The sequence below is a fragment of the Lactuca saligna genome, chromosome 2 (assembly GCF_052625555.1).
Source record: "Lactuca saligna cultivar CGN05327 chromosome 2, ASM5262555v1, whole genome shotgun sequence".
NCBI lineage: Eukaryota > Viridiplantae > Streptophyta > Magnoliopsida > Asterales > Asteraceae > Lactuca > Lactuca saligna.
This window is the reverse complement of record NC_136418.1, coordinates 171,600,762-171,672,850: the sequence shown is the minus strand read 5'-3', so window position 1 is coordinate 171,672,850 and position 72,089 is coordinate 171,600,762. Positions and strand designations below refer to the sequence as shown.

At 34.0% G+C, this 72,089-nt stretch overlaps 1 protein-coding gene and 2 long non-coding RNA genes across 4 annotated transcripts; 2 read left to right on the top strand and 1 right to left on the bottom strand.

The window, feature by feature from the left end:
• Positions 1–5,571: 5,571 nt before the first annotated feature.
• On the bottom strand, positions 5,572–6,960 carry LOC145032781 (putative aquaporin PIP2-5). The gene is made up of 4 exons (XM_078981703.1): positions 6,588–6,960; positions 6,100–6,395; positions 5,867–6,007; positions 5,572–5,755 (listed from the first exon to the last, which is right to left on the bottom strand). The coding sequence occupies exons 1-4, from the start codon at positions 6,886–6,888 to the stop codon at positions 5,636–5,638; spliced, it is 858 nt and encodes a 285-aa protein (XP_078837829.1). The 5' UTR covers positions 6,889–6,960; the 3' UTR covers positions 5,572–5,635.
• Positions 6,961–45,923: 38,963 nt separating this feature from the next.
• LOC145029340 (uncharacterized) lies at positions 45,924–46,703 on the top strand. The gene is made up of 3 exons (XR_013676478.1): positions 45,924–46,009; positions 46,094–46,164; positions 46,592–46,703. It is a non-coding gene; the product is annotated as an uncharacterized LOC145029340 (long non-coding RNA).
• A 1,967-nt stretch (positions 46,704–48,670) lies between these two features.
• Positions 48,671–51,235, top strand: LOC145032780 (uncharacterized). 2 transcript variants are annotated; one of them, XR_013677207.1, is made up of 3 exons: positions 48,671–49,453; positions 50,274–50,349; positions 51,065–51,235. It is a non-coding gene; the product is annotated as an uncharacterized LOC145032780 (long non-coding RNA). The 2 variants fall into 2 exon arrangements; XR_013677208.1 differs by lacking the exon at positions 50,274–50,349.
• The last annotated feature ends 20,854 nt before the right edge of the window (positions 51,236–72,089 follow it).

Below are 72,089 nucleotides of genomic sequence, written 5' to 3'. Positions count from 1 at the left end.
AGCCCTGTTCATACATATATATATATATATATATATTTAATTTCCATTTGACATGTGACTCTAATACAACTATTCATTAATATCACGTCATATGTCAAAGAGATATATTAGACAACACTTCAAAATTCAAATTACTTTTTCTAATTATATGTTAAATTTGAAGTTATAATAACTTTAAAAATTTGGTATATATCATAATTAATGATTTATTTAAAGTAATTGATAAATAATTTATGAGTTTTTACTATGAAAATTTAATTTATTTTGTAACCATAATTCCTACAGGTTATAAACTATTATATATATATATATATATATATATATATATATATATATATATATATATATATATATATATATATATATAGGCCTATTTTTATTTTCCGCACAAGGTCCTCAAAGTCAACGGACCGGTTCTGAATAAGAAAAATTGTGGGGTAGGTAAGGTAAGACGAATAATCTTTTAGGTAAGATAGGGACCAAACGAATAATAAAAACAAATAACAGAGATTTTTTGAGTTAAAAAAATAAGTGATGTATTAAATATGCAAATTATCTTAAACCATAGGAACCATTCGTGTACTTCATTGTAAAATTTATTTGGCAGAAAATTTAGAGATAATAAGATATAAAAAACAATATGGAGATTTGACATTTTAGATCTTTTTGGAGTCTAAAGTTTTTGTGTTTGCTAACTAAACGTTTTGTGCTTGCTAATTAAGAGTTCAATAATAATGTAATGTCTAAAAAGTTTGTTGACTCTTATTATTGATATGATTTGTTGACTCTTATTATTGACTCTTATTATTGATATGATTTGTTGACTCTTATTATTGATATGACCTTAATAATAATAATACTGAAAGTCTTAAACGAATTTAAAGAAGTTGTTATGCATCAAACCAATTTTTTGATAGAAATGTTTTTTTTTTTAATGAAAATGGCATGAAAACTGAAATTATATTCAAACATGAATTAGAGTTTGAAAGTTGTTAATATGTTTGAATTTGACAATGTAAGTGTCAAGACCAATGTAAACTGTTGTTCTTCATTGCAAATAGTTTTTATTTTTTATTTTTTTCAACAAGAATTAGACTCAACGGTTTACAGTTTGCTTTAAAAAAAATCAAAAGTTCTCTTAAAACTTAATATTGAAACCATGTGAAACAAAACAAAACAACAATAAGACATAACAATATAATAACGGGTTAAAATGAAAAAGTTTGTACAAACAAAAAAGTTTTTTCAAATATAAAGGTTTTTTCAATATGAACATGAGTTTTACGGAAAAATAATATAAAAAACCAAATGATAAAACGTAAAAACGTATAATTTTCTAAAACATAATACAAGACAAAACCAAAATGTTTATCATTTTAACTTTAAATTGAAAATATAAATATATATTAATTAGGGGTTAGATCATTTTTTATCATTTAATTTTTGGTTTTGTATTCATTTGGTCATTTATTTTTTATTTTTTTTAATTTTAAAAAGTGATCAAACTTTTGATTTTGTGTTCATTTAATCATTTAACTTTTGCATTTATGCTCATTTAGTTACCGAACTTTTAAAATTGTGTTTATTTAGTCACCTAGTTTTTTCAAAGTTTAGTGACTAAATGAGCACACATTGAAAAGTTAAGTGACTAAACCAAAAATTAAGTGACTAAATGAACACAAAACCAAAAATTTAATGACATTTTAAAACTTAAAAAGATCTAAGTGATGAAATGAGTATAAAACCAAAAATTAAATGATTAAAAATGATCTAAATCCTATTAATTAATCAAATTTTTTATAAACTTAAAGCAATAATCTTAATATACATGTGGTATTTGGTTTTTTTTTTTTCTTTTCACATCCTAGTAACCACCAACTCCATCTTTCTTTCAATCATAACGCGTCCCACATTCATAAAGTGGAATCCATGGTTTCAAATTATATTAAAATGTCTTTTTGAGCTATATAGAAAATATATTTTTGGACGACATTTTTCTATATAATTTTGACCCATGACGACGTTGTGGGCTATGTGAAATGTCATGTGATTGAAAGAAATTTAAATGTGGTGATTAATAGGGGCGAACAACAAAAACCGAAATTGTACCAAAACTGAAGAAAAAAAAAATCAAAACCATAAACTAAACCTTTTTCGAAAAAAAAACCAACAGTTTAGTTTTTGGTTTTAAAAGAAAAACATTTTTAGGGTGCAACTTGCTCTTTTATATATAAAAACCGAAAGACGAACCTACTAATTCGCTTCACATAGAGTGTACTGACATTTTTGCCCTCATCCCGGGGTTTGATGTTAAAATAATGTTCTAGAAGGATCCTTGGTGTAGTAAAACTCCTTTCTATACCAAAGTCCCTAATTTATATGTGCTGGAATCAGTCAAATGTTGCTCAGTGAGCGATAGACTCTCCACAAATGGTTTCTCGTAGATGTGGAGATTTGAACCGTCAGGGCTGATTGAATTAAACGAACTGTTGCAGTTATACACGGATATTGGAAATTTGAATGTTGTGGAAAAACTCAATTTTGGATTTAGCTTCCTCCTCAATCCTAATGGGGAATTCACTGTAAATAGAATGAGGAAGTTCCTCGAGTCAAAACTAATTGCATACAAGGGAAAGACAATTGGGTGGACAAAAACAGTATCTTTGAAGGTGCGCTGTTTCGTTTGGCATGCAACATTAAACGGGATCCCGGTGGCAGAAAACTTAGCTTCGAGGAGTATACCTATTGTTAATTTGGGTTGCCCAATGTGTAATTCGGAATCGGAATCGGTTGATCACTTGTTAGTCAACTGTGACTATGCTAGAGAGGTACGACAGTGGATATTTAAATGGTGTGGAATTGGAGACATGGTTTTCACGGATGTAGGTGATTTCATTGATTTTGCTGCTACGTGGGGGAATTGCCCAAAGAAAAAGGATATTCTAATCTCTATTTTCTACTGTCTGATTTGGAAGATTTGGATTTCAAGGAATGATAAGGTTTTTAAGGGTATCGCGATGAATCCCACTAAATTGGCGGACAACATAATCTCACTCATCTTTAATTGGTGTAAACACAAAGGAAATGTTTCGTGTGGGAGCTGGGCGGAATGGTGTATTTCACCTTTTACTTTTCTTGCTTCTTAATTTTCTTTGTTCTGTCCTTATTTATTTTACTTATTGCCTTTGTAGCTCCTTGCTATTGGGTGTTGCCCTCTCTTAATGATATATTTGTTGTTTTCTAAAATAACCATAATACCAAAAAATTATGTCATTAATTAAATATGTTTAATTAACTAAGTTTGTTAAAAATTAAAATAATTATAATGCATTTTGAGTTTCCGTTAAAAATTAAAATAATTATAATGCATTTTGAGTTTCTGTTAAAAATTAAAGTAAGAGTAAATTACACGAATAGTTCCTATGGTTTAGGGTAATTTGCGCGTTTGGTCCCTAACTTATTTTTTTAATTCGAAAGGTCCCTATTGTTTGTTTTTATTACGCACTTGGTCCCTATCTTATCTAAAAAGACTATTTTGTCCTTGATTTTATAATTTATTTAAATAAACACACCCCCAACCCCACCCCCTCGTTTTACCTTACCTATCCCACAATTTTTTCTCTATTTAAATAATAGCCTTTTTAGGTAAGATAGGAATAAGCGCGTAACAAAAATAAATAGTAAGGACCAAACGCGTAACAAAAACAAACCTTAGAGACCTTCCGAGTTAAAAAAATAAGTTAGGGACCAATCGTGCAAATTACTCTAAACCACAGGAACCATTCATTGTAATTTCCTCTTAAAATAATAAGCTGCCTCATCATGTATTATGTCTTATAAATTTATGTGTTTTTGACTTTTTGTTATATTTAACAACGTTGTGGATGAAAAAACAAGTGAGTATTAAAAAATAAATAAATAAATAAAAATAAAACAAGAAATTGAAACAGAAATAAAAAAAACAGGTGGTTTTGAATTTCCAAAATTAAAACCAATATTTTCGGTTTGATTTTGATGTTAGTTTTAATATAAAGTCGAGTCATTGTCACGCCTAGTTGCTAATAGTCCATGTTGAATGGTTACATATTAAGGTTATGTTTGGCGTACTAGCTGAAAAGCTAGCTGCTGGCTAAAAAGCTAGCTGATAGCTGAAAAGCTAGCTGATAAAAAATAACGTTTGGTAAAACTAGCTGAAAAGCTAACTAAAATATATAAAATTACATAAAATGACATGTAAAAGAATGTGTTTCTATAATTAATTAAGGGGTGTATTTGAAAAATTTTAAAAAAGCTCCTAAAAAGCTAGTCTAAGTAGCTTTTCAAAAAGTTAGCTTATAAGCTACTTTTTGGCTTACCAAACACGACAACATAAAAAAGTTCGCGCCAAACACAGCCTAAGTTGTATTCTAAAGATATGGTTTCCTTAGAAAAGTGATGTTTTCCAAAAAGCTTTATAATTCAAATAGCTTTTTAAAAAGCTTTATAATTCAAATAGCTTTTTTGAAAGATAAAGTTGTGGATGTCAAATGAAAAGTTAGTTGATATTTAAAAGGTTAACTGAAAAAAAAAAAAATTAGTAAAACTAGGTGAAAGATATAAAATGATATTTAAAAGAATATGTTTTGTATAATTAATTAAGTGGTACATTTAAAAAAAATTAAAAAAAAAACTTATGAAAAGTAATTAGTTTTTTTAAAAACTAGATTATAAACTACTTTGCCAAACATAACAATTAAAAAAAAAAAAAAAAAAAACTTAGCTTATCAGCTAATCCATAGTAGTTTATAAGATTTTTTTTTTTTCAAACACAACGAGATAACCAGATATGAACTTAAATTTTTGTCATTTATTTGTAATGATCTTATTTTCTTTATGATAAAAACCTTAAATAAAAAAACATAAATGTTGTCAAATAAAACATTAACTAACATCTGAGATGGCCCAAGTCGTTTATGTCTCTATTCAATTCAATCATGTTCCACAAACTTCTGTAGCTTTTATAGTCGGACAATTTAATACCTAAAATTTCAACTTGGCTTACAATAGCAAAATAGATAAGTACTATATCATGATAATTGCCATTTAGTCAAATGTTTGTTTTTCACGTCGACGAGGAATTGAATGTGAATTTTTTTAATTATTGTTACGTTTTTGTTTTGATATTAGTTATTATCATTATTATTTATGTAACACGATCCGACGTTGGTAGGAAAAAAAAAACGTGAATATAGGGGAGGCACAACACCCCATCCTTTCTAAGCTAAAAAAAGTTCAAATTTTATGCAAAAAAAGAAAAAGTTCTAAACTTTAAAAATATTTCAACGAAATAATATTATATTAAGTAAAATTAAAAGGTGTTTTATTTTATATAATAATAATTCAATCTTTTATTGATAAATATGGATTTGTTTAGAAAGAATTTTAAACTATTAGTTCCATTTATCCACTAACTTTTAATTTCCACATGTTCCGTCTATGAAAAATTGGTTGGTTGATTTTGCCATATGAAAAGTGACTCTTATACCCTTCCTGCCAGACATTGTACATTTAACTTGGTTTTGAAGGCTAAAATGAAAATTGGAACATAAATATTATTTCATTTTTCAATTGAGAAAATACAATAATTGAAATCTCATCAGTTATTCGTGGTGCTTCTGAATGATCCAAGGGCTTTGATTGCACCAGCTCTCAATATAAATTGGTGGTAGAAAGCTGCAATGGCTGCTCCGATGAATGGTCCCACCCAGAATATCCACTGTCATCACAATGAAAACGCAAATTCAGACAAAGTACACCATATAATGCATCAACTACCACACCATTGTTGATGATTAAACGTTTTATTTTATTTTTCATTTTTATATACCTGATCATCCCAAGCTTTTGCTTTGTTGTAAATGACAGCAGCTCCAAGACTCCTGGCCGGGTTGATTCCGGTACCGGTGATAGGAATGGTGGCAAGGTGAACCATGAACACCGCAAACCCAATCGGAAGTGGTGCCAAAACCTACAATCCAAAACCCAATTCAAGTTATTTTCCGATCTTAAACACACAAAAAATCACAAATTAATGTTAAAATTTGGTAGTGTTGTTCGTACTGGAACATGGGAGTCACGGGCGCTTCTCTTGGGGTCGGTGGCGGAGAAGACGGTGTAGACCAGGACGAAAGTTCCGATGATCTCAGCGCCGAGTCCGGTGCCTTTGTTGTAGCCGTCGGCGAGTTCGTTGGCTCCTCCGCCGTACCTCATGTAGTAGCTTTTGTGGAAAGCCTTGACCAAACCCACACCACAAATGGCTCCTAAGCACTGAGCCACCATGTACATGATGGCACGGATCAACGACACTTTACGAGCCAAGAATAAACCAAAAGTCACTGCTGGGTTAATGTGACCTCCTGCATTATATTCACATTTACATAAATATTTACCAACGGTAAAAAGTAAAAAAACAAAAAAAAACTTATTTTGCATCTACTTTATTTACCATTTTATCCATGTGCATTCCTATCCAACAAGGGCATTTAGGGATTTTCATAACATGGTTCAATTATTTATTACACCGGAGCATTGAGAAAATGAAAACTTACCGGAGATACCGGCGGTGCAGTAAACAAGAACAAAGATCATGCCTCCGAAGGCCCAGGCGATACCGAGGATACCAACTCCGCCGCACTGGTCGAGGTTCAGGGTGGGGTCGGTTTGGCTTTTGTAGCCGATAACGGTTAAAACAGTAATATAAAGGAAGAGAAGGGTGGCAATGAACTCAGCTATGAGAGCTCTGTAGAAGGACCACTTGGTGAGCTCCCCCGGGTCTATCAACGGCGCCGGCGGTGGGTCGTGGTAGTCCTTGGCGGAGAAGGAACCTTGCTCCTGCACATCTTTCGTCATGTTAATTTGGCAGCAGAGAGAAAGTCGGTTGATGGGGGTGGAGTCGGAGTGATGAAGGGAGAAGTGGGGAGTGTATGTATATATAAAGGGATTGTAGATAAGAAGGGTGTAGAGTGTACAACGGCTATTTTTGGGGTAGGTGGATTGTAATTATTAAGAACGGGAAAAATTGCCGTCCAAAACACACTACATTTTGTAAATTTCGTTTTCACCGACCCATTTGACGTTGTCCCACCACCTTACAACAAAAAAATTACAATTCACACCTTTTGTTTTTTGTTTTTTTACGAATGTGGATGACGCACTACTGAATCTTCATAAATGATTTTATTCCATTTTTTGTGGTTTATAAGTGGACTAAAAATGTATATGTGGTAATGTGTTTACGTATCGAAAGTTTTAATTTTGTTGTGAAGTGTATATATGGGATGCTCTTGTTAGAATAAATGCACAAATAATTGAATGATTTATGTATCTTCTGCGTTGTATAAAATATTAAAATTAAATTCATCAATAAATCAAGTATAATAAGTTACAAAAGTAATAAAGTTTTCTTTTTTTATAAATTTAATCATTTATGTATTTTTACACATAACATCATTGAACATGTTTGAATTATCCACAAAATATCATTATAACCATTAATGTATGTTTTTCAACCAATGATTTATTGTTTTTGCATATAGTCATTTATGTTATGTTTTTGTATACACTTAATCACCTATGTGTTGATTTTGTAAACATTTAGTCACATGTTTTTTAGAGTTTCATCTTTTTTCAAAAATAACAAAGTTCTTTTTGTTTGTTAGAGGAAATTTACCTATCTCTAATCGATTGAGTTTTGTCTCAATATCGTACTGTTTTATGGATCAGTGTTGGTTACCATAAATTTTAGAATCAAGCTTGCGTGTTATAGGAAACTCATACAAAAATAAGAGGCGGAATTCTTCAATAATCGATCATACAAAAAAATTATTACTCATTGAAATGAATATATAAATATTATAAGCCAAATGGGTTTACATTGAGTAGACAAATGTTAATAAGGTTACACCAACATCCAACACATCTTCAAAAGAATCAAATTCATCATGAGTACACCAAACATTCAACACATTTTAAAAATAATCAAATTCATCATGAGTGCTATCAAGTTGAGCCTCAAGCTCAGAGACAAAGAATTGACCAGTTAACTTCAATACAAACCAAAAAAGTTAGACACCTTCATGTGCCTAAATCTTTCATTTCTTGGAACATGTATGTTTATGCTATTAATAAGTGCAAGTCTTCTCTCATGTAATTTTAGGGTTTTAGGATCTATAAAAAAATGAAAGCTCTATTTACAACTCTTAGACAACATTCGATTGGTGGTCTTCCTATTTTATCCCTACAAGGATAGGGGTACTTAGATGACCCTCCAAGAACTGTTCAGACATTATCTAGATCATAATTGGGATCTCCCAAATAATTATAGAATGCATAATCATAGACCTTGCCTCGTCGAATCCATTAATTACGAAGATAACGAATTCTTCTTCTCAAGGGTGGAGCTTTAACATTTTATTTGAGAGACCGAGAATATAATATGTATAAAAATTGGTGAGCAAAGGTGTTACAGCCAAAATTTTATATTTTTAGGTCTAATATGTATAAAATTAAAGTATACTTGCTACTTATAACCAAAAAAATCAAAAAGCGGAGAGGGGGGGGGATAAAGCTCTACACACTCTTCTTCATTTCTTCTCTATCTAGAATAAGTAACTCATATTTTTTTCAAACGAACCATGAACACATGAACTTAGGGTATTTTTATTAGAAGAACATATGAACCTGGTTTTTGAACTTCTGGAAAAAGCAAAGACATGATGCACATAAACACAATAAGTGATTAAATGTGTACAGTAGCAAAACATCATTTTCCGGAAAACATAGATAATCCGGTCATAATGAAATTTTGTGATTGGTTAAAACAAGTTCAATGGTCATATATGTATTAAAAAAATGATTAAATGTGTAAAAAACAATACTATGGTACCCTTATATATTATTATCTCTTAAATTAAAGGGTATAATAGTTTTGATTCACTCGATTTACTAGTATTTGTATGATAACTTTGAGATTTTTAAAATCAAATTTCAAAATACTATGTTTTATAAGGTATTAAAAATTGGTGAGCTCAAGTGCACGGTAGATGTTATATCACTAGGTTTATACTTTATATACAGCAACAACTCTTCTTTTTCTATAATAATTTCGTATATAACTACTTCAGGAAAAATTCAATGCATCTAAGAAAAAAACAACTTTGGTTACTTTATTTTTATCTTTTCATTTCGTTTGTCTCCCTCATCTGAAAATAATGTAAACAATAATTTTATTTACTTCCTGAAAGCTGCTAACCAGATATAAAATTGTAAAAAAGACGTTTGGTTTGCTCGCATGTTATATTTATAATATCACATGTCATGTATAAGTACTGTTAACTTTTATTAACTAATTTTACGTATTATATGTAGCAGTACCTAACATAACTTAATTATAATTTAGTTGAACTTTTGGTGCTATTTTAGAATTTAGTTGTTTTAGTGGGTTTGCATAAGCATAATTATGATTTAATTAAACCAACTTGTTAGTTTTTAAGAAAAAGTGACACACAATGATAGTTCACGAGAGTTTGGTGGTCGATATCACATGATGATGGCTGCCAAAATTCTATAGTGTTTCAATTAAACTTTGGCCTCTTATTTTCCACAAAAAAAAAAAAAAAAAAAAAAAAAAAAAAAAAAAAAAAAAAAACTTTTGGCTCCTCTCTTCATGGTGGCCCTAATTAGGAAGTTTTGGTTTTTTTCCTTTTGGCAGTAAACTTTCTATTTTCTAGATAGATAAGTATTTTACAGATTCTTACATGTATACATCATTTAGAAGGCTTGAGAGTTAGCGATGTCTATTTCAACTTTTGAGAATGTTTCTCTTTCTTAATCTAAGAAAACATATATCATTTTTCTATTAAAAAAATAATACAATTAAAAGAGTGTAGTAATGTTATTACTATAGTTGTATTCGACAAAATTAGCTGTTAACAACACTTAGTTGTAATTCCTAACTTTGATCTATGTAGAGGTTAGAAAGTAACTCTAACTTTTAAAAATGTAGAATTATATAAAATCAAAAGCAAAGAAGTTTCAAATAGCTGCTTGAAGTAATTTTTTGTTTAAAATAAATCTAAAAGCTCATGCCGTCAAATTGAAGTTTTTCCTTTTTTTGTCTATCTGTTTGATAAATACTAAAAGTTAAAAAAGCTCTCGAAAATTTAATGTTGAACTCATTGTATGTATAAGTTTATGTTCGCCGCTTTAATGGCCAACATGTGACGTGTATATATGTATAGATGGGTAGGTTATTTTCATTAATAGATTCTAATTTTTCTACCCAGCATAGACTTGTTAAACTATAATATGCTACCTCCAAAGATGTATCTTTCACAATTTAATACCCTAAGAGTTGAAGTATGATGTTTCATTTTTCTAAAAAGTTAAAAACATATATTACCGTATTATATTAAAATATTAATCATACTTGACAACTAAAAAGCACGTATACGTATTTGTAAACTATTAACATGTTTGTGCATGTTTTGATAATCATAAAACCAAATCAATTACAATAATTAAGCTTGAATATTTTATAAGTATAAGTTTATATATTTTGTGGAATATAATTATTGTGGTAATATAGAATGCGAAAGAAAATGGTTGTAAAAATAATTCCATGGAAAAAAAATCATTGTAATAATTGAAGCATGGATATGAATAGTCACTACATCCCACGTCTACCCATGGCCAGATCACACTTCACCGCTTCTCATTTGTCAAATAATCTTACACCTGTACTCTTTGGGTTGGTTGACAATGATTCGAATCTTAATTACAGAAACATATCTAATATTCCAGGAAAATAATATAAACAATTTAATGAAACGCCTTTCCTACATTTTAAGATTGATTCACATAATCAACATTAATTATTAATGCTGTAATCATATATTTTTTTTAATCGTATCCAACAATAAATGATTAAAAAAAACAATGTTTGCAAGTTCATCCACAACTCAAACTCAAAATTATATACACAACATGCACTTATCTTATGTATATATAAAATAAAAAATCATCAATTAGGTATTTAGTTACACAATTTAATCATCAGTCTCTTTGCCTTCATTTAATTCCAATCATATATATCCGCCGCCCAAAAAATTTCCAATCATATACTAGTTTACCAAAAACAGAGTTCATTGTTCACAAAAAGAAAAAAAAAAAAAAAATTATAACGTAACGTTTAAAAAAGTATTTCTTGTCCATGACAATGTCATGCAAAGAATTAAGAAACGATCTTATTGTGCCATGCATTACATGTGGCCGGAAATAATGGTTTCCGGGACAACTCTATGTGGACCGGGGAAAACAAATTAAGCCGGTCAGGTTGTATGGTTCTTAAACAATCGGCGGTTCAGTGGCCAACACACCTGGCTGTGTGGGTCCCGCCTGCCGCAAAAAGTCATCGTCGTCGGCAAATTTTGTCAAGTTGGCATACAAATGTACTGCTGGTGATGCAGTGCGTACATGTCCTTATTGTTTGGCTAGTTCTAGAAAACACACGGGTCCGTCCTTGTGGTCCTCTTTAGTCTTTACTTGACCGTTGGGTCCGAATCCAACCAGTCATACAAATTAAATACATTCAATTATTTTTCCCAACGGACAAATAAAAGCTTGTTTAGATAACGTCGTGTTATAATTGTGAACTTGTTCATTTATAGAAACAAGTTATAGCTACGTGTCTTAATTAATTAATTATACAAGTTATATAATGTATTTTTAAAAGTAACGTTTATCAGTATTATGGTTCAGGTAGGTACTTGACATAGAAATTCTGTTATTCTCATTTTGATTATTGTTAGCATAATACATTGCATGAGTTAAAACTCTTTTATTTTTGTTTATTGTTAGGCATAATACATTACATGGATTAGAAATTCCATATTGCTCAGTGTGACAGTTTATTGGTGATTATATTTTCAATTTTCATCAAGCATGCTACGTGGTTGAATTTACACAAGTGTTAGAAACAAATTTCAAGTTATACACTTATGCAAGTTGGTATGTATGGAGTGCACATTTTTAGTAGCAAGTTTAATCCTTGACAGGCAGACAGCATGTACTAATGATTGTTGGCATAATACATTCCATTTTGGTATATTTCTTACCAAATGTTTCCTCGATTCGAGTATGGATCATGTGTTTTCAGTATTACGGGCTCAATACTACCTTCCATACCTATTCGTATTTTCCTCAAGAATCGTTTCGGATCCTATAAGTAACTACTCATGTCTACTACTGTCTGATCCTATCACATATACTTGCTCTCAAATGATTATACACCGCTAAACGGCGCACCAATTCCTCTAAGGCGCTTCCTAGACTCTCCCAGGATATGACTAGCGTCCTCAGGTAACTAACCTAGTGCTACTTTTATAACTTAAACAGACAAGAAGACAGTTATATAATATTGCTAGCCAACATCTACCCGCACCCCCTAACACCCTCATGGGGGAATGCTTCCCTCAATGATATCGCCTCTCGGGTTGTGCAACACCTAGAGGTAGTTAGTTAGAATTGTTGCTCCCCCGCCCCAAGTCGCTTGCGGCCAGTCTCAAGTTCATCCACAGGTAAGAACTTCCAGCTGGCTTGCTTCCCTTGATCCTGCTATTGCCAATCTTGGCATTTAAGGAATTAGAGACAGAGTTCATATTTTCATAGGTGATTAGTGCACCTCCTTATAAAGCTTTAAAGGCATAAAACCCGGGTGGTAAAGCCAAGGAAACAAGAAGGCACCGATTGAAGTCTTTGCATCAGGAGTCCCAGAGGGACGGGTAAGTTGGCAGCTTACCGTTGCATCCCTTTCGTTTGTTGGGGAGTAGTGACCCCCCGACAAGTACGCTACAAGACCGATGACTCCATACCTCCTAAACAAGTAAGTTACTCAAAAAAAGGACTAATAGCTTTTTTCTGCTTTCTTACATAGGGGTAAGAGGCCAAAGTGAATGAAGGCCCTTGCCCTTATCGATGAATGGGTTGTTATTCCGGAGCTAGGACAACAATACTATATATGGGCCTATCCATATGGTCAATTCTAGCCTTTTAACCCAGTTAAAAACATTCTAGAATAGGGTCGTATCTCTTAGTTGCCAAAATACAGAATGTCTGAAGGCAACATGGTTATAGAATTCGTTTTAGGAGAGCAACACAAACTACAATGGCAAGGTTAACTCGTATCTCATTTCCTGGTGGAAATGTCGGGTTGTTTTAGCTATTATTATTTCTAGATAAGCATAAGGAACAACAAGCTAGCAACAGCAACAACTTTTTCTAAGCACTCTTTCCAGTAGGTCACTAGTTACTCACTGCTGACTCAAGTTGTTAAGCCGAGCAACTCTTTAATTAGAAACGTCAAGGGATTTGTTGCCCACCCGTAGCCCCCCACCTCACCCTGCTTTCATCTGCTGAAGAACCCCTACTAGTATCAGCTAAATACTTCATGAATACAATTACATGCAAAAAAACATAAATAGTCTTTCGAATAAAAAACCCAAACCTACAACAGTTAGACTCAAATGATAGTTTTACAATAGGACGGAGTCAATCATTCTAGAACTATTTAACCTTTGCAACATGTTACTTAACATATTCATTTAATAGTTAGTCTACATCAATATAGGTCCTACAAAGCACAAAGCAAGCAGCATTCAGGCAGTAGCATTCTATAGCCCACAAAGCATAAAAAAACATCCTCCAACTAACTTACTTCTGCAAAGGTGTGATTGTGCACCTCCTTATATTTTCATGATTTGATTCTCGGGATACTCTAATGCTTAAACTATTTTGAAAACAAATTGTAATAACTTAATGGTTTTAAATGTTTTAAAAAATTTTAAATTGCCTTGATTTTTATGGGTGTTACACTAGGCTTGATAAAATACTTTGGAAATGGTTTTCCTAAAAGAAAAAAGATTCTTAAAATAATACAACCCAATAAAAGCCGAAAACTATAAAAAAATGTACACTCACTAACATTATGTTGACGTTTTCAAAAATCATATGTGTTCCTAGGATGGAGTAGAGATCCAGTCAAGAAAGAATTATTGGCATGAAGACATGTTGATTTGTATTTAGATATGTAAATTACCATCACCACTCGGCATTTTCCGCCATTGGCCGGAGAGGGTGTGACAAAAATGGAGGCTAGGGTTTTTCCCAAGAGGTTGTAGATATGATTGAGGCTAAGAAAAAACCCTAAAACATGAATACCTACCTTTAAATACCTTGAAAACCTTGAAATTTTAGTGGTCTTTGGGCTACACAGTACGCATGTCGTGAGAATATATTCTTACCTCGTGAGGACCCTCACGTTGTGATAATTACTTCTCACCTCATGAGAACGGGGTTTTACCCAATTTCACTCCAACTCTAAACAGTCATAACTTCTTCATTTCAACCTTGTTTGGCATTCTTTATATGCACGAAAAGGTGTTAGCGAGCCCACAACACTATCTAATTACTTTTGGCTTAAAGTACATCGAACTAAAATCCTTAATTCGTAAAAGAAGTTTGAAACATCACTTTCCCATTTTACCCATTGACTCAAAGATGCAAACAAAGACTTAAATTGCTTATCCAATACTATAATCATCCAATAAGGGCTAAATCCCAATCTCCGTCGGTTCATAACTGCCTCCTACCGGCAGCAGAAATCAGCCACGAATACAGGTCCTAACATGTTCGTTGTAAACAACACAAACATCACCGTTGTTTTCATCCTCATGAACCACCACCTTCAACCCCACTATGCCATTTCGAAGCAGCCTTCAACATCCTCTGTTGCATCCTTTGCACACCGAAAATGCTTCAACTGTCGAGCACCCACTAGAACTCACCTCTGATCACTTAACATCACATCCCACCTCTACCTACTACAAAAGCGCCCTCCACCATCACTACCTTCATTACTTTCACCCATCAATGCCTCGTAACCTCCATGGGTTAAGGATCAAAGGAAAAGAAGATGTAAGGAGATGTTATTCTTAGTATTCGTAGTCTACGGATAGATTAATTGTAATGTATGATCTAGGTATTATTCATTCTTGGTCCCTTATATATTGAGTTATTGATTTTTGGTCTTGTTTTACAAGGTTTTGGGAGAGGAGGGACCATTCTTGCCAAGATTGGACATTCGAAGGCGAAGCTAGAACGCGGGGCGTTCCCTAGGGGAACGCAGGGTGTTTACGCGTGGAGCTCAAACCCTAATTTTTAGGGTTTAAGACCCATTTAAACACCTTAAGTCCCATGTGTTGGCTTCATTTCTAGCCTTCATAGCCTCACACCCTAATCTCAAAACCCTAGAGCCTCTTTAAGTGTTGTGAGCTCATTGTGTGTGTTTTGGTGTGTGTTTGAAGCTTATTTAAGGAAGAGAAGCTTGGTGCAAGGTGGTGGTTCAAGTAGGATCTTATAGACCTTGGTTCTTTGCTCCATTTCCAACACATTTAAGGTATAAAGCTCTAACCTTGCTCATTAGAAGCTTAAATCTAAGTTTTTATGGATTTTGGTCCCTTTTTGGTCCCATGGTTGAGATATTGTAGTTATGATCACTCCAGAAGCTTTGAATTGCTTCTCTTGGTGTTTACGATATTTAAGATTCATAATTTTTGCATCTTTAGAGTTGTACAAACCCCATGCATGAGAGTAAGCCCTTTTAAGGAAGTTGAATGCAATATCTTTAAGTTGGGACCTTTTCGGGAAAGCAAAGCCACCAAGTCAGTGACTTTATGGTTGTAGATGATCTTTAGGACTTGGATCTAGGTTTTGGTTATGTAGCTTTAGACATTAAGTGCTTAATAAGCACTTTTTTGCATCAGTGTGTGAATGCCCAACGTTCTGGCTGAGGCTCATGATATTTTGACTGGAGACGAATGTCCAACATTCCACAAGGGAACGCCCAACGTTAGATCCGACATTGGGTTTTCCTTGGGACACTTTCTTGGACCTTGTTGCTTTGGGCTTTAGGGGACTATCAGAAATTAAGTCTTTAGACTATGTACATGTTTGGGCTTTAGGGTAAATCCCATTAGAGGAGTGTGGGCCCATTTTCGAAAATTGGGTCACTAATGGGCTTTGGAGATTATTTAGTGATGGAACTTTTATGTTATGGTTTTGGAGCTTAGTCATGAACCGATTTAGGCCAGGGGTAAAATGGTTATTGTACCCTAAGATGGATTATTGGATTTTGACTGGATGTTATTTTGCACTAATAGCCCAGGAGTCGTCAGGGTAGCAGTTAGATGGGTTGTCTCCATTCTTAATATTGTTATAGCATTCAAATTATTGAAATATGAATTCTTAATTTTTGTTTATTTAATAGCTTACCGTGTTGTTTAGCTTTACTTCATTTGGTTGGGTTGAACCCTTTTTGGTTTCTCTTATTACAGATGGTGATTCGACTACAGTCTATAGGAGAGATTCATGGTTATATGAAAATGATGAGATGGATTAGGTGACATTTTTTTGTGGCTTGTGATTGGTATTTTCAAAATGTGTTTGTAATATTTATTTCATTGTACAAGGTAATTACTTGCAAAAAGAAAAGTATTCTACCCCCCCCCCCCCCCAATAAATAAATAAATCAATAACGAATCAACATGAAACAGCATCGATTGACTCTATTTAAGCATTTTTTTCTGGGTCATTTTGGAATTGGAAAGACAACGAGCATAGTAGATCTTAATGTCATGTGCACATAAGTTACCTGGAGCAATGTACAAGGAAAATTTGGACCAATTGTTGTCTATCTTTATTTCGTTCCTTTGTGTTACCCAACATATGAAGCCTTACAAACGTCCATGGCTAGATGTCAGGTTTTGTTGGCAATCTTCTATTTTCTTCAATATTCTTGACATGTGTTTGGAAATTCTAATATTTATTTCTCTATTTCTATGTATAAACCAGCTAATAGTTCAAGAAACAACAACATATGTATATACTTTCCTTTTTCTAACTGAGTGTGTATCTTAAAGGTTTGTATCTATTAAATGTCGGTTGATCCATATTTTCACTAATATCGGATAGAAACTAAATATGATTGTGTGTTACTATGTGTCTGTGATGATAGGTGTGTGTTTACCTATACATCTATGAAAGCGAAGGATCTCTGACTAAGAATTGAAGACATTTCAGAACTGAAGAGTTGATTGAATGTGGATTAGATAAACAATAACAATTGATTGTCCGCTTCATAATTTAAACTATTGAATGTTACTTGGAAATCGTTGATGGTAGCTCTTGCTTTATAAATGGCTGTGTTTTTGTTAAATTCAATCATCTTTATTAGTGATGTCATCATTATTTTTTCTGTCTTTTAGATAAAAGTTTTGGGATGAAGCCGAGACCTGACGAGTGATACTGAATTTGGTGAAAAGTACTAGGAAGAAGATTTTCCCTTCAATGAAACCTTTATTGATCTGTAAACCCCAAAGCATCTTCAATATGCAAATCTATTTTGAACTATGTATGTATTGATTTCATGGATTTTGTTCTAAGAGAATTTTGAGCAAGTTGTAGAAAGATGAGGTAGTAAAAGTAGGTAATTTTTTATTTTGGATATTCTTTGTTTTTGCAAGTGTGGGTGTCCTTTTTTAAAAAAAAAAAAACCTTTTTCAACAGAAAGTATTTGAAACAAATACTTCTGAAGTCTTGATATTATTTTGGTTTAAAATTTCATTTATATTTTTCAGGCTGCCCTCATAATTAAACCTCCAAAGCAGTTTGCTGATTTTTTGGTGATACCATGCTCAAACGCAAACGAATTCATTCCCAATAAGTTGTTACATATGAATACCATTAGTAACTCTTAAAAGCTGGAAATTGAAGAACATTGTTATTAGCTTTAAAATTTAGGCACCCATAAACACCATTAGTAACTCTTAAAAACTGAATAAATTGTAGCTTTATGTTGTAGCCATTTGCATGGTGTTTTATTTGTTCACAAGGTAAAAAAAACAACTGTATGCTTGATCATTTTAGCCTTTATTCCTAGATTATGTATTTTATGTATCATAACCTAGACATTACATCTTTATACATATGCCAATCTGTTTTGCCTTGATGATACATATTTTTTCCATGGATGATGTAGACATATGTATCAGCCTCAACTTCAAATTATTGCTTAAGTGTGTAACTAACTAACTACACTTGTGTATTCTCAAGCTGGAAAGAATCTCAATAAACGGTTTTGAGTATTTAAAGTTTGCTTCGTTGTAGAAAACCAAGGTCAAAATGGAATCAAGGGTAACTACTACACTTTTTTGTGTGTTTGTTTATTGTTTATTGTTAATGTGATAGTACCACTCATTAAATAAAAAAATATATAGCTCAGAGGTTAATAGTAAAATTTAAGATTTCTACCATTTTTGCATCGTAAGAAGATTATGTATATATGTTTATATTTGCATATAAATTTATATAACCATAATAAGAACTCTTTTATACTTTTTATAATATGAAAAATGGATTGCATTCTCTTTTTTTTGTACTCATAATTAAAATTAATTATCATTACTTATGTACACTAATCTAAAAAAAACCTATGTGATTTTTAAATTTTTATATAACATATTGCAAAAAAAAATTAAAAAAAATAACAATATTGAACAAACGAAATCGTGAAGTTCCTTTAAATCAAATTGATTTATGATTGTTCTTGGTTTTTAGTTGGAAGTCGAAGAAGGTGATATTTCTTTTATTTGTTTTGTTTTACTTATCTATCTAAATAATATGCGATGAATATAATAAAGAACAGAATAATAAAATAAAGGATAACTAAAATTAAAAGAAATGTTATTAATATTATTTATTTATATATTATATTAATATAACTAGGCTATAACTCATATATTACACGGCTGATAAAGTAAAACACAGAGAAACTTTCAAATCGAAATCAATAATTATAGATTTGCAGACAATCTGTTTTTATTTTTAACCCATAATAACATATTACTTTAGTTTTAACCCAAAATAACAACCTACTTTCAGGATTTAATCTATAGTAAATTCTTGATTTCTTTCTTAACCCATAATGGCAACTTCCTGATTTCTTCTTTTAACTCATAATAGCAACCAACTTTCATTTTAACCTATTATGGTAGCATACTTTCATTTCAACCCATAAAAGCATATGACTTTCATTTTAACATATAACAATAACATACTTTCATTTTGACCCATAATAGCATATTGCTTTCATTTAGTACCCATAATAGCTACTCACTTTCAATTTTTAATCCATAAAACAACCTACTTTCATTCTTAACCCATAAAGACATCCTACTTTCATTTTTTACCCAAAATAGTATCTTATTTTCCTTTTTAACCTATATTAGCAACGTACTATGATTTTTAATCCATAATACCATCCTAATTTCAGTTTTAACCCATTATGGCATAATTATTTAATGATTAATCTAAATTTCAAAAACATTGTTCATATATTAAACCATTTTACATATTACTATAAACTAACGGTGATATAGTTACAGACAAAACATCAAACTTTATATAAAAATAATTGTGTTAAGTATGTTTATGACTGTGTATGAGCATGTGTTGTGTGTGTACACGACGAATTATGTACAACTATCTTGACATATACTTAATTTTTTTAATAAATATATATATTTTTATTATATAATGAAAAGATAGATAAATACGAAATAATCTATGAAGGTAGTTGGTGGCTTTTTTGGTATCTGCTTGGCCTACATTTCATAAATCCCACGAGCAATCTTAGCAAATACTAAATGGGTCTAAATCCCCCAACTATTTGTACAAAAGAACTAATCGCTTCTACTTAATCTTTGAACTTATGTATGAGTGTTTGACTTAACAAAGTTTTGTTTTGTTTTTTTACAAATTTACCCTCATTTTTCTAATGGTGTGTCATGGTCACTGGCAGCTTAAGCACTGAAACTCTTTCACATTTGATTTTGTTTGATCATCCTAATGTTGCGAATGTAATAGTTTTGGACTATTCTCCGGTCTTAGTTTTTGAAACAAAAAAGGTTTTAGCAACTTACTTTTTTATCTTAATTTTGTAAACCTTTCAAAGTAGAATGCCCTAACTGGGAAATAAAGTTGTATTCTTTTGTTATTCACTATTCCACACGAATAAGTTTGGAACCCGTGTCAATGATGCGGGGGGGGGGGGGGGGGGGTTACTAATTTAAAAGAATTATCGCCAGTGTCTTGCAAATTAGTTTTTATGACAAACTATTATCGACTTAACAATATTAGACAACGCTACTTCAGATTTAATAGAGGAGAATTTTATATGTTATTAACATTTCTTACCAGAAAATAAGATTAGCATAACAACCAATATTACAATTGTTTTTAGTGACAAAAAATCAAAATTATCTTATACTATATCATTTGTCATAATAATAATAATAATAATAATAATAATAATAATAATAATAATAATAATAGTCAAATCACTTAAACTGCTACAGATTTCTTAAATACCATCTAAAAATTTGAAATTGTAAATTAAATACAAAATCATATAAAACAATATTGCTATGAAAAAAATCTAATTTTTTTTTTCCATAAAATGGCATCGTTTTTTTGTGATTTCGTATTTACCGCAGCAATGTCGCAGATGACATATACAAAGCAATGTCGCAGATGACATATGCAAAATTAAGAGGTATCTTGATAAACTATCTATTTTTTGCTTAAAGCTTAAAAAATGGTAATAAACAAGTTAAAGCGATATTCTTTTCTATTTAGTAATTTCACAACTAAAAACTTAACAAAATTATTATCCTGTGTTTTGTTGTCATATAAAGGTTTTGTAAAAAGTTAACTGGTACTTGCTTAGATGCTTAAAGAGAATAAACCTATCAGTGCCATTTTAAATAGAAACAAAAATATATATAAGAAAACTATAATAGGCAACATTAAGCGTGTGAATTAACAAAAATATCCAAATAAAAAAAAACATGAAAGTTATGTAGAACGATAAAATAGCTTTTTTTTTTTTGTAGTATATAACAAGCATAATAACCTGTATACAATTTAAGAAGTTAATCAATAAGTATAGGATTCAAATTCAAAATTTAAACAATCGAAACGAGTCAATTCATGATTATATATTTATATATATGGAATGTCACACAAGAAGATCGTTGTAGTCTGAAACCCCTTTCGTTAAATATGATTTATAATTTACAAAAATTATAAATAAGAAATTAAAAATAATTTTAAAAAAAATTGTGTCAACACAATCATATGAACTGAATATGAAGATAATAAGAGGGAGAGTAATTTAAATTTTAAAATATAAATGCGACTGTTACTATGTTATAATAATTGGCAATCCGAAATTTTGGTTTGGGTTTGGATTTGGGTTTGTTGGTGGGCCCAAGAAACAGCTCACGTCACGTGCCAGCCAAAGCGTCGACGTCGACGGCACCGACTTTGGGCTTTTTTGTTTGTTTGAGTTTTGAGGTCCATAAATTAAAAGTTTCCGTGACCACGAGTGGGTTTTTGTCATGTTAGAAACTTGGAATGGAATGTCTTGTCTACAAGGATTTTCAGGAAATGAAAAGGATTTACACCTTATTTTAGAGCAAAAAATTGATATATTCCAACAAATTATATCATTATGTAGCTTTTTCACAGGTTTTTTTTAAATATATACTTATATACTCAAAGTATTATAAAACTTCTCTTTACAATTTTGTTTTTATGTGCTTTATAAATTTTGGTTATTTTACTATTTTTGCAACCTTTTTTCAACTTTTTTATAATTAGTTTTACAACTTTTTTCCAAATATCCTCCAACATATTCGTTTTCTACAACTGTTTTTATGATTTGTTTTTTTACAAATGAGTTTTTTTAGTATTATTTATTTTCGGTATTTAAGGTTGCAAAATCTTTTTTTTTTTTTTTTTTTTTTTTTTTTTTTGGTTTTTTACAACTACTTTTTGGTTTACGTTTACATTTTAGAGAAAGCTTTTAAAGCATTAAAGATTCTTCAAATTGGACATGCTTAAAGGATGTCACATATTTCTATCCCAACTTCAAATGTTTGCATTGACGATATGATTTTCATTGGATCTTCAAGGACAATTGAGTGAGATTGAGCATATTGACGATTTAGATTTGATGCAAAAGGTGACGATTATGTGGTGGATTAATGGAGACGAGAATCTAAGTTTTTTTTACTATATCATAAATAGAAATTAGTGATAATCAGTTACATGTGGAGTTATGGAAGATGGTGTTGTTGAAAAACTTGTTTTAACCAATTTATAAAAACAAGTTTTTCCTAATTTTGAACATGAAATCCAAACGCTAAACCATGATAAAAATGAATAAATGTTATATGTTTGTGTTCTCCTGTAGAGCTGGCAATTCTCGACACGACACGCGACACGACACGAAATAAATGGGTTTGGGTTGAGTTTTTCAACCCGCCAACCCGCTAACCCGTCAACCCACCAATCTGTTTATTAAACGGGTCATATATGGGTTTCTCAAAAAATAAACGGGTTGACCCGCCAACCCGTTTATATTCTTAATAAAAAAAATTATTTTATTTTTAAATGTATTTATGCATCAAGTGTGAATATTTAATAAGTATTATATAATATATACCATTGATTCATAGACAATTTGACTGTTTTGACATTTTGAGTCGTGGTGAATGGTCTAAGGTCGTAAGTCGTAACCTATAAGGCTAAGTCTGTAACATGTTTCTATAAATGTTTATAATTTTCATTTGAATGTTTAAGATTTAAATGTCTAAAATTCGGACCTACGAACCCAAATTTGACCCACAAAACAGCCAACCTATGAACCCGTATAAATAAATGGGTTGGCGGGTCATATATGGGTTTATGTTCCAAACCCGTCAACACGTGACCCGCCAACCCGTGACCTGTATATTTAAATGGGTCGTGTTTGGGTTGACATATTTTGACCCGCCAACCCGCGACACGCCAACCCGAACATGACACGATTGCCAGGCCTATTCTCCTGTGTGATAACTTCGTTTTGATATGTCACACCTTCAAAACAGATCCTTCCTAATAAATGAAAATAATTTTGATACATGTCACTTTTTTATTAACTTAGACATATATTATTTTTTAGTATTTTTGAATAATTGTTTTTCCATTTGTCATTTTCTCATTTTTTTTTTATTTTATTAATTAACACATCATATTACACATCAATTAATAATTATCTTAATTGAAAATAACCAATAAATTACAATATTAGTATTCATATAGTATTTAATATGTTTCATTTTAAACTCAAATTTTAAATTTTAAATTTCAAATCTAAATTTTCGAATTTAAATAAAATTTTATTTAAACTTTTCATATTTAATTTTTTGTTTTATCAAACGTGTATAAAATACGGGTCTTACACTTACCTTTAGAAATATATAAATATGTTTATTTTACCTAACAAATTAATTCAAAACTATTTACAATTCTATAGTTGATTTTTTTTTCTTTGACATTTATTGTTTTTTATCACATATATATATATATATATATATATATATATATATATATATATATATATATATATATATATATATATATATATATATAGGTTTATTTGAGACCATGTTAATTTTGTTTTTGTGAAAATGTGACGCAATCTAAAGATAATTTTAAAATGTAAAATAAAAGGAAAAATCTAAAAAAAAAAGATTTAATTAATATTTTCATCATTTTATTTATCTAAAAAAAAATAAATAAACAAAGTACCAATTTTTTGAAATACGTGAAATATTCTAATAAAATGTTCTAATATTCTTTAACATTTCACATATATTTAAAAAAAAATGGTATTTTTTTTTTGATAAAAAAATAACGAAAATAATATTTAAATAAAATTCAAAAAGTTTTAATTATTTTGCATAAAAAGTTTTTTTATCTACAAAATTAATGACTAGGATTGTGTATTTCAGTCTAACAAAATATAATAGTCTAACGTGTGTCTATGTGTGTGTGTGTGTGTGTGTATATATATATATATATATATATATATATATATATATATATATATATATATATATGCTAGTTATAATCCTCCTTAATAAATGAAGGTTTTTGTCATTTGTCAATCTCTCATGAGTTTTGACACTTGTCAATTTGTGGTAATTTTGAAATAAATATTATCCACTTGTCAATTTTTGATTTGTTTTAATTTTTAATTAAAGTTATATACTTATATATATGTAAAGTATTAAATATCGTATATATGATATTAAATTGTAATAAATAAGTTTCTTTCTTTCTTATTTTAAAGTTGTACATTAAAAATATTTCATTTTTACACTTTAAGTTTAATATTTTTTAAAAGAACCTGTATAATATACGGGTCTCACACCTAGTTCTTCAACAACCAAAATATCAAAAACATAAGATTTTTTTATAAGTTAACACCAATGATGGGTAAAAATATAAAAAATTAAATCGTTTTTCCTTTCCTTTTCTTACAACATGAGTATATTATATATAACTTTTCTTTTCCTTAATTTTAAAACTCAAGAACATGACGCTTAGGTGTTTGAAATCATGAAAGAAAATGGATAAAACATCTTAGCTGAATTTCTAGCAAGAAGTTTAAAAAGATTGTTAATTCAACTGATACCAACTAAAATAGTTCGAATAATAACATTGATTTATTGTTAAAAGAATTATTACACTTTATATTAACAATGACATTCACTTATTTTATTTGGAAATATATAATATACATGACTTTCATACTAACACAATCCTAACTCTAAGGTTGTGACAACTTACAAAGACCTTACATAAGAATCTATGATCATGCCTCTATAAATTGTAAGATTAAACAATGGAACTGTTACTAAATGATACATCAAAAATCTTACAATCTACTCAAAGAAATCTAAATGAAACAAACACAATCTCAAACATAATATACACATACTACATGGTAAAACAAACTCAAAACTCTTGAAGCTCTTCTACAACTTCTCCATACCCTTTAAACTTTAAGTCATGCCACCTCCTGAGATACGTGTGAAGTTAAGTTCATGATTTATTCTTTAATTTTTTAAAGTTAAATATGTTAATAAGACTTTCTTTGCTAAAATGCGTATTTGACTTGACATGTAATTTAATTGAAGTTTTTGATAAAAAAAAAAAAGTAATACTTGATAATACAAAGTTGAGATATATGATAGTTAATCTCACAAAGATCTTGTTACGATTCCTTTGATTTAAAAATATCAGTTTAAAAAATACAGAATCATTGTACCTTAGTTTCTCCTCGTGTTACGAAGTGGACTTGCCCATTTCTCTTTCTTTTTTGTGAACTGATCACTATATCTTGCATGTAGAAAGTTCCCAATAACAATCCCAACAACCAACCCACTTCCAACTCCACAAAATACGATAATCCAATCAATTGCTTCACTCTGGAGGAGAGACTCGGACACATTGCTTGTTAGTGGAAGTCCATACACATTTAAATGACCTTGACATTCCTTGGATAATGGTTGTCCACACAATAGGGGATTCCCTATGTAGGAGTTGTTATCAAATGTACCAAACTGTTTTCCTTTGGGTATGCGCCCCTTAAGACGGTTGAATGACACATTGAAAATTTCAAGGAAGCCCAGTTGCACCAATCGTTAAGGAATTTCCCCAGATAGCTCATTTCGAGAGAGATCCAAAGCTTCAAGATTCTTTAGGTTCCCCAAAGATGGCAAGACACGTCCAGTAAAATGATTGTTCGAAAGATTTAGTGCTTGAAGAGCTTGGAGTGATGCTGAGTTTTCTCCTTAATAAATAAAGGTTTTTTGCCACTTGTCAATATCTCATGAGTTTTGACACTTGTCATTTTGTGGTAACTTTGAAATAAATATTATCTACTTGTCAATTGTTGGTTTGTTTTAATTTTTAATTAAAGTTATATACTTATCTATGTAATTATAAAGTATTAAATATCATATATATGATATTAAATTGTAATAAATATGTTTCTTTCTTTTTTATTTTAAAGTTGTACATTAAAAAATATTTCCTTTTTATACTTTAAGTTTAATCATTTTTTAAATCAACCCGTATAATATACGGGTCTCACACCTAGTTTAAAATGAATGAAAAATTAATCCTTAAAGTGAAGATGTTAAAAGAAATAATAAATAAGTTTAATGTGTTTTACTTCATCCCACATCCTACATGGATGGGAGAATAAAAAGAAAGTGAGTATATAAACTTAAACTTATATGCTAGAGTGTGTCCTACAAATACAAATGCACAAACAGTCAACCAAAAAAGTTCAAGGACCTTTTTGTAATATCTCTTTCTTTTCGTAACCAAAAACTTAGACATAGTTATTGAATTAATCATTGATTTTCAATTACAAAACTTGTGGTTAATTTTTTTAATTAATTGTCATCAATTACACATTAGTCCTCTACTACACTTACATGTTTCATGTATAAATAGATGGTGTCACTACAAAAAATGTCAATTAGTAACGAAACGAAATGATCACTAACAATAGAAGGGTTCGAAGTGATTTAGTGACTAAACTTTGGGTCGTCACTTTTCGTCACTATAGGTCCGTCACAAAAACTTATTGTGACGAAAATATAAAATGGTCACTAAACAGTGACTAAAATATAGTGGTCACTAAATCTGTGACAACCCTTTTCGTTATTAAATGTTGTCACTAAACAATGAAAGTCATAACTGTTTTATCCAATTAGTGACCATAAAAACTCGTCATTGATTTTTGTTGCTATTTTTGTATTTAACCCCTTTTAAATAACTATGGAACTGGTCAATAGTAAACATAAATTATTCTCGAATATAAATGAACTCGCACTACATAAATTATTCTCAAATAACACACCATTCCAGCAAATAACACAAAAAGAAAACCAAAAAAAAAAAAAAAGATTCAACTCTTCCAGTTTCTTTCTACAATAATTGCCTTTTCACAATGTGGATGAAATAGTATGCAAAACATTAATCTATTATCCTTCACCTTTCTACAATAATTGCCTTTGCACAATGTGGATCAAATAGTATGCAAAACATTAATCTATTATCCTTCAGATGATGTCCAAACAAAGATGTCATCTCAATCTACAATACATTTATACAACTTCAATTAACATAATTCATTTTTTTACTTGACAAATCCATCAATAAAAGAAACATACAACAGTCATAGCTGGCCTCATAGCCCTTATTCCATGCTTTATCACCGACACGATTCAAGGCTTAGAACAACAAATGTTTTACAACTTGTTCATATAAAATAACAAGATAATAATTTGAAATGTAATAGTTACCTTAATTATTAAAATATGAAGGGAACAATATAAGGTGAATAAATCAGTTAAAGAAAATAATACAAATGTGAAAAAGAACATCAAAATATTATTGGTTTTTGATAATTTAGAGTTAAAAACAAGTTGAATTAAGGCTAACAGAAAGGACCACAGATGCAGATGAATTTGCAACAACCTTATTATGGTTGATATCACCGCTTACCTATGAAATCACAAAGCAAAACATGTAATTTAGGCTTCATTGTGATGATTATCATGCAAGATATTGCATAACACATCTCCTATACACAAGATTGCATTTTATTTACTTAACTTTTCAGCAACTAAACCAATCTCAAAACAACCAGGAACCCACACCACCAAATAATGTAAGTCAATAATCAAATCATTTTTTTTTGAAAAATTTCATACAATTATCTATCAATCTACTATTTTGTAAGTTTTAAATAGTCAAAGTATCATGTTTTTAGCATTTTTAAAAAAACTTATTTGTATGCACTCCAACTGTTTGATAAAATGCATGAACTAAATTACCACATTATATTCACATATGAATATGTTTTCCCACCTTAATCAGTATATGATTATTAAAGCACAAAACAAATATACAGTTGTATATGTTATTCATATGTGAATAACATATAAAAATTATATATATTTGTGAATATACCTTGTAATATTCATATGTTAATATCCTGTGTAATATTCATATGTGAATAAAGTGTGTAATATTCACATATGAATATACCATCTGATATTCATAAGTGAATATATCATCTAATACTTACAAGTGAAAATACTATGTAATATTCGCAAGTGAATGCATCGTTTAATATTTAAATATGAATATAGTGTATCATATTCACAAGTGTATATAATATATATTATTCATATGTGAATATACTGTGTAATATTCATGAATGAATATACCATGCAATATTTAGATGTGACTAGAATGTGTACTATTCACAAGTAAATATACCATATAATATTCACATGCGAATCTACCATATAATATTCATATGTGAATATACTATGTAATATTCATTTGTGAATATACCATATAATATCACATGTAAATATACAATATAAGCAACATATATCGGATAATATTCACATATGATTATACATTCATATGTGAATATACCATGTGATAATTAGAATGTGATAAATCACCATCATTACGAACTAAAAGTATATTTTTAACATTTTTTATGTGTATTCACATGTTTTTCAGGTGTCTGTTATAACTCAATGAAAGAATAATATTTCAATCAATGGTTGGTTCATATCTCAGTGGTTGACGATTGATTAACGTAATTGAGAAGATATCATTGACGAAGACAATATGTTTTTATATTCACGTGTAAATGTTATACAATTTAATATATTCTTCATTTTCATCGTGTTAAATTCAAATGCAAATGATATTCATTAACCAATACAATGTTGTTTGTCGTAGTATAATGTTGATTTTACATGTAAAATAATATTGTTACAATATAGAAAAAACTATTCACAAACCAACTCTTATAGTGTATTATTTATTTTTATATATAAATGTTGTATTCACAAAATAAATAAACCAACATGTATAGTTTATTCAAATAAATAAAAATAACAGATTACAATGATGTTTTTACTAGTAGGGTCGAAGTTAGTAACAGTTAGTAACATCATCAGTAAATATGCCGTAATGATGATGTCATCTTTAGTAGGAATGAAAATTTACTGACATCATCAAAACAATTTGCCGCAATGAAGTTTAGTCTCGTAATTGGACGAGATTCACATATTTGATGTAAAATGTTGCGATTTACAAAACTCACAACTTCGCCGTGACGTACGGTGTTTTTCGGCCATTCGGTACTGTTTAAGGCCTCAAAATGATGTTTTTCTATTTTTATAATTTTCAGAAGAAAAAAAAAGTTATCATTTATACACAAATGAATATAACATTAATAAAAATATATATGATTATATAATTATTTAATTAACCTAAAAAGATTAGTTGTATGTAAATAAATATATATTCTTAACAAATACTTTTTTATCTTTAATTTTATATATTTTGTAGTCCTCGGTTTATTGATAGTTTTATTCATTTGTTAATAATACATATATATTCACATTTCATTATTACATATATATTCATTTGTGAATATTACATATGTTCACATGCGGATATAATTCTTATATTTTATTCACATATGAATTACAAACTTGTTTAGCACCTTAAAATGACGTATTATTTGTATTCATTTATGAATATTACCGGTATTCATTTGTGAATATTACATGTATTCGCATGTGAATATATTTTTTTATATATTATTCACATATGAATTACATACTTGCTCTGTGTTTTTAAAAGATATACATTGATTCTCGTATAAAGGCATATTCACTTGTGAATATTACGTGATATATTTAGTTTATACATTTCATCGAACAGTTGGTATGCAAATAAATTAACTTATATAACTATGGTAAAAAATTCACAATTGAAGCCAATAATTACAAATCAAATCAAATCCTATCAAATTCGATTAATAATCAATAGGTTTATATCAAAAATTGTGAAAAAAATGTAAGAAAAACAAAGTTTTTCAAACTTGAAAAACGGTTTTTAAAAAAAATCTTCAAATATATGGTTATGTTGATGAAATTTTGATTGATATCTGTTGTTTGATATTGGCAAAGGTTCATCTGATGAAGTTTCGATGATTGGTGATTGCTAAATGATGTGACATCGATAAATGTGGATTATTTTTAAAGATTTTGTTTGATGTCAATGAAACTGGACAAGACTGAATCATAGTTTACAATTATAGGACGAATAAATGTTTTTAATGGTGAATCACAACATTTTGATGAACAAACGAAGATTTTTGATGAAGAATTGATGTTTTTATGATGTGTCGATGTCTTTTTTTTATGAAGAACATATGACTTTGATAGCGAACAAGTAGTAGAACGTATGATGTTGATGAAGAACATATGATGTTGACGAAGAACACGGAGGAACAATCGAGATTAATGAATAACAGATGGTGTTGATGAAGAACAGATAAACGATCCATAAGAAATGATATCTGTGATTGAAGGTTAATATATCATATTTACAAATTTGTCACCGTGTATTTTATGTTAACATGCTAATTAAGTGATTGCCTGAGAATGATTATTCCACCATTCTCAACCTTTTTTATTTTTTCAATTGAACTTACCTCTCTTTCTCTCTCTCTCTCTCTATATATATATATATATATATATATATATATATATATATATATATATATATATATATATATATATATATATATATATATAGGCTTAGGTTATTTTGTTTTTACTAACTATTATGTGCTAGAATGCACAGATCTGGACCACCGGATGAATAGAATCAATGATCATGATCTGATGGTCTATAATATTACAATAGTACTGCATGTACCATATAATCACACAAATTTCAACAAAAGGGTATTTTGGTTAATTAACCTATTATGAAAAAGGTAATTTTCGGATTTTAAGGGATCATTAACACTCCTAACTTTAAAAATCTGTATTTTTTAAATTAATTCTAATTAATTGTAAACATAACTTGTAAACATAACCGATTTTATTCTGTCAGAATGGATTTTTGTTTGAATGATGTTCTTTCTGAGTTTTATTCTTTTATAATATTAATGAAGAATAACAAAATTCTTGAACTCCTAGTTGAAGAATAACAACATTTTAATATTTTCATATACATTCGAACTTAAATACATATTCTTACATACTAATAGCCTTATACATTTTAATATATTTATACATATTTTAAAAGAATATCATAAAAAATTAGCTTTCTTGAATATACAGTTAATGAATAAATACAAGTGTAATTCTTAAAAAATAAGAACATTCTTAAACTGTGAGTGTCATCAATCTTTGGCTCATTCTTCAATTCATTCTTATTAGGTCTTCAAGTCATTCTTCTGACCATTCCTATCACAAATGCAACAAAAACTAATAATGGTTAAAAACATGTTGCTTGCAATTCCTATTAATTTATACATTCTGGTAGAATACATATAATTCATTCCGGTAGAATATACAGAACACAATCTTGCATAATACATAGAATACAATCTCATAGAATACATAGAATAAAATCTCCTAGTTATTACTTTACATGCCACTATAAAGAATTAAAAGCGTGTGATTTGCCATTTGCAATCGTATTTCTCTATATATAAACATTCTAAAGCATAGAATGTATAAATGCATTCTGTCAGAATTACTAGAATGTTACTTGCAATTCCTAGCACTTTATATATTCTGGAAGAATACATAGAATATGATAGAATACATAGAATACATTATGACAGAATACATAAAATTTGCTACTAAATCAAGATTATAAAATTGTGAACTGTGGAACATATTAAGTTTAGTATTTTTCAAATATTAGACGGTTAGATTTTGATATTTTCCACATATTGCTTATTTAATCAGGTGATTACAAATGCTTTTGAGAAGAGTTTTCTCATTCATACAATGTTTAACTTCTAAACTGTCTCAAATTTATGAAAATCTCTTATAAACCGTTAATCAAATCTTCATCCTAAATTGACTAAAAAAATCAAATGCTAATAGCAAAGATTGATGCTACTCAAGTAATTAACAAATAAGGTGTTAATAACAACAAAAACATATCAAAAGGTTTAATGAAGAAAATAAAAGAAATACTCTTTCAAACAATTAACAAATAAACATACCACATGTTAGAACCAAGTAACACAAACAACCAAGTTAGAATTATTGTTATGTTCTTCAAGAATTTGAACATCAAATTCTTTTTGAGGCATTTCTACAAACATCTGGCGTGCAACATAGAAATCAAATTTTCTTTCAGGCCATTTCTACAACAAAGCTGCCAAATTCTCTTTGAGGCATTTCTACAAACATCCATTGATTGTTAATCAAACGAACACCTATGTAGTTCTGTGTCACAACTAGAAATTTTGTGTCATATAAGCTATATACTCAAGTAAAGGTTGAATCAAAAATTTTGAAAGCATGTTTGATGCCTATTATGTAACATCAAAATTTCAATCAAATACATCATACAAGTACTACACATAGTCGTCAAACAATTGGAAACCCTAGAAGTTCTTGTTAAATCCATTTTTGGATTAGAACTTCCTTATTGGACCTAAGTGGACCAATAAGCTTCCAATTTGACTATTATGGGCTTAGAACCCTTAAATGGGCTCTAATTGGACCCACATTCATTTATTTCAATATTATAGGCCATATTGGGCCTAGAATGAAATGAATTAAAAGCTTTGATCCATGATTAACCTAATCTAGCTTAATAGAGCATAAAAATCACAATTTTATCTTATAAGGCCAATGATCACCCAAACTAACTCTAATATTGGGCTTAGGGGCAAAAAGCCCAAAAACCTTTCTTCCTTTCCAAATTCTCGGCCCAAGGCCCAAACCCAAGGAAGGTGGAAGAGTTGACTTACCATTGCCACCTCATTTTTATCTTTTGGACATCCATGCAACATATCACATATACCCATGCATACATCACCTCAAAGTCACTCTTCTTCTCCTCTCTCTCTCACTCTCGGCCGAACACAACACACACACACTCACAAAATCCATCCCATTCTCTCTAGATCACTCAAGACCACTCCTTCCTCCCCACTCCAAAAATCTCGAAAATTAAGAGCTTTCAAGAGGATCTTGCAAGTTAGTCATCATCTAAGGTAAGGTTTTGCTTGGATCTATGACTTGTATTCCTTTTTTTATCAAAATCCCTTCCTAATCCATGCAAAAATCGTGATCTTGCACTCTAGAAAACTCCATAAACTCGAAAACTTCATCAAGGAGTGCAAAGGCCAAAAATCACTTCATTTCTTCCATTCTTTCTTCAAAAACCGAATCAACACCCAAGGTGAGTTTCATACCCCCTTATTTTCGGTTTTTATAAGTTTTTGTAGGGGAGAATACAAGCAAAGGTGTAGATCCATCATTATGTGTATGTTGTGGTTGATTTCTATGCTTATATGTATGTTTTGTATGATTTTGATGCTAGATCTAGTGATGAAATACTAAAAACCGAGATATATATTTTATTCTAGCATAAAATATACTATTACATGCAAAGTATACTAAGAAAAATAGCCAAATGGTTTGACAACACTTATTTTGGGCTAAAAACTCATTTTTTTGACATAAAATGTTAAAAATACAAAGTTGAAGGGTCTAAAATGAAATATTTCGAAATCTGATGGGTGAGATGAGTCAAAACAGTTTACATAATGCATTTTCTAAAAATGTACTATTTGGAGGGTTAAAAACATAAATTCCAAGCTTATTGGGCTAAATATGACATTTTCGGCCCAATGAGGCCCAATATGCGAAATTTTCTAATTTGGAGGACCAAAACTGCATTTTTCTGTAAAACAGTGGACTATAAGTGTTCCATGTACTTTTCAAAGGTTTAAAATGCTTTTCAAATTTAAAAAGGACCAAAGTTGCAAAAATTTTCCAAATTGGGCCAAAAATGTAAAAATTGCGAAAAAGAGGGGTTATAACCGAGAAAACTGCAATTTCAAGGAGTTAAGCTGTTTTCTATGAAAAATATGCTGGAAAATACTTATTTCAATAATTTTTGGTGTTAAAATGTCAAGAAAATTGATTTAAGGACCAAACCGGAAAGTTTTTAAATAAAGGGGTGAAAAGGGTAAATTTTACAAATAAGGAGCGACTGAAAACAGAAAATTTTCAAGGCTAGTTCAATACATGCAATTTGACCAAATGATGGTACCACGCCTATCGACGAAATACAATACATTACAATACCAAAAGTCGTTGTCAAACGAATTGGTTCGGTCTCAAACCAATAACAATCCGAAACTACTAACACGACGACACTATGACATTACGACATTACGATTCATAACTAATAACGATTGGGAAGTCACTATACATGCGAGTGTGCACAGACGTCTACGCACCATCTTTGGGCCCCAAAAGTGTAAAATCTTGTTTGTTGAGCCTAGCTAGCCCAATGACCTGATCTTAAGGCCCGAAGACCTCTCTCTCTTACGAAGTGTTGGGTTTTACCGATCCGACATAATGTAAAAGGACTTTCAATGGCAAACATGTTGCTGGTCCCCAAGGGTCCTTCAGTGCTGCTAGTAAAGTCTGTAACTCACGATTGCGGGTTGGGCTTCGGGCCCTTCGCAATTGCAATGGTCTTGAACGACGCGGGGAAATACCGAGGGTTTCGCACCTTCTCTTCTTCCCTCCGGTCGTGGGACTACACAAGTCCGGGAGTATTGAGTGGTGTGAAGAATTACGAGTGACGCCTAAGGGATCGCTTGTAAGGTTGTCGATTGGACGTTTTCATTAACGCACGTCACAACACTTCACCACCCACTGTATTCTCAATGCCTCCGGAGCTCAACGGTTTCCTCTAACGCAACGAAACAACGGTACACAAACTAAGTAAAGCAAAGTGATAGGAAAACGTCGGGTTTTCCTAGGGTTTTCAACAATTACAATTATGAATTACCGGTCGAATTTCACAACTCTTACGCTTACATCTATAGAATTCAAACAAGCATACTCACGGATCTTCACATATTTTTACACTATTCTATTTTTAGAAAATATCGGATTTTCTGGTGGTTTTCAAACAATACATTGGATTTCAAACACTACTTATGAACTCACCAACATTTCATATGTTGACGTTTTTCAAAATACTTGTATTCTCAGGTAACAGATAAGGTGAAGGATGAATTGTACTCTATGACGTTTTGCTGTGGTTTAATTAGTATCAAACAGTTATTTTTGAGAATGTAATGTTTTGAAACAATGTAATGAATGTAAACGCTACCAGTTGTATCATTCCAAATGTTGGTGATGTATAATGTTATGTTTCATGTATATGCATTGTGATGGTATTCAATGAGTCACAACAGCCCCCGGACGTTTCCGCCGTCTGGTTCGGGGGTGTGATATTCTGCCAAATCAAACAAGATCAAAAAGAAAAGAAGGAGCCTTTACCTATTGATTGAATCATTGTTGCCCAACTTCCTCCATCACCGATTCCACCCACCTGCCGATTGCCACCACCCCATACGACTTACTGTCGCCTTACAACTCCTAATTTGCAACCACCATTGTGTTTCAAGACGATCAGACCAGAAGAAGAATGGAATCGAGGGGAGCAGCCCTGTGCTGCTAGCCCCCCTCCATCGCTTATGCTAGCGATCCACCAGCACCATCAAACCCTCACTTATAGCGTATTTGTAACGACCCAAAATTTAGGACCAAAAAATTTCTTTTAATTTATCATTACTTAAAGTAAAGTCATCATTCCAAAACATAATATGAGTATAAGTTTTCAAAACACATGTTCATTATCAGAGTAAACATTCACAGGTTGTCTAATCTATGGTGTGTGCCATGCGATCACCCCGAACTCTTCTCTCCGCTACCGGAAGTACCTGAAACCAAAACTGAAAACCGTAAGCACGAAGCTTAGTGAGTTCCCCACCCTACCACATACCATGCATAACCACATACTGCACATACTGGGCCACGCCCACTATCTTGGGCCTCGCCCCCTACCTCGGGCCCCGCCGCTACAGGCCCCGCCTGGCTTCGAGCCCCGCTCGGATACAGATCTGTTTTACTTAGGCCTCGTCTGTCACAGGGCCTCGCCCGCCAACAAATAATAACACATAAACATTTCACAACACATAACTAACACATGCAACTGGTTCTGTCCTAAGGCCTCGCCTACCCTGGGCCTCGCTCATGTCCTGCTATTGATGAGTCATGGAACCCCGTCCACGCTCCTAATGATAGTGAGGTACGGGCCTAGCCCACTCTCACTCCTGTTCTAGTTTGGGCCTCGCCCCTATTCTGCTACTAATGAGATATGGAACCCCATCCACACTCTGCTATTGGTGAGATACGGGACCTCGCCCACACTCACCTCCCTACCAGGCACATACATGTATCACACATACAACAAGTATAAACTATCATATAAACAATTCCTTGGGCACCCGCCCGCTATTACTGGACCTCGTCCTAAAAATAATACTAGCATACTGTGCCTAGGGCTAACCCCCGGGTCTTCTACTCATAACTACATGGGCCGGCATTGTGGCCTTAGACCCATTCACACAAAGGGAAACTCACCTGCACTGGCTGAACTTGCTGATGATCTCACTAGTTGCTGCCCGACAACTCACAGAACTCCTGCTCCCCTTGCTCCCCGAACTACCAATATCAATGCAACACTGAGTCTAACTGACCCCCGAAAGACAACCAAGTCCATCCTGGTCCAAGTCAAAGTCCTGGTCAAGGTCAACCTTTCAGGTCAACCCTACTCGCCGAGTCACCCTACTGACTCGCCGAGTTCATAATGTTCAGATTCCTTCCATTCGCGACTCGACTTGCCGAGTTAGTCCATGACTCGCTGAGTCTACCGATTTCTGAGTCCAGACCTGTCCAACTCACTGAGTCTCCACCCGACTCACTGATTCGAGTCTCAACTTGAAGGGTTTGAGGTTTCGCGACCTGACTCGCCGAGTATAAGGCAATCTTCATACGACTCGACGAGTTGTTCATCCCACTCGTCGAGTTTCTCCACAACTTCTACTACTCGTCGAGTCCACTCAAAGGACTCGTCGAGTCCCTTCAGATCTCCTTACATGCAGAGGACATTTGAGTCATGCATGAACTTCAAACTGTAGATCCACCCTTCCCAAGCCTTTTCCCCACGTAAAGTTGCAAACTTTACGTGTAGAGAAGGAGATCTAGGCAAAATATGCTATAAACTAGGGCTTAAGGCAAAAAGACTCCATGATCCACTCAAGGGCTGATGCTTTACGGAATTCTAGACCAAAATAATCATGGATCTGAGGTAGCATCCTCAGATCTGAACCTCTAGCTCAAAGGTTACTCTAAAGCCAAGAATGCCCAAAACACACACAAAGATCTAGGTGCAAATAAGGGGAGATAGCAGCTTGTTACCTCCAAGATGAACACCACTGAAGTAGATCTCGGATCTACACCCCCTCCTTGAAGCAACCTACTTTCCCTTCAAGTTCCTTTCCCCAAATTTCCTTCCTCCAAGCTTTAACTCTCAAAATGATGGAAGCTCTCACGAATTCAAGGGTGCACTGGCTCTCTAGGGTGAAATGGGGGCTGAGGGAGGGACATAACACCCTAAATAGGATACAACTCCCGGGATTAGGGTTTTCCTCGTTCAGACCAGACTCGCCGAGTCACCTTGGCCGACTCGCCGAGTCGGTCGCTTACTCCTCGACCCGGATCCCGCTCGGACTCGCCGAGTCCCTCCTTGGACTCGCTGAGTCTACCCTTAAATTAGAGCTTTTCTTTTATTTCTTGGCCTTCGAAACTTTGGTTGTTACAACTCTCCCCCACTTAAACTAAACTTCGTCCTCGAAGTTTAATATACTCTACTGTCGACGATCTGCCTCCAAAGCCCTGCCATCCATTCTAACACCAGCTGCCTAACTTTGCTGGCCTTCCGTTCAGTCATCCGGACTAACGCCCATCCTTACCGATAATAATCTCGGGTGCATCCTGACCCTGAACATCCTGGAAACACAACTTACTCAACCGACAATCTTTCTGGTATTCTCCGAGTACTGCAACATAGGGGTTCACCCCTTCTTTCCTTGCGCGATTTCCTTGCCTTCCCAAGGCAACGCTCCATAACCATTTATCTCCCCTGCCACTGTAAAGACCCTGTCTTCACCCAATCTATTACTCCCGCTACTCAGTACGGGTCATCATTGCCAGTATCCACTTGGCGTTCTTTCTACTACCGTTCGGTGCCGAGCAAACCTCGACCGACTCTCACCGATTGCTGACCCAACACAACCACTAGTCGCTCCTAGCGACATTCGAAGAAACTCTCGCCACCTATACTTCTCAATCTATTCTACCAGGCTGGCACTACAATATTCTGGGATCCTCGACCCCCCTATCTAGACACTAAGATCCTTACCAGGTCCCACCTGCACTGCTAAAACTCACGGGCCTCGCCCACGGGTCTCACCCAACCATACTACTGAGCAACCCTGCTCTCAGGTCTCACCTATACTGCTATCCTCATACGGGCCTCGCCCACGGGTCTCACCCGACTATATCCTAGAGTGGTCTCTTCCAAGGTCTCATCTCTCAATGGCTATACAGGAAACTCCATACCATTCTCATCCATTCCCCATTCCCGATCCCTATCTGAATGCTAGGAGATAAGGGCCTCACCCCGACTCCGCCAACGAAGCTACTACAAAATGCTACGGCTGCCCCGTAGTCTGACAACACTTCCACCACTGACTGCTAGTGAATGCTACGGCCGCCCTGTAGTCTTACATCACTTTCCACCACTGACTGCTAACACGAAAACATCTCCTGCTATTTACCTCAAGATCTCCATTCCGACTCACACGAGTCCTACGTGCGACCCTTTAACCTGAATCCGAACCACATACCCACCATTACCCTTTACACGCACGCACTGATGGGAGGTTCTCAAACTCCCAACCCTGAACTACTCAATCCGTCAAACGCTGAACTACCTCCTTTCCTTCTCAGAAATCATATACCCGGTCTGGATTTGCGTGCCCTTACCCTTATACACTCGGAGGATTCTCCCCCACTTTGATCCTGCTTACACCTCGATGCTCGATGAAGAGAAATCCCAATCCTTGCTACCATAATCAATCCGTTGAGGAATCCCAAGCTTACCATAGCTAAGGGTCTAACCTGACCATTCTAAAACTTATACGGCTCCGAACTAGCGAGACATACCGAGTCTCTCCAAGGCATGCTACAAATACTGCACCCTAAGTAACCTTCTTCGATACAACCCATCCGTTAATTACTAACCAATATCTAAGGTATGCAGATGGCATATAACTCGATCATAGACAACCCACTCAAAAAATAAAATACTCATACAGATAATGATGCAGAACCATAACAATATAACATCATGCACAAAATAAAAGAACTGAGAACGGAAGTCGCATACTTGCAACGTCCGGCGCTGCTCGCGTCTCCAAAGTAGCCATCTGAAGAGCCCTGCCTCCAACTGCAGGCGCCTCCACACGGCCCTGACGGCCGTCTGTGATCCTTAAAGTTGCAGGGGAAAGTGCCATCACCCGTCCTGCTGAAAGCAAACTGGGGCACTGGGCCTTCTTGTGGCCCCGCTGATTGCAGTGAAAACATATCAAGTCTGATCCCTGAGTGATGGTAGCAGTACAATCTCTGCTAAAATGACCAGTCCGACCGCACCTGAAACAGCCAGACTCACCACCACTACCATTCCTGCACGCACCCCCGTGCGTCCTGCCACACCTTCCGCATCGACTGCGGTCCTGATAATCCCTCAATCTCGACTCTGATCCCTTGGGCCTTTTGCCCGAACGTGCGGCTACCTGAACCTCATCCGGATTCCTCTCCCGGATCTGCTCCAAATCAATTTCCCTCTCCCTGGCTCGAGAAAGCATATCTTCCAGCGTCTTACAACCGGACCTGCTCACAAACTCCCTGATGTCATCCCTCAGCATCTCGTGATATCGTGCCTTCTTCATCTCCTCATCCGCGACATACTGCGGAACAAAGAGGGCTCTCTCCCTGAACTTGGCGGTGATCTCCGCCACAGTCTCAGTAGTCTGTGTCAAATCCTGAAACTCCCGGGCCAACTGCTGCACCTCAATAATCGGCGAAAACTCCGCTCTGAACCTAGCTGAGAAATCACTCCAAGTCATCGCATCCAACGCGGCATCATCACCCAAAGCATGACCAATATCTTCCCACCAATCCCTCGCTCTGTCCTTCAGAAGATAGGAAGCGAGTCTGACCTTGTCCTCCTCAGGACACCGGCTCGTACGGAATGCGTTAGCAACATCAGCCAACCATCTGCTGCTAGCGATGGGGTCCCTAGCCCCATGATAATCTGGTGCCCCGCAAGCCCTGAACTCCCGAAATGTCAAGGTACGCGCTCCCAGCAAGGCCATCATCTCAGTACGGAAGGCTCCCAGCCTCTCATCCAAAATCTCCAATATACCCTCCTTGACCGTGCCAAAGATCACAGGAGTCTGAACTAGAATACTGCGCGTCACCTCGGCTGATATCAACTCTCTCATCCGCCCCTCGAGCTGCTCGGCCCTAAACCCGAGCCCAATCCCTCTCCGGCGCCTGATCCTACCGCTGGTCCCTCTTGGAATGTCACCATACTGAAACATATAACATAACCATTTTCAGAATACTCCTCACTGCCGCGAGACCAAACATACTCACTACCAGGTTCCCGGTCTTGTCTCGGCCTTTCCCGAAATCGAGTATGGATCCTCTGCTTTCAGTAGTACGGGCCCATACTACCTTCCACATCTATCCGTACTTTCCTCAAGAACTGCTTTGACTCCACCAGGTCCCTTTTCTACTACTACTGCTCCCATCACTACCTCATCCTAGGCTTACCCTAGGGAAACCTTTGACTCAACTCAAACCAGTCCTCAGCTGCTGAAGGCCTCCTCGCAATGCCAATTAGCCATCACCTGGATACCATCACATGTGACGAGGCTCAGATAATCCTTCAAGTAAAAGACTCGTTCCTACAACGGTTGGACTCAAACAAGAGCTGCGCAATAGGACCAAATCCAACACTCTGAGATTATTCAACCCTAATCACATGTGACGTGACTTATCCACCTAATGGCTAACTCCCATCACTTAAAATCCCACAATGCACAAAGCAAGCAGCATTCAGACAAGGGAAAATCTAACCATAACATACTCAAGCAATCATATCCACATAGCAAGAATCTGAACTAGCATGCAACACAACTCATAAACTCAGGCATAACCTAATCAGGCTATCCTACTACTGACTATTCAGCACTATCATGCAGATCAAAAGCACATATAACAGGCACATAAGGCATCCTCCCTAGATCCTTAGTCCTAATCTAGCATGTTGTTCTATTAACTGATAATCAAACCATAAACTTGTATGGGTATTTTGGGATACTTACTTGAGCTCGGTTGATTGCATGCACCACACCTCTTTTCTCTTTTCAAAGTTCTTTTCTTTCTGAATTCTTTTTACTTTTCTAAAACCATTTTCTTTCTCAAAACTCTTTTTACAAAACTGTCTTTCCACTTTGAAAACTTCCTTACCAATTCCTCAGTTTGAGTTCAGACACACCCGAGAGCATGTCCGAATCCCTCAAACCAAGGCTCTGATACCAACTTGTAACGACCCAAAATTTAGGACCAAAAAATTTCTTTTAATAAATCATTACTTAAAGTAAAGTCATCATTCCAAAACATAATATGAGTATAAGTTTTCAAAACACATGTTCATTATCAGAGTAAACATTCCCAGGTTGTCTAATCTATGGTGTGTGCCATACGATCACCCCGAGCTCTTCCCTCCACTACCGGAAGTACCTGAAACCAAAACTGAAAACCGTAAGCATGAAGCTTAGTGAGTTCCCCACCCTACCACATACCATGCATAACCACATACTGCACATACTGGGCCACGCCCACTATCTTGGGCCTCGCCCCCTACCTCGGGCCTCGCCCGCTACAACGGCCCCGCCGCTCCAGGCCCGCCTGGCTTCAAACCCCGCTCGGATACATATCTGTTTTACTTAGGCCTCGCCTGTCACAGGGCCTCGCCCGCCAACAAATAATAACACATAAACATTTCACAACACATAACTAACACATGCAACTGGTTCTGTCCTAAGGACTCGCCTACCCTGGGCCTCGCCCATGTCCTGCTACTGATGAGTCATGGAACCCTGTCCACGCTCCTAATGATAGTGAGGTACGGGCCTAGCCCACTCTCACTCCTGTTCTAGTTTGGGCCTCGCCCCTATTATGCTACTAATGAGATATGGAACCCCATCCACACTCTGCTATTGGTGAGATACGGGACCTCGCCCACACTCACCTCCCTACCAGGCACATACATGTATCACACAGACAACAAGTATAAACTATCATATAAACAATTCCTTAGGCACCCGCCCGCTATTACTGGACCTCGTCCTGAAAATAATACTAGCATACTGTGCCTAGGGCTAACCCCCGGGTATTCTACTCATAACTACATGGGCCGGCATTGTGGCCTTAGACCCATTCACACAAAGGGAAACTCACCTGCACTGGCTGAACTTGCTGATGATCTCACTAGTTGCTGCCCGACAACTCACGGAACTCCTGCTCTCCTTGCTCACCGAACTACCAATATCAATGCAACACTGAGTCTAACTGACCCCCGAAAGACAACCAAGTCCATCCTGGTCCAAGTCAAAGTCCTGGTCAAGGTCAACCTTTCAGGTCAACCCTACTCGCCGAGTCACCCTACTGACTCGCCGAGTTCATAATGTTCAGATTCCTTCCATTCGCGACTCGAATCGCCGACTCAGTCCATGACTCACCGAGTCTACCGATTTCTGAGTCCAGACCTGTCCAACTCACTGAGTCTCCACCCGACTCACTGATTCGAGTCTCAACTCGAAGGGTTTGGGGTTTCACGACCTGACTCGCCGAGTCCAAGAACAGACTCGCCGAGTACAAGGCAATCTTCATACGACTCGACGAGTTGTTCATCCCACTTGTCGAGTTTCTCCACAACTTCATGCTACTCGTCGAGTCCACTCAAAGGACTCGCCGAGTCCCTTCAGATCTCCTTACATGCAGAGGACATTTGAGTCATGCATGAACTCCAAACTGTAGATCCACCCTTCCCAAGCCTTTTCCCCATGTAAAGTTGCAAACTTTACGTGTAGAGAAGGAGATCTAGGCAAAATATGCTATAAAATAGGGCTTAAGGCAAAAAGACTCCATGATCCACTCAAGGGCTGATGCTTTATGGAATTCTAGACCAAAATAAGCATGGATCTGAGGTAGCATCCTCAGATCTGAACCTCTAGCTCAAAGGTTACTCTTAAGCTAAGAATACCCAAAACACACACAAAGATCTAGGTGCAAATAAGGGGAGATAACAGCTTGTTACCTCCAAGATGAACACCACTGAAGTAGATCTCGGATCTACACCCCGTCCTTAAAGCAACCTACTTGCCCTTCAAGTTCCTTTCCCCAAAGTTCCTTCCACCAAGCTTTAACTCTCAAAATGATGGAAGCTCTCACGAATTCAAGGGTGCACTGGCTCTCTAGGGTGAGATGGGGGCTGAGGGAGGGACATAACACCCTTTAAATTGGATACAACTCCCGGGATTAGGGTTTTCCTCGTTTAGATCAGACTCGCCGAGTCACCTTGGCCGACTCGCTGAGTCGGTAGCTTACTCCTCGACACGGATCTCGCTCGGACTCGCCGAGTCCCTCCTTGGACTCGCCGAGTCTACCCTTAAATTAGGGCTTTTCTTTCCTTTCTTGGCCTTCGAAACTTTGGGTGTTACAGTATTTCTGATCACAATAGGCCGACGAACATGAAGTTGTTGAAGAAGAGTAGTTGAATAGAGGATCTAGAAGTTGATGTCATGATGGCAGATAATAGGCAGACGGTGGTGCTCGGATGTAAGGATCGATTTCTGGTGGAAAGGAGGAATAGAGGTATCGATGATTTGGGGAAGCCGCCGTACTCTTTAAGGTTAGGGATGTTGGCTTTGTAGGGTTAAAATAATCAAGGAGAGATTAATTGAATTATTTTTTACCATAATTAGATATAGGAAGTTTACCATTATATCATTAATTTTATTTTTTTAATGATTTATTATTCTTGAATTGTCATTGGTGCATTTAAGCATACATTATTTGCTAGAAACATTTGAACCTAGCTATATATATATATATATATATATATATATATATATATATATATATATATATATATATATATATATATATATATGTTTCGGTTCATTTGAGACCATTCTAATTTTGTAAGACCGTGAGACCAAATCTAAAAATAATTTTAAAATGCAAAATAAATGGAAAAATCCAAAATTCTTTTTTTAAGTATTATTTTTGGAACTTAAATTAACTAAAAAAACTTAAAAAAATCTCGTTTTTTTTTTTTTTTTTTTTTTTTTTTTTTTTAAATACGTGAAATATTCTAATAGAATATTACACTGTACATATTCTAAAAAATAATTTTAAAATGCAAAATAAATGAAAAAATCCAAAAATTCTTTTTTTAAATATTATTTTTGGAACTTGAATTAACTAAAAAAAATTAAAATAATAAAAAAATACGTCTCACGGCCTCACAAAATTAGACCATCTTATATGAACCTAACCATATATATATATATATATATATATATATATATATATATATATATATATATATATATATATATATATATATATCATTTACCTATATGTGAAACCCTCTTCTGCAATATTAAGGTATGCACGTCGATGAGCACCCTCATGACTCCGTCATCCTGAGGTAAGCTGACTTTTTGCGTGCTTAACTCCGCTCAACCCTACATTAGCCTCACGTGATAATTGATAATGGGATTCACGAAACGGCGTCGTTTGCTGATGAAAGCTGCCTTCCTGCTTGCTTCCGGTCAGCCTGACGTCACGTTGAGACGGAAGAATTGGTGGTGGGTTTTCCTTGTGGTCGGTGTAGTTTCTCCCAATGATGCTTTTCCACTCTTAGATCCCCTTTAATTGACACCTCTTCCTAATCCTTCGCTGCTGACTCACCCTAAATCAGGTAACACCGACCTGGTGGTGGGCTTTCCTTCTTGACGGTGGAGTGTTTCCCCAAAGCTGCTTGGTTTGAAGCGCCGATGAAACGTGCCCTTACCACCTGTACTTCTGTTTGCCGACTCGCCCTCTGTTAATACTGTCTATTAATAACTTCAGTCACCTGCTCCTTATGTGAATTTCAATGTAATCTTTTTATATTTTTCGTCTCCTTATTTTTTTTGCTACTTCTCTCTAGACAACGCTTCAGGTGAGGTTTGAATTCAATTTATTATTGTATTATTTATGCTTTATGATGCTTGCAAATTCAAGGGTTTGCATGTTGGTGCTTCATAGTTGATATCCCTTATTTATTAGGTATCGTAGGTATTGGTCTTGAAGGAGAATGAAAAACAGCGATTCACGGTTCAGACATTGAAGGTAATTTCTTTGTTGAAGTCATAGTAACAGACTGATGTGATATTGGTTCTTTGTTGGACCAATGTCTTTTATCTTGTTAACTAGACTAAAGGATAAATTGTTTTTTTGCTTTCACTTTGTAAGATAATATATATGCTATCTGTTCTTGTAGTTACCACAAAACGTATTTCACTTTATGATTCTATTTGGTGCAAAAGTAGAAGACGATGCGTAATTCACTAATTGATTCCGCTGTTCTCTAGAAATTTGGTTAGGGTTTAGTAACTCATATATTGTTTTATCTGTTTTGATTCAGTTCATCTTTATATTCTATTTGATTAGGGGTTATTGTTAATGACCAAATAGGGGTCGGAGGGGAACGAATCATCAGGGGAGGTAGGAGGTAACCAGAACAAAGCAACTTCAAACTGTTACGCGTTCATGCTAACTGAAATATGGAAGTTTCTTGCCAATTTGAAGAAAGAAAGGTATCTGTTTGCCTTTCATAATTTCATTTTTTTTCAACGTAGGGTTTTGTTTTTTCATTTTTATATTTTGATTTGGAAGTGCAGTAACTAGCTTCAATTGACAGCAGGCTTCTTCTAATCCTCGTGATTGATTTGAAGTTGTATTTAATGGGCTGGTACTGGTTTATTCCTACCCTCTGTTCGGGACAACTGACATTTCTGGCTACCCTTAACAAGCGAGCAAAAAAAAACTATTCTAATTTTATTTCATATTTAGTATAAGTTAAAAGAATAATCTTTATTGGTTAATGTTGTTTTAACCAGTTTTTGTTTCCCAAAGATTCAATAAAATATTGGATTTCCTCTAAAAGAGAAGGTCAATATTTGATTTTTTATGTTATTGTTCTTAAGAATCGTATGTAAAACTAATATGATGTTTTCAAACTGCTATTTAGAGATCTTTTTGCAAAATATACTTTTTAAGGAAATAATATATAAAATAAACTTTATTTGACACTAACAGGTGATTTAGCAGTTTGATGTCAATTGCTGACATTTATTTTTCTCTTTTTTCATGTTCATTGATCTTGATGACCTTTGAAGGCTGGAAACATGAAACGTTAGTAAGTTCCATCATCAATGAATCGGATGAAAGAAGTCTGAAGATAATTTTGAACCAACCCACTTGCCCCAAATCCCTAATTTTCCATGTACAGGTAAACATATATTGATCTCGCATACAAATTTTATGAGATCTTCTTGAAGTTAATTTTACTGTTGCTCTTAATTTTTTATTTTTGTAGATAAATTTACTTATAGAGTAACAAAACATGAACTAGGGTTTAATGGAAACAATTACAAGCACTTTTGTTTTTTCAATCTGGAAATCACATTGAAACATGTCTTTTAAATTTAGGCTTCCTTCTCTATGCTAATGTGTTGGTTTGGGGAGAGAGATAATTGGGGGTTGAAAATCAAATTACAAGCACTTGTGTTGGTTTATTTCATCCGAATCAGTGCACCTAAGTTAAATTAACATGCTTTCAATTAAGAAACCTAACAACTAAAATTTGAATTTCAATTACTTGTTAGTCTTAAGTATTTAATATTCTGTTAGGTTTTGTTGAAAATCAAATTTTAATTGTTAGGTTTCTTAATTGAAAGAATGTTAATTTAACTTGGGTGCACGGTGCAAGAGATTTGGATAAAAAAATGATGAGATTGATGTCTACATCGATAAGCAGCTTTCCCACCAACCACTTATAGAGATGATTTTGAGTCAATGCAGCTGCTTTCCCCCATACGCCTCGGACATCTGATGGTAGGCTGCATGCTGTCATGGTAAACCTCATCATCCTTTCCTAAGCATGGCATAACACTGGGATTCCAAAAACAAATGGTATGTCGTACCTCTTGAATTTGTTATATTACCTTTTCCTAATCCTTTTCACAACTTTTTATAGCTATTTTACCATGAATTTTGCTAATATTTTTATCTATCAAATTTTTAGTTCAGGTGTAATTTGTTATTCAATTTTCCGAGAGAGGAAGAGAACTGATGATGATACAAGTATTCGGGAAGCATAAATTTTGTTACTTTATAAGTCAAGGTATCTACTAAGCTGTACAGCCTGAATCTTTTCAAGTTATGTTGGAAGGTGAATGCTCTTTATTATTATTATTATTATTATTATTATTATTTGTTCCATTATAATACCTCAACATCTGAAATAGCAAATAAATAAAAGGCTAATACATTTTCATTTTCACTGTAACTTGTTTGTAATGACAATTGTTCAAATAGAGATATTACCCGCTAGCAAAGTCTGGAATATTTTCCATATAACCTGGACTCACAGTCAAGTTTTCCGAACAATTTACCATAGAAGGTTCACAAGTCAATGATTTAAAAGCATGGACAAACTTGTAATTCTTCCTCAAGTAAGTCCATTATTTCCCTTCATGTTGCATGGATGTTTAATGTTTATATAGTGTTTTCCCTTTCAAGAGAAGAACATCTACGAATTCTTTTTTTTTTTTCTCATTTTTGACCCTATATATGTTAATATTGCCCAGTTTTTCTGAAAAAAAAAACCCCCAACAATTTGGCTAAATGGAAATAGACATTGTTTCACTCAGTGTCATGAGAAAAGAGATCATAGCAATAAAACTCAAACTACCAAAATGTTGTCATGAAGAAGCTCGATTTTAAATTGGATGGATTATTAGTAGGAAAATATATCGGGGAAGATTTAACTATGCAACACAGATATCAATAAAGAAGATAAACATTAAATAAATACCATTACCAACACAAAAATGTAATAGAACTTCTATAAATTATTTTCAATTTTTATATATTTCATTTTTTTTTCTTATTAAAGCGTTGTATTTTAGAAGCACCTTGTTATAGTTACATATTGCTTTCCAAATTGTACTTTGTCTTGATCTTTTACATTGTAGCAAAATAATTACATTATCCATTTTTTTGGTATTTTGAAGTTGAATCTGAAAACATGAAAAGTAGGCTTCTTGACAAAATCTAATTCATTTGCCCTTTAAAATTAGACATTGTAAAACTTTTTTTTAATTCCAAAATTACCCTCCGTGGGCCGTGCTCACGGACCTCAAAAATTCACTAGTATATATATATAAAGACCCTATTTGTGTCGTGCCGCCAAATTTAAATTTACACATTCCAACACAGCCACATAAACCTCCCCCAATCGAAGCAATTTAGTGGACGCGTTTTTGCACTAAATCGACTTAATCCTTCTTATGTCTGCTTCTCCTTCAACGCCTTGTTTCTGAACATCGACATATACACCTACTGATTTCCTCCAACAAAACACCCGACTTTATCCACACCAAGAAATCCAACCATTCTTATTTCTCTTAAAGCGTGAAGGGGTCTTGGAAGATTACATTTGGTTGGGTTTGATGTGAATCAATTTATTTGATCTATCGGTCCCACTGTCTTATAAAACCACACAGCCTTATGCCGAACTCTCTTGTATCGACCAAAAAACACAGAGACCCTCTGAATTCATATATTGGTTCCTTTCCCTAACCGCGATAATTGCCAACCGTCGGAATCCTAATCTTCATTGATCTCCGCCTCCTGCATCAGCAATTTGTATCCGTCGGAACCCTAATCTTTTGTCATCAATAATTGCCACCAGTCCATTACTATAAAAGGTGGGTTTTTGTTTTGTGCGTTTATTTCTGCTTTTGGGTTCCATTTTCCATCTGATTAGGGTTTGTTTGTTTTAATTCTCTTCCTGTCTTGTTAAGCCTGTAGCCAATCGCCCTTACAATCAACGCTTCTCATAGTGAATTATACTTCACATCACCCCTCTTCCGTTCTAATATTCGTTGCGATTTCTCCATTACTCTTCTGTTAGTTTAATTTCAGAACCAAATTCATATGAAATATGGATTCCAGTGGTCGACGGAAACATAGAGGTATGTGGACAATACGTTTTCAGGATTTAAAAGTTATTGCACTACGTTTTCAGGCTTTGAAAGATATTGTTTTCCTTTAATTTGAGATTGGTTTCATTAATCACTTTAGATATGTTTTTCGATTACATATGGATTTATTTATTGTATGTTTTCCTTTGAACAATGGTTTGTGTTACGATCAATATGGGATGTATATCAATTGTTTGACAAAATGCCTAACTAATTACATAATTTTGGTACCGCGATATGTAGTAAGGATATTTCCTCGTGATTGTTGTAATCACATTATTTTGGTAGTGCCTTAATACAATCAAGCTATTGCTTCCAAATACATTTCATGCTTCTTCAATCTAACGCATCGTTCCCGAGTTTAACAAAAGAAAAGAAGAGAAGAGAAAAGAAAAGAAAGGAAAGGAAAACAAAATTTTCTTTTGTGTTCCCGAGTTGGATAGAAGTGGAAGGAAAATAAATCATTTTGTTCTTTCTTTTCAAATCCTCCCAAATCGGAAGGAAAGTTAGGAGGGAAAGTGATCCTCCCATTAATGAAACTCGGGAACACCAATTTCTTTTATTTTCTTCTCATTTCCACTCATTTCCTTTCCTTTCTCTCCTTAAGTTGAACTCGGGAACGGGGTGTAAATCCGAAGCCCGCAACTTCAAATACCCTGTTTCAGCACCAACCCGTTGGTCAAAAGGTTGAAGCCCAAAAAGGAATAGGGCAAGCAAATAATAAACTCAAACCAATATACGCCTGCCTGATTAAAACTGATTCTTGATCCATAATTAAGGATAATTTATCCTTTGATTCTTAATTTTGCAGTGAGTGGCAAACGACACTTCTCACACCAAGTTATTAAAAGCATAAAAGATGAATTTTTCCCCAGAGTCCAAAACAGGTCTAGGATCGCTAATTACTTTTGTTGGTGTTTGATTTGTCTTTTTCTAGCCCTCCTTCGATACACCATATGGTTTGGGGATTATCAAAGATGTTGCTTCTTTTTTGTTAACTTTAAAGTTCAATATCTGGTTTTTATTTTAATGATTATGAATAAATTAGAAATCAACAGTCATTTTTTTACAGATCGGATTACATTATTTGAGACTCTCAAGATTTTGGTATTTATTTTGAAAGGGAAAAAAAATTCGCAGAACCTCGTGGAATTGCAATTCAAGATTTGATTTCATCGGGTGTTGGCTTGCTAAATGGATGGAATTCATATTCATATTCTTTCAAATTCCATGTTTGTTGATTGTTACCATCCCTACTAAGTAACTTGACTCCATTCTTACTTTTGTTATTAAAAGACCAAAATACCCTAACTTATATTTACATCAAAATAAATGAAAATACTAACTTTAATCATAAGCAGAATTTTTTTGTTCAATTATTATAATTGAACTCATTTTGTTTTTATTCCTTGATATATTTTATTCCTTCCAAAACCATGGTGCAATCATATCACACAAGCGTATTAATCAATGATAACAGAGGAATGCAATGTTTATCATGATGATTTTACTATGCTCCAATATGGTTTTTGATAAGTATATATAATTGTTTCCATTCTCTTATATTATTATTTATATGATTATTTGGGTTTCATGTCACAGGTTCACTTGAGTGCACCACATGTCGAAGAGTTTAATAACTTGCTGATCATAATTCTGGTTGAAGGCTGCACTAATGCATACATTGTTTTATAGAATAATACAATTTGAAATTATAATCTCAATTGTAAAAGGGCAAAGTCGAGAAAAAGCAACATTTCTGATTACGATTTACCTTTTTTTCTACTTGATTATATTTTTATAGATTACTTACCAATATTTAAATGTTGATATGAGCATATGACATTACTATTTAGGGTAAAAACAATTTTAAACACATTTTCAGCATCTCCAACAAAATACGGTTAACGCAAGAAACAACCATGTACTTCCGTTTATGTTTATTAAAGCAAATGTAGTTTGTAAAATATAAATATTGAAACTACAATGCTTTCATCGCCTCACTTATTTTATCCTACAATGCTTTCATTGCAATGGACTTTCGTGTATTTGTTGATGATAACAATATACACACGCGCATTGTAAATTTAATTTACCAAACTTCAAAAATGCATTCATAAATCATAGCCCAAAAGTGTTTCAAGTAAATGGAGGTCACGTTTATGGGCCTAAAGTTTCGAAATGAGTTAAAGCCTTAAGCTTTGATATTTTTTAGTGTTGTTTTATATTAATTTTTTTTTTTAATTTTTATGAAAAACGGAATACATTTTCTTGTTAAATGAGAGTACATTGGCAAAAGTGGTCCACGTAAATTTAGAAGTCTTTTAACTTTGTTAAAAAAAACATTTTTATTTTATATTTATTTTAGATATTAGTTGATCACCTTATCTTTATAAGTTTCAATTAAACATCTCTGAAATATTTTATTTAACTACAATCTATTATAAAGTTGAAAGTTGTAGAATTCAAACTTAAAATTCATTTTATTTGGAACGTTTAAATTCTAAACCAATAATTGACCCACAACAATGTTACAGACGAATAGAGGAATTGAGCTCGCAACATTGTTTTTAGAGGGTTGCAAGGCTATTCGGAGTGGGTGTCAAAAAAAAAGCATGAAAGCTGAGGTGGATAGTCCGCAAACACCGCCTCGGTGTCCGTTGTCTTGACTGTGTAGTGGTCATGGAGATGGACGAAGACGACACATGTTATTGACTAAGCTTTTTTTACCTTTTACTCGCATGTGATTGACTAAGCTTTATGTTTTAACTTTTTTTTATCTAATTTAATATCAAAATAAACAAATAATATAGAGTAATAACTATTTGCAAAGACCAGTGGTTTGGTAGTGAGTTTGTAGTAAGTTTGTAATAAAACTGTGATGCTGAATTGATATTACTTTTTTAGTGGGTTAGTGGTGACAGGTTCTTTTAACCGGATATTGAGAATTAATGTTACATACGATGAGTGTTAAGGTTTCAAATTACTCGAAGAGACATTCTCATACAAGTCGAGGTGGGAATACTTGATGCTAAAATGAATTTTTTTTTTAAAAAAAAAGGTTATTACCTAAACTTGCCACAAAATGTAGATGGGTTTTATAGGAGAACAATCATCTTCTTATAAGCAAAAACTAATATTATCATTTTTCTCTATTCTACAAAGTTTATTTGTCACATGTCATGCTTCTAAAAGTTTGAAATCTTTTTAGTAAAATATAAAGACCATTTCAATATTTCAAACACAAATCTTAATATTTCAAAAGCCTTTTAAATCATGAATTTTAATGAATCCTATAAAATAAGGATTACATTATTCTTCTACATACCAACTATACAAATCAAACTTATGCTACATTTTTTTTGTTCATATTTTATTTTATTTTTTTGTCTATATAATATTTATAATAATATCAACTGTGGTTTCTAAAGTTTATTATAACCTAGTTACTATAATACTTGCGAACAACAGATTGCAAATTCACAGTGATACCCTTTCCTGACATAAAGCTAATGATAAACACTCGCCATAAACTCTTTCCTTTGTGATTAAGTATTTATGAGATTCAACATTTACCCAAACCTTTCACATTTACAATAACGGTGATCCAACTATATATTGACATAAAAATAATACACTTTTCAATAATAAACGGAATTATGGCAAAGTCATTATACATATATTTTAACAAACAAAGCAAATATAACAATGGAGTATGCCTACAAGTGTCATGACTAAAACAACATTATGTAAATTAACATTTATAAATTTATGCTTTTTTCATCTTCAAACTACTTTCTTGTTGCTCTCCTTTAACACCGATCACATATCCTTCATCTTTAAGTGTATTTCAAGAAATAACTATTTGTATGTAAAGTATACTCACACAAAATAAACACCTATCGTGAGAACATAATGAGTCATCGTTACTTCATAGCCTTTAATTGGTATTTTTAATGGTTGTTTTGTAATAAAGATGATAAGATGGCATTTTGGTTATATATTAGGCTTCCATAAAATCTACTTAATAAACTTTTATAAAAAAACAAATAGAAATATATCATTAAGAGTATAATTGTATAAATAATTAATTGACTATTCAATATATTCAACTTAACAGATCCATAGATATAAAAACACAAACACCAAATGGGCCTTATAACTTGATAAAATTGGGCTTAGTTAATACACTATTTTTTTCAGTGACTATATATGTATGTTTATAGCAATATATAAAACATCAAAAAGTCAAGTCAACATATTAATCACATTCAACACATCCGATCGTGATGCCATATGCTAATTTCTTCTATCCTTGAAGAAAGACATCTTTTAAAACATCTTATATTTATATTGTTAAGATAACACATTTAATTTTGGTTTATAGCCTATAGTTTACATAACTATACATGTAAATTGTTGGTAATTTTTTTTTTTCAATTTTAAATGTAATGGAATTAATTTATAGACCAAAAACAATATTAATAAACATTAAGCAGGTATGGAAGATACGTAATGCATACTTGTTTGAGTTTGTTAAGGATACAAAATAGACTGTCATTTAGGGGTAAAGTCCCTAAACGAATTGGGGCCCAGGTGCAGCGCCTTTGGAAGTGGGATCCAAGGGTCGACAATTCCTAACGGGGTCCAAGGAGCATAGCTCGTGGCTAGAAAGTTTTGGGATGGTTTATAACTGTTAGGAACTGTTTTGTGACAGTTTAGATAGTATAATTTTTACTTTTCAGATAAAGTCGGTTTATAACCATTTTTTGGTCATCATTTTCTGATACACTCACAAAAACATATTAATCACATTCTCTGTTCTTGAATATCATATTCTGAGTCTTATCCAATTGTTAATTTCGAAAGTACCACCAAAATACTTCAATTTGAAAGTGTTTATTACAATTCTCAAAATTTCAAGTGCTTTCTTACCCCAAAAAATCTAACATAAACAACAGATCTCTTACAGATGTTAAAACACTATTAACTAATATATGTGAAATGAATTTTATTCATTCAAAGTATACCGTAAATGCTTCATATGTTATTGCAATTGTACAGACTCATTCAAATCGTGTTATATGTTGCTCGTTTTATGTGGACATCATATCATTTTTCTTCGTAATGATAATGTTTACGTTGCTTGTGGATATTTTTATTAACTAATATATGTGAAATGAATTTTATTTGTTCAAAGTATACCGTAAATGCCTCATATGTTATTGCAATTGTATAGACTCATTCAAATCGTGTTATATGTTGCTCGTGTTATGTGGACATCATATCATTTTTCTTCATAATGATAATTTTCATTACGTTGCTTGTGGATATTTTTAGAGTCAATACATTGATACCATACCATTGACTTGATGTTTTCAATCACATAAAGTAAATCATATTCATATATACGTCTTCTTAAAGCGAGTTAACAAATGAATAAATTGACCGAAGAATACGACACCTATAGAAAGTTAATGGGTACATGTTTTCAACTTTATTTTATTTTTGTATAAGAAATCATTGAATGTTTTTATATAAAATTATAGAAAAAGACATTTCATAGAAAAGGGTTTGATTTTGTATTTTTTTTAGTGTGCATTAAATAATAAAAACCAAATTAATCACGAGACATCTTAGTAGTTGGCTTTGATTAACGAGTAACTTTCACCATTAAAGCATTTAGTGTTGTCTTTATTATTATTAATTATTATTATTATTATAAAATGTGATATCCTTTCTTTTATTTTTCGAAAAAAAGGGATTTAATTACTTCCGAAACTTGGAATCATTTTTGGGTTGATTAATGATCGTAGGGTTTTTAAGAGGGCGAGTTAGTTGGACTTTTATGTACGTTGACCAAAATCTTCTTTGATAAGAAAACATGCATCGATGAGGTGTACACTATAAATTTATTTATATCCATTTAAATAAATTTATTCATATACAATTATAAAGTCTGAGGGCGATTTGTCTTTGGTTAAAAAAATATTGGTGTTATTTCTTATGTTTTTATAATGATGACGTAGGGGTAAAATACGAAAGTCTATAAGATTAAAAAAAATGTTTTAAGGTATAATTTAAGTGAGTATGTTGTTTTCTTTATCCAATATGATGTTAAGAGACTCAAATCTCTCAATATTGGAATCTTACATAAGATCTTTGTATGTGTTACGAGATCAATGATCGGAAGATTCTACAAAATGAACTTATATTCAATTTATTCGTAATGTTTTGAGTGTGCAATATACATTATTACTTGATGTTGACTAAGACGACAATATGGAGCCAACTTTAATTTTTTAAATATTAACCATAATTTTTGTTGTTGTAGACCGTAAGAAATAAGAAAAAAAAACATCTCAATTACAAAAAGAAACAAGATTATTATCATCTACAAGTAAAAACTTAAGATCACAAATGGAATATCATGAGCGTAATATGCTTACTTCATGATGAACTTTTGAAGTGATGATGCTCTATGATTCTTGTCGCAACTTGTGATGCTCGATTCAAGTTGAAGAAACGAATTTTTTAGGTTCGATAATATAATAAAACTAGAGAGGTGTTATCGGATCATGTTAAGATCTTAATCTTAATCATGATCCAAAGATCTCACTATATATCTTGTTTCATATAGATCCTAGTAAGATCAGGATATTTTTGGTTTGTAAGATTTTAAGATCAAAATCGGGATCTTAACAACTAAGAGTTATAATGTTAATGTGTCTATGTTGCCACTTCGGTTGTAATTATGTTTTTTAAAGATTAATATAACAATAATAATCGTAATCTACACATAGCAATATTTCTTTCTAAATCCTAATTCGAAATATATTTTCAATGTATAATTTAATTTAGGCTATTGAATTTGGATGACCTGTCATACTTTATTCACCCTCTCCCATTTAATATATGGAGAAAAATATAATAATTATTATCAAATAAATGTCATTAAAGTTTTTTTATAATTAGAAGAAACAAATTCAAGAAGGAATATTAAAACTCAATTATTTCAAAAATAAGTATGTGATGTAAAAATACCTTTTGAGAATTTAAATAAAATAAAATGACAATAAGAGTAAATAACATAAATCATATATATGCTATTTAACGTAAGTGTATTGCAAAGGAATTCTCTTTTGCACCATTTTACGAGTAAATCTGGATGTTTATAATATGTACATATTGTCTCTATTAAAAAGTTAATGTAGTAAAACTAAGCATCGTCTTTGGTGATTAGGTTATTTTAAACGTAATGATTTAATCTAGGCAATTGATGTTTATGTATATTCATATCATTCAAATCGTCTTTATGTACACAAACATAAAAACCTTATAATGAATTGTTCTATTTTTAACTCATAGCAAAATTGGTTTTCCAAAAGCTTGATTTGATGTTGAATCTTTCAAGTTGTTGTAGTCGACTATGTATCGGGCCACCTCGTAGTAGAAACCAGCTTAATTACGTATTAAAGAGCCTTTTACTTAACAATAACAAAGTGTATGAAAATGTGTTCCTTCCAAAAAGTTGAGACTTGAGAGTAAGTTTTGTCGTGGACAAAATGATTAGTTTAGAAGTAAGATTTAGAGAATGTGCGTGTTAGCCACTTAAAAAAACAAATTGAAAATCTACCCTATATATTTGGGGGTTTGGTGGGTTAACCCCAATAACCCGATTCTGACTTTTTGAATATATTAAATCCAGCCATATTTACCTTATATGGGTTCAGGCTTAGAGAAGGTTAATCGAGTTAACACACTTTTGACACCCTTATCTATAACACTCATAATTACACATTCAAATTTACATATATGGTAAACTAGGTCTATAAGGCTTGAGGGTATACAACGGGAAGGATGAGCGGGAAAATTTCTCTCACCTCGGAACACAATATCGAGGATATGGGAATCGCTATGCGGGAATCGTGTGAGGGGAGGCTATCCCACATTCTCTCTCTTTGTATGATCTATCAGTTTTTTTTTTTAAATCAAAATTTTTTAATATTTATTAAATTATATATATATACAAAAATATATATTAAAATTCATAGTTTTTAATTCAAATGAAGATAGTGAAATGAGATTATACTATTTGTATAAATGTTTTTTAAATGAAGATAGTGAAAGGTTACCATTTACTGCCTTTTTGTGAGTGAAATGAGAGTGGGGGAAAACCGGCGTGACACTAAAAAAGCGAAAGATGATTTTTTACCATACCATGTGGTCTAAATGAACCGATTCTCACATCTATTGATGCAATCGGATCCTTGTTTTATGGACGAGCATTATGGAGTAATAACGGAAATTTAATTGGTCTTGGACCATACCATAACTGATTCCTATATATGGTAAGGTACTATGTTCCATAAGGCGAAAGGGAGTGGTGCCACAGAAATTACACTTCCCTCACTGTCACGTAAGCGGCACGTAAGTTTTTACCACAAAAGTACGGTTCCTTACCACACTCAAGGTGTGATACCACACTTTTTTTTAACAATTTAATTTAAATAAAAACTTTAATTTTCATAAAATCATAACATTTCATTACTTAAAAATTAAAATCCATTACATTACATTACTTTAAGAAAAAAACATGAATTTTTTTTTTTAAAAAAAAGAACTACAAACTTAAAAACACACATGAAACGATTAAAATCACTTAAAAACATAAATAAAATAACTAAACCATACTACATGAAATTGTCTTCCGATAATTTGTCTTCTAGGTCATCCGAGGGATCCAAATTGAGGTTAATGTGTTGAATCGCATAAATTTGTTACACCAAGTCCATGCGAAGATTGTGAAATATTTCAGTGTTGCATACATCTGCTCTCCTATCCATGTACTCGTCGCTACCAATTTCTATTGGTTGTGTCTCGGGAATGATTTTCTGCCCGTCATACGCACATATCGGTCTTTCTTCATATTCAGTCATATTATGCAATATGATACATGCATACATGATTTCTTGAAGTTTTTCCTTGCCGAAATAAATTGATAGTTTTTTCAGTATGTACCAACGTTTCTTAAGAACTCCAAAAGCCTGCTCGACATCCTTCCTAGCTCTTTCTTGAGCTCTCTTTAATTTTTTTCGTATAGAATCATGTGGACACGTAAACAATTTAAAAAAACACATCATACTCAGGATAGATTTCATAAACAAGATAATAACCATACTTATATGGTATTCTATGCACTTCAAAAGAAGAATTTGGTGTAGATTCGTCATATATGTGTTAATTATAAGTGAATGATTAAGAACGTTGGTGTCGTTAATCGAACCGGGAGAACCAAAAAGTGCATGTCAAATCCACAAATCTTATGACGTCACCGCTTCAAGTATGATCGTTGGGTGACCATTATCACCTCGGCTAAATTGACCATGGTGTGATGTAGGGAAATTTTCTCATGTCCAATGAAGACAATCTAAACCTCCTATCATTCCACAAAACCATGTGCACTAGCATGATGAGTTTGCAATTGTAAGTTGTCATTGCGTATAAGCTTTCGTAAATATTTTGGACCATAAAACTCAATAACAAGATTTGCAAAAAAAATGGAGATTACATCGTGCAGTTCTAGAGAATATCCTAAAACTCTACTCCAACACATCCGACGTGATGCCATATGCTAATTAACGAAGTGTGATTGTGCATTTTTAAGGGAGTGAAGCCGGGTGTACCTATAGCATCGGGACGTTGTTGGAAAAAACTACACTCACTCGTTAAATCTTCGACTATATGTTTGTATAAACCTTTGAACGTTTTGAAGCGCCTTCGAAAGTAGTACCCTTGCAAACTGGCATTCTCATGAAAGTAGTCTTGTATCAAGTGTTGATTGGCTTCTTCACGGTTTCTATAAATATATCTTCATGTTCTTCGTTGAGAACGTTCAGTTACGTTAATGCATAAAGTGTCATACGCCGTTATTTGAGCACAAGCAACAACAACATAAAAAATAATTTAAAATTTTTCAGAAGACAAAGATGATGACATTTTTTTTACTGATTTTGAGAGAAAAAACAATAGAAAGATATAAAATTTTGGTTTTTGTTTGAAGAAATAATGAGAGGTGTAATATATATATATATATATATATATATATATATATATATATATATATATATATATATATATATAACCGTTCAAAGGTCCTTTTGCCAACCACTAATCACAAAACATGGCCAAAATGGGGAGATGTGCGGCCAAACCAAACCCAAGACCACATGGGGAAGAGGGGAGGGTTCCCTTGCCTATGTGGCACAAGGTGTGACCAAATCGCGGTCCAATCCACCGAGTCTAATACGCCTAAATTCGGGATTCAGTCCTACCTGTTTGATTCCTGGTTTTTTCTTGGAAATATCGAACTTGATTCGGAATATTAATAAACACTTTATATTGCTTGTATTCAAAACTAAAATCATTCTGAGCTTATATGTTGTAGCTTGTAGGTAATTGGAGGATATTTTCTATTCTATAAGCACTAATAGATCCGACGAGGAGATAAACGGTCGACAAGATGATGCTGCAGGATGGTTAGAAGTTAGGAGAAGAAGACAACTGACGATGGAGAATGCAAAGGAAATCATCTCCTTCTTCATCTCCAATACTCCAAATGAAACCAACAAGGAATCACTCATCACAATATTTCAAAATTTTGGAAAACTAGTAGACATTTACATAGCGCATAAAAAAGATAACAAAGCATACAATTTTGGTTTTGTAAGGTTATGGGGGATTGACAACAAGGAAAAAGTAGAGAAAGCAATGGATGGAATCAGATGTGGTTCCAAGAAACTCAAGGTGAACATTGCCAAATTCAAGAGGAAGCAGTTGAAGGACAGTGGAGCTAACTTCATATCAGTACCCTCTAAACCTCCCACCACCACTTTCTCCAACATTCGAAGTGGTAAACCCTTCAGAGATGTTGTTATTGGGAAAACGCCGACTTTAGTTGTTGAATTGAAAGCGATACCAGGTCTGGAGAGCAGGGTTTAAAGAGCTTGTATCATTGGTGAAGTCATTAGCTTGGAACACCTACGTAATCTCCCTTCCCTCTTGGAAGCATATGATACCCTTGCCCTGAGAGTCTTCTATATTGGTGTGATGGGAGTAATCCTCGGATTCCACACCACCATGGAGACTTAGGAATTCCTGTCAAACAAGTTATATTGGAAAAAATGGTTTAAGTCACTAAACCATGGAGGAATTGATGATATCAAATTTAAGAGATTGACATGGTTAAATATAGTACGTCTTCCTTTTCATCTCATGGATGAGGAAAACTTCAGTCCAATTGCTAAGATTTTCAGAAAGCCACTAGAAACCTAGGGATGTGATAGTTTCATTTTGTTTACTTCTTTTCCTAACTTACTTTAGCATAAATCATCTCATTTTAGTTAGTCTTTATGCATATTTCCTCTTTTTTTTTTATTGTTAATCGGGTTCTTTCTAGTCTTTGAGTATGATTGCAAATTTTTTGAAGACTAACATGGAGCGGAGATGTTCGGGATTGTGGGATTCAAATGAGAGTTGAGGGCAATGAAGAAACATGGTCTTGAGAAGATCAAAAGAAGATATGGGTTATTTTGGAGGCATTTTATTGGCAATCAATGGGCTTGATCTTAAAAGAAGATGGAAAATAACATTTAAAATTGCAGGTTGATCGATTGATCGAGTATTCGGGCTTTAAAGGATTTGGAAAAGACAAATTGGGCTCAAACTGAAGAAAAATTGAAGATTTGTGGGCTACAATCTAATGAAGAAGTAGTGGATTAGTGGGCTAAAGCAGTGCATGCTCGACAAATGGAAGTGGCTCCATTTTCAGCCAGTTCACGTGGCCCGCGTGAGTTCTTGCAGGGGTATTTTCTTGATTTTTCTTTTGGCTTCTATTTGAGGAAGTTTGGTGGGACTCTTTTGATACTTCTACAGCTCCTAAATTTGAAGGTTTCTCTGTAGATTTCTGGAGTACTTTGAAGGCCAAGAACACCTCAAAAACATCATCTTTTTGCTCTTGATTCTTGCTAGATGTTTGGTATAATTTATTCTTACTTTGTTTTCTTGAGTTTAGTCATGTGAGGATAAACTAATATTTGTTGACTTTGGTGAAATCAGTTAAATGTTGGTTGAATGTTGAAAAACTCCATGAACTTGCTCTTGAATCTTTATGAGAATGTTTTATGTTTTAGCATCTTCTAGCTACTTGTATGTTTTTATTCATGAGTGTAAATGTATTTGTAGTGATTAGTTGGCTAATTTCTTGATTAAGTAATGGATCCTCAAATTAGCAAGCAACAAGTGGTTCTTATGTTAGTTTTCACTTCACATAATCATAAAAACATTTTCTCAAACATGTTAGTGAAAGCATTTGACTACTCTTGGATTTGGTGACTTTTTGGTTCTTAATGCTAGTTAACTTTCACTAATTAGATGCTCAATGGAAATTGTGACTTTAATTAAGGAAATTGTTATGAGCTTCTCTATTTATTTTGATAGCTAAGAAAAGTCTAGGTAATCTCAAGCTTCTTGTATTACTATAACCAAATTAGAGATTTAAAACAAGTCTTGCACCATTGGATTCTAATGATACGTTCACCAAATGTTCAAGTGAGGAAACCTTAAGTCAACCATCTTTCTCTTATTGATTTTACATTAAACTCTTGTTTTTGTTGAATGGTCTACTTAAATCTTAGTTGAATTCTAGTTTTATTTCAAGTTTTTCAAAAGACCAAAACCCCCCATTTTATTTTTATTGCCATTTTACAAGTATTTTTTCAAAGAGATTTTAATGGAGTTATAAAATTGAACCAATCTCCACGGATACGATCCCTGTACCACTATACACTATTTTAGTGTACAAGATTTAGGGTTATTAATTTTTTTGGCCTCGACAACCACCATGATGCAATTGGGATAATGTTGATATTTCGACTGAACGAGCTGTCATCCTAACGGCTTATCATAAAAGGATCAATGAGGTAATCACGGTCACGATGGGTGTGAAATCTTATAGGATTGGAATCATAGAGAAGGATGAAGATTTTCATTCTTTCTCCCTCAGTCCTGAAATCCACTTATCCACTATTAGCAAGGATGAAGACGATGATGATGTTATCGAAGAGGATTAACATGAGGAGAACGAAGATGGTGAAGATGCTGAAGGTATTTCAGATACTTTGTGTAACGCCCGCAGATCCGGGCTAGTCAATTTAGAGGCAATAGGGATCGAAAATGACTTTTCGACAAAAGATTATTTAGAATAAATAATCTTAACCAAGTTGTAGAATATATCACAAGGTTTCCGTACATATAAAGAACGCCGAAATCCAAGTTATAACGAAGAAGTTATGACCCGTCGAAGTTTTATGGCAAAACCTGCACGGCACCGGGAAGCGTAAATAGTGAATTTACGATAGAGCGAGATTTATCCTTAGCAATATAAACGAAAGTCGTAGAACATGTTAAACTAAGAGCTTCAATAAAAAGAACGCCCAAATCTGACTTCGTATGAGGAAGTTATGATTTTTCTAAGATTCGGCTTAGCAGTGCACGGCCCGAAACTCGAATTTTAGTTCGAGCGGTTTTTGGCTTACGCGACCTAAATGACAGTTGAAGGTCTCATTAATAGGAACTCAACGGTAAAAAGACAGATGAAAACGGAGTCCGGATGAAGGAGTTATGAACTCTTCGCGGTCATTTAACAGTCTAAACGCTTCCTACTGTTAAATTTGAGATCGGTCGAGAATTAGCTGATGGAGTCTAAACGAAAGTTGTAGATCTTGATTTTACCTACGCGTGGATATAAAGAACGTCGAAAACGGAGCTCGTATGCGAAAGTTATGATTTTTCTAAGTTTGAAGGTTGATACGCGATAGGGGGTGACGTGGCACCACCAGAATTGGACATGTGGCACCACCAGAAGGCCACCACATGGACCAACTCGACGAGTCATGACTCAGACTCGAAGAGTCCATCGTATTTCTCCCCTATAAATAGAGGTGTCGGGTTCCATTCATTCTCACACCTTCAAACCCTTCTTTCTCTCTCTAAACTCTCTCTCTAAGCCTCCCTAACCCCCTAAGGCCTAGGGTAACTCCCTAGCACGAGGCGGAAGCCCCGGAGCGCCTGATGGCTCCGAGAAAAGAGCCTTTCGGCTCGGGAAACGCTGCTCCAGCGAAGCCCGGTTTTGCGAAAAACCCGCTGTAAGTGAGCTACGTCTACGCTAGTTTTAATATAGCTTCTAATTAATTATAGTAACATTATTAGGACCTTAAAATAATTGTTTGGGCTATTATTATGAGTTATATTGAGTGTTATTTAACGCTTATATAATAATAATAATAATAGCTATACTATTAATTAGTCGCGATTATCGTTAGACTAAACCCTAGTGGTGTTTTATCGAAGGAAATTGTTTTGAGAGTATCAAAGCGCTGTCCGAGTGTTGAGTCACCACCTATCAGGTGAGTGCATGGTCCCTTTCATCTTACACATAGATATGAAGTATTTTATTATAAATTACGTGCTATGTGTGCATATTGTCTGAATACTTGTTGTCTATGCTGATGAAAGATTTTATACATGTTTTAAATGATTTAAACTATATATGTATTTTATATCTACGAAAATGTTGGGGTAAAACATGGGTAGATATAATAGATGAAATATGAGTTGGATGATGAGTTGAGAGGTGATATAGACTATGAGGTGTGGGTGAGAGGTGTACGATGTGAGAAGCCTTTTTCCAAACGATGTCCCCGTCATTCAACAGAGTATGGATGACAACCGCGGACTATCCTAGATAGTCCAGTGGAATCACTAGCAGGCTCACAACCTGTAGGTGTTGTGAACGATGTGTTCACCCGGTGTACTCTAAACCTTGGTGATCATGCAGACTTGATACCTAGACCCTGGCGATCATGCAGACTTGGTGCCAAAACCATGGCGACTATGCAGACTTAGTGCATATTGTATAAATTCTGGCGACTATGCAGACTTAGTGCCTAAACCCCGGTGACGATGGACTTCGTGCCGATTCCTTAGGTTGATCCTTAGGAACGTATGAACGAGGAATAATTGATTCTTAGGGTAGATCCTTAAGAATAAAACAGATAATGGGGATGGGTAATTGGGTGATTGTTTGATTGTTTGAAAATAATAATTATATTATTGTGGGTTGAAAACCCTATGTACTCACCAGGTTTCCCAACCTGACCCACTCAGTTTATTTATATCACAGGTGTTGATACGAAGTCACTTTACACTGAGAGATTTAAAGAGATGTAGATCATTAGTGTAAATAAATGTAAGTTCTGTTTATGCTTATGTTTTTGTATTAACGATGACATCCCAAACGTTTTGAAATGAATAAAATACGTTTCTTCGAAAATGTTTTAATAACGTATTTATCATTTTTTTCTGGGAACAAATTCCGCAACCTTTTTATAAAATGAAGTACTCTGATTTTCATAAAGCATAAACAAAAAACTCGGTCTTTTCTGGCCGTGAAAATGGGGATGTCACAGTTGGTATCAGAGCATTAGTTTAAGCGAACTAGAAATATGGATTTATTTCTAGACTTAAACTTAGAATGCTAAGCGATGATTGTGAGGTGTGAGCACTAGCTTATTTTAGGAATTGTGCCTAAAATACTTTTATGTGCTAAATACTTGTGCCTGATATGTTGTTAGTTGTTCGGATCTATGGTCTGTTGCCGACCGGATCTGGAAACCTTATGTGTTTAGGATTCTAAACGTACGACTACGATATTAGAACTAGCATATAAACGTTTCGGAGTGATAAGGATGATTTAACCGTCAATCCTAAGTAAAGATCTAGATTCACCTTATTCGGTGTATAGATCAAGATGGCAAGAACCCGTAGTGGAAACGTGAATGCAAATGGGAACAGAAACCAACCCCCAGTGATTGAGCAAATACCGGTGATGGAAGCCGCTGTTGAGCTAGTCACAATGGCCGGAGTGCAAGCGATGATCCAAGAGATGTTGGATCGTCAAATGGAGGAAACTAGGCGTTTGCTCCAGCAAAATCGAGAGGAAGCGACCATTCAAATCGAACAGCCCGAGTTGAACGAAGGGCAGACTGAGGAGGGAAACTACAGTGGGACTGTTGGTCAAGCCAACCCACCAATAGTTAGGCAAAACAACCAGGATGGAGGAAATGATGGACGTGGATGCAAATACAAGGATTTCATGGCGTCCAAACCACCGAGTCTATCTGGAAGCCCGACGCCGGTGGAAGTCATGAACTGGATCTCCGAGATGGAGACTATGTTTGAGAGTTGCGAGTGTAGCAACAGGCAGAAGACCACTCTCGTGGTTCCTTTGTTGAAATCTGGAGTACTAAGCTGGTGGAAGCTACTAGCCGATTCGATGCCCAAAGGAGAAGCGAGCAAGATGTCATGGGAGGATTTTCTGGTGCAGTTAAAAATGCAGTACTGCTCTGAGCAGGATCTTCTGGAAATCAACAACGAGTTTCAGAATCTAAAGAAGGGAAAGATGAGTGTCGTCGAGTATGATGGAAGTTTTACAGAGAAAATGAAGCTTGTTCCTTATCTAGTTCCAACTGAGCTCTCCAAGGTCAATAAGTTTGCCCATGGATTACCAGCAGACTTTGGACCAATGGTCAAGCAAGCAACCACTTTGAAAGGAGCCATATGGGCAGCCAAGAATGTTGAGACCCAGATTAGGGAAAAAGGTCTGGAGAGAGCTGAACTTGGCGAGAAAAGGAAACATGAAGGATCATCAAAATCCAACAAAGAAAGGAAATTCTCAAGGACTGAAGAAGGAGGAGGAGGTGAAACCAAGTGGTGCGAGAAGTGTAAAAAGAAACACTTCGGGAAATGTAGCGAGGAGGTGGCTTGCTACAAATGCGGAAAGACAGGGCATTACACCAGCAAGTGTGCATCCAACAAGAAGGTGTGTTATGGATGTAACAAAGAAGGGCATATTTCTAGGGACTGCCCGGGGAAAAATAAAGCAGCAAGACCATAAACGCCACCGAGGCCAAGGGCATTTCATATGATCCTCGACGAAGCAGAAAACCATGCAAGGAATCAAGGATGAGGACTTCATATCCGAAGATCGAGTTATGCGGTAGCCATAGTATCATATGATGTAGCCTATTATAGGCATAGTCTAGGGTGAACTTGAACACCTATGTAATAGTTTCAAGAAATAATAAAACCTTCGTTTTGTTATCTGACGTGTTAAACTGTTGTGTGATTTTCATGCATGGTGACTTGGGAAAACTACGAGACAATACTTGGGACAAGTATGAGTAGGTGTGAAAGGTAGTAGATGCATATACTACCGGAAGCACAGGACTCACGCTTGGATCAGGGAAAGTCACAAGGTTACCAAGAAGCTAGTAATTGATTTCGTTTTTATTCAAGTATGTTGTTACCATTGTTTCGGTAATGACCAAGAAGATTGTTGATATTCCGACCCGAGTAGTCATATCGAATTGAGTCCGACTATGATAAGTATGTTACGTGGTTCAGAGAACCAAGTTCAATGTAGCACCGACTTAAGCCGGAAGAATTAATCAAAGCGATCAGTAAAAGTATCTCGACGGTTGCTAAAAACTGTACCTTTTAAGATGTAAATTAGAACATGAAGGAAGGTATAAACTGTTCCGGAATTTGACTCTAAACGACCTAAGTCCAAGAAATGCATCGCACGATGATAGGTCATTAGAATATGACACATCGTTCCATTCAATTCGTATCAACTGAGGATTGACGATTGTGACTTGAAGGTCATAATTTGGAGTCTAATGTGAGATAGAGGGCGGAGGTAGGATCGAGCACTGCTTGTAGTCAAGGAGTCTAAGAGTTAGATACACGTTCGAAGAAACATCGAAGTTATGACTTAGGATGAATAGATAACAAATGGAGTCATCATGTGAGCCCTTTTTCGTTGATGATTCCGGGACGTAATCATCCTAAGGGTGAGATAATTGTAACGTCCGCAGATCCGGGCTAATCAATTTAGAGGCAGTAGGGATCGAAAATGACTTTTCGACAAAAGATTATTTAGAATAAATAATCTTAACCAAGTTGTATAATATGTCACAAGGTTTCCGTACATATAAAGAACGCCGAAATCCGAGTTATAACGAAGAAGTTATGACCCGTCGAAGTTTTATGGCAAAACCGGCACGACACCGGGAAGCGTAAATAGTGAATTTACGATAGAGCAAGATTTATCCTTAGCAATCTAAACTAAAGTCGTAGAACATGTTAAACTAAGAGCGTCGATAAAAAGAATGCCCAAATCTGACTTCGTATGAGGAAGTTATGATTTTTCTAAGATTCGGCTTAGCAGTGCACGACCCGAAACTCGAATTTTAGTTCGAGCGGTTTTTGGCTTACGTGACCTAAATGAGAGTTGAAGGTCTCATTAATAGGAACTCAACGGTAAAAAGACAGACGAAAACGGAGTCCGGATGAAGGAGTTATGAACTCTTCGCGGTCATTTAACAGTCTAAACACCTCCTACTGTTAAATTTGAGATCGGTCGAGAATTAGCTGACGGAGTCTAAACGAAAGTTGTAGATCTTGATTTTACCTACGTGTGGATATAAAGAACGTTGAAAACGGAGCTCGTATGCGAAAGTTATGATTTTTCTAAGTTTGAAGGCTGATACGCGATAGGGGGTGACGTCGCACCACCAGAATTGGACATGTGGCACCACCAGAAGGCCACCACATGGACCAACTCGACGAGTCATGACTCAGACTCGAAGAGTCCATCGTATTTCTCCCCTATAAATAGAGGTGTCGGGTTCCATTCATTCTCACACCTTCAAACCCTTCTTTCTCTCTCTAAACTCTCTCTCTAAGCCTCCCTAACCCCCTAAGGCCTAGGGTAACTCCCTAGCACGAGGCGGAAGCCCTGGAGAGCCCGATGGCTCCGAGAAAAGAGCCTTTCGGCTCGGGAAACGCTGCTCCAGCGAAGCCCGGTTTTGCGAAAAACCCGCTGTAAGTGAGCTACGTCTACGCTAGTTTTAATATAGCTTCTAATTAATTATAGTAACATTATTAGGACCTTAAAATAATTGTTTGGGATATTATTATGAGTTATATTGAGTGTTATTTAACGCTTATATAATAATAATAATAATAATAGCTATACTATTAATTAGTCGCGATTATCGTTAGACTAAACCCTAGTGGTGTTTTATCGAAGGAAATTGTTTTGAGAGTATCAAAGCGCTGTCCGAGTGTTGAGTCACCACCTATCAGGTGAGTGCATGGTCCCTTTCATCTTACACATAGATATGAAGTATTTTATTATAAATTACGTGCTATGTGTGCATATTGTCTGAATACTTGTTGTCTATGCTGATGAAAGATTTTATACATGTTTTAAATGATTTAAACTATATATGTATTTTATATCTACGAAAATGTTGGGGTAAAACATGGGTAGATATAATAGATGAAATATGAGTTGGATGATGAGTTGAGAGGTGATATAGACTATGAGGTGTGGGTGAGAGGTGTACGATGTGAGAAGCCTTTTTCCAAACGATGTCCCCGTCATTCAACAGAGTATGGATGACAACCACGGACTATCCTAGATAGTCCAGTGGAATCACTAGCAGGCTCGCAACCTGTAGGTGTTGTGAACGATGTGTTCACCCGGTGTACTCTAAACCTTGGTGATCATGCAGACTTGATACCTAGACCCTGGCGATCATGCAGACTTGGTGCCAAAACCATGGCGACTATGCAGACTTAGTGCATATTGTATAAATTATGGCGACTATGCAGACTTAGTGCCTAAACCCCGGTGACGATGGACTTCGTGCCGATTCCTTAGGTTGATCCTTAGGAACGTATGAACGAGGAATAATTGATTCTTAGGGTAGATCCTTAAGAATAAAACAGATAATAGGGATGGGTAATTGGGTGATTGTTTGATTGTTTGAAAATAATAATTATATTATTGTGGGTTGAAAACCCTATGTACTCACCAGGTTTCCCAACCTGACCCACTCAGTTTATTTATATCACAGGTGTTGATACGAAGTCACTTTACACTGAGAGATTTAAAGAGATGTAGATCACTAGTGTAAATAAATGTAAGTTCTGTTTATGCTTATGTTTTTGTATTAACGATGACATCCCAAACGTTTTGAAATGAATAAAATACGTTTCTTCGAAAATGTTTTAATAACGTATTTATCATTTTTTTCTGGGAACAAGTTCCGCAACCTTTTTATAAAATGAAGTACTCTGATTTCCTCAAGATCCTATGATGTAGGGCATTCTATATCATCTGATGAACTCAACAACATTGTGAAATTTTGTATGGAAATTGGATTTCAAATTGAGAATGATAACCCAATTCTTGATGAAGTGATGAACAGATAAAATGGAAGGATTGGAGTTTCCCAATGAATTTCCTTTTTTAAAACATAAGATAGGTTGGTAAATTTTACAAGGTTAACTGGGTTTGTAGATTGAAAGTTAAGTATAATATTGGTTTTATAGCTCTACATGATACTAGAGTGTTGGAAGCAGTTGGTATTGATATTGCTAACTGTTGGGGGATAGTAAATTTGAATCCAATTTTGAATCCAACAGGAAGATCTGGTGGTATGCTTAACATTTAGGATACTAATATTTTCTATGTGTTTCATTCCATCAAACACATATACTTTCTCGCCACATTCGGATATTGGAAAGGTATCCCATATCCTATCATTATAGTTAATGTGTATGCTCACCAGTCTCGCTTAAGGAAAAGAAAACTATGGCAGGATCTCATAGAGCTCATATCAAGAACCAATGGTATATGGATATTCTATGGAGACTTTAATGCAACTAGATATGCTAGTGAGAGGATGAATTCTAGATTCTATAGTTCTTCTACTTCATATTTTTACTTGTTTATTTCTAGAGTTGGCCTTAAGGATTTAAGAATGGGCGGTAGGCGCTATACATACATGTGAGATGACGGTTTAAAACTGAGCAAATTAGATCGCTTCTTGGTGTTCCCTAATTTCATTGCGAGGTAACCTTTAGCAATAGTTCAACCTTACCTCAGGATTTCTCCAATCACTTACATATTGTACTCTACACCAATGTGGTTGACTTTGGCCTTACTCCCTTTCACTTCTTTAACTTGTTGTTGAGAGATGACTTCCATGATGTTTTTCTTAATGCTTGGTCATCCTTTGATGGTTTCGGATCTCCTGACATGTTCCTAGCTGCAAAACTCAGATTCTTGTAAGACCAACTAAAGAATTAGATACTAGGAATTACAAAGAGTGAAGTGGAGATACATGATGTTAGGCGAAAAAGAACTAACAAGATCGAAGTTGTTGAAACTAGAACCCTATATTAGTTGGAAAGTATAGAACTTCGAGAGCCTAAATAATAAATTCTTGAGTTAGAGCGCATCACGAATATAATTATGTTTATAAGATTAACCATAATTCTAATACTTTTGAAAGGATTCAAAGAGAAACAGAACGGATAGAAGAATCTATTAGGCAGAAAGATGAAAGATTTTCCAATCTGAACGGAAATAAGAGTACTTTAGTATCGTGTTTTATGATCATCTTAGTAAATATAGAATTGTATCATAATTAACTCCTCAAAGAACATCTTAGTGCAATTGTATGACTAAGAAGATGAATCGAACATTGTTGGAAATGGTTCGATCAAAAAATGAATCATACTTTGTTCCAATCAAGTTTAGAGCTATGCTCTAGTAAGTATGAATCATATCTTGAAACTCATTTCAAACTAATAAGATTGATAACACTTTGTAAAATGTGGAGTAACAATGCATTCCTAACTTTAGCCCATTAAGAATCGGAGTTGTGATGGTTTCGTTGATTGAGAAACAAAAGATAAACTGAGATAAAGTCTATGAAGTGTTCTCTTGTCGGGAATCCGAAAAAAAATTTGGGTATTTGTTTTATCTCGTCGTTGAATGTTCCTTGAGAGAAAAACTCATATGTCAAGAAGTTAGTGGGAGTCATTGATCATGAGAATTATTAGTGTCAACCGAAAATGATCCTTTGAGTTATCACTAGTACGCGACCTAAGGTTGAAAACATGTTGTGTTTTAATTGACACATTCTTATTTTTGTGGACTTCCTGCTAAGTTGGTAATGCTTATGAGTTCTATGTTTTCATTTAACTACAAGAGCAAGTGTGATGGTCAATGAAGGTACACTAATCAATATGGGTAAGTTTCTAACAACACGAAAACATTGGTAGGGCTTTGAGCTACCGAAAACCAAGAAAATAAGAATAACAAATTTTAGTCCATAAAGGAAAACTTAGTCTAGGTTTGGTTTGTCCTAAACCTAGTATTATGACGGTAGGTTGGAAATGAGAGATTCACATGGATTGGGACATATGAACCTTCAAATCTAAGTGGTAAAAGGTTTCACTCTAATTAATGAAAATGATTATGAGGAAATACTTTCGTTGATAGATTTTAAAGATATGATAATGATCAATATGGATATTGGTTGTATTGATTGCATTCTCTTATTCATTATACGTTTATGACATCCATCTTCATATTTTGAATGATAAGGAATGGCAATGAATTGTTTGAATTTTCGAGAGATATATT

What these genes read in the sequence shown, in the direction of transcription:
- LOC145032781 (XM_078981703.1), bottom strand. Translation starts at nt 6,888, where the DNA reads ATGACGAAAGATGTGCAGGAGCAAGGTTCCTTCTCCGCCAAGGACTAC. An exon ending in CTGCACCGCCGGTATCTCCG is followed by an intron (nt 6,396 to 6,587) that starts GTAAGTTTTCAT and finishes AATATAATGCAG; the next exon opens with GAGGTCACATTAACCCAGCA. An exon ending in CAAAAGCTTGGGATGATCAG is followed by an intron (nt 5,756 to 5,866) that starts GTATATAAAAAT and finishes TTGTGATGACAG; the next exon opens with TGGATATTCTGGGTGGGACC.